The sequence below is a fragment of the Astyanax mexicanus genome, chromosome 1 (assembly GCF_023375975.1).
Source record: "Astyanax mexicanus isolate ESR-SI-001 chromosome 1, AstMex3_surface, whole genome shotgun sequence".
Taxonomy (NCBI): domain Eukaryota; kingdom Metazoa; phylum Chordata; class Actinopteri; order Characiformes; family Acestrorhamphidae; genus Astyanax; species Astyanax mexicanus.
Genome location: NC_064408.1, coordinates 686,764 through 737,596, shown reverse-complemented (window position 1 = coordinate 737,596; position 50,833 = coordinate 686,764). Strand labels below are relative to the sequence as shown.

The 50,833-nt window shown below is 37.9% G+C and overlaps 3 protein-coding genes and 1 long non-coding RNA gene across 7 annotated transcripts; 2 read left to right on the top strand and 2 right to left on the bottom strand.

Annotated features, from left to right (window-relative positions):
- Positions 1–6,655: 6,655 nt before the first annotated feature.
- LOC125804890 (transmembrane 4 L6 family member 4-like) lies at positions 6,656–14,267 on the top strand. Its single transcript, XM_049484602.1, has 4 exons — positions 6,656–6,905; positions 8,509–8,624; positions 10,055–10,211; positions 12,498–14,267. The coding sequence occupies exons 2-4, from the start codon at positions 8,509–8,511 to the stop codon at positions 12,570–12,572; spliced, it is 348 nt and encodes a 115-aa protein (XP_049340559.1). The 5' UTR covers positions 6,656–6,905; the 3' UTR covers positions 12,573–14,267.
- A 4,926-nt stretch (positions 14,268–19,193) lies between these two features.
- Positions 19,194–30,952, top strand: LOC107197330 (mannose-P-dolichol utilization defect 1 protein). 4 transcript variants are annotated; one of them, XM_049484445.1, is made up of 7 exons: positions 19,194–19,344; positions 21,268–21,330; positions 22,810–22,942; positions 23,427–23,512; positions 27,889–28,007; positions 29,146–29,256; positions 30,006–30,952. In XM_049484445.1, the coding sequence occupies exons 1-7, from the start codon at positions 19,233–19,235 to the stop codon at positions 30,162–30,164; spliced, it is 783 nt and encodes a 260-aa protein (XP_049340402.1). In that variant the 5' UTR covers positions 19,194–19,232; the 3' UTR covers positions 30,165–30,952. The 4 variants fall into 4 exon arrangements, with proteins under 4 accessions (XP_049340402.1, XP_049340431.1, XP_049340419.1 ...); XM_049484474.1 differs by lacking the exon at positions 19,194–19,344 and adding an exon at positions 19,811–19,940; XM_049484462.1 differs by lacking the exon at positions 19,194–19,344 and adding an exon at positions 19,997–20,081.
- On the bottom strand, positions 19,548–20,286 carry LOC125804871 (uncharacterized). The gene is made up of 3 exons (XR_007441108.1): positions 20,205–20,286; positions 19,931–20,088; positions 19,548–19,602 (listed from the first exon to the last, which is right to left on the bottom strand). It is a non-coding gene; the product is annotated as an uncharacterized LOC125804871 (long non-coding RNA).
- Positions 30,953–47,881: 16,929 nt separating the features above from the next.
- Positions 47,882–50,748, bottom strand: LOC103036028 (transcription factor Sox-19a). The gene is made up of 2 exons (XM_007241977.4): positions 49,801–50,748; positions 47,882–48,811 (listed from the first exon to the last, which is right to left on the bottom strand). The coding sequence occupies exons 1-2, from the start codon at positions 50,475–50,477 to the stop codon at positions 48,559–48,561; spliced, it is 930 nt and encodes a 309-aa protein (XP_007242039.2). The 5' UTR covers positions 50,478–50,748; the 3' UTR covers positions 47,882–48,558.
- Between the last annotated feature and the right edge of the window lie 85 nt (positions 50,749–50,833).

Below are 50,833 nucleotides of genomic sequence, written 5' to 3'. Positions count from 1 at the left end.
AGATGGGTAGGTAGATGGGTAGGTAGGTAGATGGGTGGGTAGGTAGGTATGTAGGTAGATGGGTAGGTAGGTGGGTAGGTAGGTAGGTAGATGGGTAGGTAGGTAGGTAGGTAGGTAGGTAGATGGGTAGGTAGGTGGGTAGGTAGGTAGGTAGGTAGGTAGGTAGATTGGTAGGTAGGTAGGTAGGTAGGTAGGTAGATGGGTAGGTAGGTGGGTAGGTAGGTAGGTAGATGGGTAGGTAGGTAGGTAGGTAGGTAGATGGGTAGGTAGGTGGGTAGGTAGGTAGGTAGATGGGTAGGTAGGTAGGTAGATGGGTAGGTAGGTAGGTAGATGGGTAGGTAGGTAGATGGGTAGGTAGGTTGGTAGGTAGGTGGGTAGGTATGTAGATGGGTAGGTAGGTAGGTAGATGGGTAGGTAGGTAGATGGGTAGGTAGATGGGTAGGTAGGTAGATGGGTAGGTAGGTTGGTAGGTAGATGGGTAGGTAGGTAGATGGGTAGGTAGGTAGGTAGATGGGTAGGTAGATGGGTAGGTAGGTGGGTAGGTAGGTAGGTAGATGGGTAGGTAGGTAGATGGGTAGGTAGGTTGGTAGGTAGATGGGTAGGTAGGTAGATGGGTAGGTAGGTAGGTAGATGGGTAGGTAGGTAGATGGGTAGGTAGATGGGTAGGTAGGTAGGTAGATGGGTAGGTAGGTAGGTAGGTAGGTAGATGGGTAGGTAGGTAGGTAGGTAGGTAGATGGGTAGGTAGGTAGGTAGGTAGGTAGGTAGATGGGTAGGTAGGTAGGTAGGTAGATGGGTAGGTAGGTAGATGGGTAGGTAGGTTGGTAGGTAGGTAGGTAGATGGGTAGGTAGGTGGGTAGGTAGGTATGTAGATGGGTAGGTAGGTAGGTAGGTAGATGGGTAGGTAGATGGGTAGGTAGATGGGTAGGTAGGTAGGTAGGTAGGTAGATGGGTAGGTAGATGGGTAGGTAGGTAGGTAGGTAGGTAGATGGGTAGGTAGATGGGTAGGTAGGTAGGTAGGTTGGTAGGTAGGTAGGTAGATGGGTAGTTAGGTAGGTAGGTAGATGGGTAGGTAGGTAGGTAGGTAGGTAGGTAGATAGATAGATAGATAGATAGATAGATAGATAGATAGATAGATAGATAGATAGATAGATAGATAGATAGATAGATAGATAGATACTTTATTTATCCCGAAGGAAATGTAGGATCAAAGCAATATATCATCATATCTCATTGCTACAAGTTTTTTTTAAGTTCTTTTACCGACACTAAAGTAACTAAAGTAAACTTTTTAGGTAGAAATTTAACACAAAAGTTTATCATCACAGTTTTAATTTGTCAACACAAAATTATTGTTTTGTAGCAAATTTGACTGAAGTAGAGTTTTATTGCCGAAATATCGACTCATTTAGACTCATTTAGTATAAAAAGCACAAGTTTCATAAAATAATACTAAGCATATATTTTTAATAAGTACATCACCAGTATAAAATCAGCACAGCCAAATGAAGTATAACTTTTTCAAAGTAGACTGAAATACAGATTAAGTAGGTAAAAATGTATAAGTATAAGTAGTATATAGTATAAGTATAAGTAGTAAAAAAAGTATACTTAAATTATTGCGCATATAGTTCAAATACACTATTATTATATTTAAATACACAACTTTTTTTTTACAAGGGATAATGTTCACCCAAAACTACTGGATGATGCATTTTTTCAAAATAGAGGGTTTGGGTTCATATGTGGCACAACTCACTCCCACTTATGAACATATTATTTCTTTGTAATTGTACATTCTATTCTTACATTTTATCACTAAAACTATCTGATATTCTTAATTTTAGACCAAAAAGCTGGATAAGAGAGGAAAAAGCAGGTTGGGTTAAGTTAAGTGTGCATTAATTAATAAAAAGTAATAGTAAGCATTAATAATTTATAATAATATCAGTTATCAAAATGCAGATACAGATAGTTCACAGAGAAGCAAAACTGGGTGCTTATTTAAAGCGTATAGCTTCAATTTATGCAAATGTGAATGTAAACTGCAGTGGCTCAACAAGAGACAAATTAAGAGATATGCTAATTATGCTAATAAACATTTAATCTTTGCTAGGACGTGATTGGTTTGCTAGGCCTTGTTTTGTGTGTGCTAAAATTTGCCTCGGATGTTGTAAAGTAACGTTAAATAAAGCTTAAAATAGGAATTTTGTATTGAATTTTTCTAGCCTTTATATAACAATACAATATATGAGATCAATATATACTGTACTATACCCCAATATATTCTCTCAAAAAGCACAACAAGTTGTGCCACGAGACCACTTTTTTATCAAAAAGCTATATTTTCTTAAATACTATATTTCAGATCCAAAGTGACTGTTTTCAGGGATGCACCACATCCTGAAATATATGTACATATATTACTTGGAAGCATTACTGTCATGATCTCGCTTTAAAGTCACTTTAGGTAAAAACTGGCACAACTCACCCTACTCTCCCCTATATTTTTAAATTACTTATTTCTAAATATACTTTTGTACATTTTAGCAAAGTGTGTTAAAAACAAATGTTACAGCAGTTCACTTAAATTACAGTGTATCATGTAACTTTATAGAAAGTAAATTAAATTACTACATTTATAAAAATTTAAGTAATTTTGTAACACACTAAAAATTGTAGTGCAGTCTATTAAAATAGATTTTTATACTCAACAAAGTACCAGCGAACACTAGAAGTAGTGTGCTACTTACAAAAGACAGGAAGAAGAAGCATGTATATTTGTACTCTGATGTAAATATAGATCACATATATTTAACATTTTTAACAATTCCTAGAACATATACTCTACAATACCTGGTGTATAATAATCACTATAGATAGTGATACAGTTGTATAATTAAAACTCATTATTAAATGTATTGTTGTAATTTTACTGTAAGCATATTTAAAAATATAGGGTTACATACATGAAGTAGTTTAAATGTTTAAATGTTACTTATTTAAAGTATATTTAAAATAGTTCCATTTTAGTACAGTTCAGAACACTTATCACAATTTAAGTAAGACTTTTGTACTATTTTTATACTGTAATTAAAGTAAAATAAAAATAAGTTGCTCTATTTTATCACTCTTTAAATATACTGATTAATAATAATGTGGATTCAAGAAAACCCTTTAGTACTTTAGTGCACTGTAGTATAATAATTAATGCTTAGTGTACTTTAATACACTTTTATTATTCACTAGGGTAAACATCGCTGAATGCTGATTGGTTTGGGTTTTTGGATCAAAGTGAAAACGTTCTGTAAAAGAACCTTTTAAATCATTTTCAACCTTTTGAAAGTGAAAAGGATGTTTTCTGGATGTTCTTAGAACTATTATTATATTTGATGTTGTTTACTCTCCTTTATTTTAAGGGTCAAATTGACCCATTTTTAAGTTTAAAGATCTAGGAAAAAAAGAGTTATAAAATTACATTACATTACATTGCATTACATTACATTACATTACATTACATTGCATTACATTGCATTACATTACATTGCATTGCATTACATTACATTGCATTGCATTACATTACATTGCATTGCATTACATTGCATTGCATTACATCACATCACATCGCATTTCATTACATTACATTACATTACATTGCATTACATTACATTACATTGCATTGCATTACATTACATCACATCGCATTTCATTACATTACATTACATTGCATTACATTACATTGCATTACATTGCATTACATTGCATTACATTACATTGCATTACATTACATTGCATTACATTACATTGCATTACATTGCATTACATTGCATTACATTACATTGCATTACATTACATTGCATTGCATTACATTACATCACATCGCATTTCATTACATTACATTACATTGCATTACATTACATTGCATTACATTACATTGCATTACATTACATTACATTACATTGCATTACATTGCATTGCATTGCATTACATTACATTGCATTGCATTACATAGCATTACATTGCATTGCATTACATTACATCACATCGCATTTCATTACATTACATTACATTGCATTACATTACATTGCATTACATTACATTACATCACATCGCATTTCATTACATTACATTACATTGCATTACATTACATTGCATTACATTACATTACATTGCATTACATTGCATTACATTACATTGCATTACATTGCATTACATTACATTGCATTACATTACATTGCATTGCATTGCATTACATTACATTACATTACATTTGGCAGAGCTTTTGTCCATAGCGACTTACAATAGTGAAGTACAAAAGTAATAGTGTTAAAGCTAAAAAAAAAAAACACTTTTAGACAGGGATTACTGTAATCAACATATAATATGAAAATATGCAAAAACTAAAACTAAACTGTGATGTTATGTTTCAATGTTATGTAAAACTATAGTTTTATGTGTTGGTCTTAGTAAAAGTAAAAAAAGAAATATTTAAAAAAGTTTGAACATGTATTGTTTTTATGAAAATCGAGTGAATTATCCTAATTGAAGCATCACCTGTTAGAGGTAAGAATCAGCACTGCACTAAATATTGATAGAATAATTAGTAATTGTTAGGATTTTAAGGTTTCAGAGATTTTTTGGATAATTAAAGATGGGGGTCAGATGAACCCCGGTACATCATTACTGATCCTGAAACCTGAGCATAACAGGAGGGATAAATGGTGTTAAACACACTGTCTAATATTCATTTAAAACTCGCTCTCTGACCACATTTTAGCGAGAGTTTTTCTGCTTTTAGCTTCAGTAAACTCTAAAACTCACTAAATCATTTTACTCTTCAGATAACCTGTAACTGTTTTACTTGAGTTCTTCTTTTACCTTTCTTTTATTTATGTTATAATATCTATTTTTTGATTTACTTTTAAGCCTTTTTATTTATTTAATTGTTTTTTTTATGTTACATTTTTTACCCTTTTATTTATTGTTTTTCTTGTTTTACTTTTCACCTTTTACCTTTTTATTCATTTGTTTTATCCTTTTACTTATTTTATTTATTGTATATTTTATATTTTTAATTATTTATCTCTTTATTTTACTGCTTTATATTTTAGCCATTAAAAGTGTATTGTGATTTTTTTTTATTTCTTCTTAATTCATTCTTATATTGTTTGCTTGTTTTTTTAATTCTCTTACCGTTTAATTTTATTTTTAATTTATGAACTTCCTTATTTTAAGGATATTTTACTTTATGTATTACTGAGTGAAAATAAAGGCTGATTGAATGAAACAACATTGACTTGTGTCCGTGTTTAATGTGTAGTTTTAGGAATGTTATTTTTAACATTTCCATAATGTTAGTACTATTCGAACAGCTGGGAACATTCTGTGAGAAATGTTCTAAAAACATTGTGATGCAAACCGTTATTATATGTTCTAATTTTTGCATTTCTGCTATAATTATGTAAACTTTATAGATTAGACATCAAGAAATGTACCTATTATATATATATTTTATTTTTATATATACTAAATTCAAACTTTAAAATGGGATTCGGGGCTCAGATGGAAAGTCCCAGCGCAAAATCTAGTTTTAGTACAGAAATTACAGTCAAAATGGTTTTATCAATTATTATTATTATGATTTTTGTATTAATTATATAAATCTATTGGGTAAAGACCAGGGGAGTAGCCTGTGTATGTAAAGATCTGGGGCTCAGCCCAGTTAATTTTATATATATATATATATAACTAAGGTTCTATATATACTTAATATATATACATATTGCAATAAGTATCCTGATATATAATGTTTAACACTATAATGTGTAGTTTATTAGCTGATCAGTTGGATCCAGTGGAAAACATGCAATTTTAGGGCAGAGACCAGGGTTAATAAACTCCCGATTAGCTCACCGCGCTCCGCAAAACCAGCAAGCTGATTGGCTGTTTCTCCTGAAAAGCAGAACTTTATTCTTGAACCGGCTCTGTGATACAGCTAAGCTGAGCGATTCGGGGCTACTGGAAAATCATTCGGGGCTAAAGCCCCGAAAGCCCAGGCCAGGCGACGCTCCTGGTAAAGATGGGATTTTTTAAAGATTTATTTCAATTTTTGCCCATTCAGCTGCTACTCAGCTGTATATCCTCTATCACTAGTGATGCTCCAACTACATGAGGGTTAGGAAGACCAGCACACGCCTCCTCCGACACATGTGAAGTCAGACTCCGCCTCTTTTTGAACTGCTGCTGATGCTGCAGCATTGCTGTGTAGCATCACAGCGCTAACGCTCAGAGAAAATCGCAGCGACTCGGTTCTGATACATCAGCTCACAGACGCAGCCTTATGCTGATCTACATCACCCTAGGAGTGATGAGTGGAAAGAGAGAGCGCCATCTACTGTACTGTACCCACCCAGAGAGAAATAGCAAGACCAACTGTGCTCTCTCTGGGATCCGGCAGCTGATGATGGCAAGCTGCATGACCGGGATTTGAAACAGCGATCTCCTGATCATATTGGCTGCGCCTTAGTCCGCTGGACCACTCGGACACTCTTTAATTTGGATTTCTTAATAAAACAAAGATACTTTAAAAGATACAGCATCTCTCTTATTATTAGATATTTTTATAATTACACTAAAATCGTTTAAAAAGGAGTTTTCTGATTAATTAGAAAGAAGTTTTTTTTTTAAAACACTAGCGATATAACGTAATTCCAAATCACAGTGTCTGACCTTACATTCTCCTCGTTAAGCTGCTGTAATTATTCATGATAACATTTTGTTTCTGTTTAAATGTAATATTTTAATATTATTTTGATATTCGTTTTTCTCCTCTGTGTTTCAGGTTTTAACTGCCGCCCTTTTCATCCAAAAGACCGGAGAGCAGGGCTCCTGTGGGAACCGCTGTGGGGTGAGTGATCAATTAACAAAGTTCACTACTTAGTGCACACTACAGGGCCCATTCACTGAAAGTTCACTAATGTGCACTTTTTCAAACTGCCTCACTGGAGTTATACTCTTTATTTATGTAAATCATCATGATCTCAGGGACCACCGTGCATTTTTCCAAACATCTAGAAGGAAAACAGAAGGAAAAGTAAGTGCAAACTAGCGAGAAAACTAACAATAGCAGTGGGCTAGCTAACCTTAGCAACAAGCTAACTAAAATTCTAATGTTATCAGGGAGAGAACTAAAGCTAGCGACAAGCCAGCTAACCTTAGTGACGAGCTAGCTAACCATAACAACGAGCTAACTAAAAGTCTAATGTTATTGGGGAGATAACTACAGTTAGCAACGAGCTAGCTAACCTTAGCTAACTAAAATTCCAATGTTACCAGGAAAAGAACTAAAGTTAGCAGCAAGCTAACTAGCATTAGCGATTAGCTAACGAAAATACTAATGTTATCGGGGAGAGAACTAAAGCTAGCAACGAGCTAGCTAGCCTTAGCGATGAGCTAGCGAACTTTACCAATGAGCTAACTGAAATTCTAATGTTACCAGGAAGAGAACTAAAGCTAGCAACAAGCTAATTTTAGTGATGAGCTAGCTTACATACTAATGTTACCTGGGACAGTACAAAAGCTACTGATGAGCTAACCTTAGCAACAAGCTAACTAAAATTCTAATGTTACCAGGATAGAATTAATGTTAGCAATAAGCTAGCTAGCCTTAGCGATTAGCAAACTAAAATACTTATGTTATTGGGGAGAGAACTGCCATTAGTTACGAGCTAGCTAACCTTAGCAATGAGCTAGCTAACCTTACCAATGAGCTAACTGAAATTCTAATGTTACCGGGAAGAGACCTAAAGCTAGCAACAAGTTAGCTAATCTTAGCAATGAGCTAGCTTACATACTAATGTTACCTGGGACAGTACAACAGCTAGTGATGAGCTAACCTTAGCAACGAGCTAAATTACACACTAATGTTACTGGAAAGTGAACTGAAGCTAGCGACCAGGGAGAGAACTACCATTAATGATGAGCTAGCTAACCTTAGCAATGAGCTAGCTAACCTCAGCGACGAGCTGTTTAAGGGAAAATTGTGATTGTTTTTTAACATTTTAGGATAAAGATGGAATTTGAAATTTTATTTTTAAATCTTAACCTGGTCTTGGTTATTCCTGGTCTTAGTCTTGACTACAACCCTAGTGTGAAGTAATTAAGTACAGATACTTTAATTGAGTAATTATTTTTACATTTCCGCACAATTATCTGAAATTTCTTCTCCTTACATTTTAAAATCAGCCTCATTACTCCTATTTCATTTCATCATAGTGGTGGTTTCGTAATTGGGAGTATACTCAAGAAAGGCAGTCTGGGACAAGTGCTTGGTCTGGGAGAAACAGGTCTAGCTCCACCTACTGGTCACTAATGCACAGATAATTCCCTGGTATATTAAAGCACAAATTAAATGTAAAATTGTATGATTTTCTCATTTTATCTCCATAAATATAAACATGACTGTATTTTTTCCTTTAAACTATAATAAAAACTTTTTGGTTGTGTTGCAGATGTGCGTGTCCATCATCTTCGCCATTATCGGTGTTATTGGCGCCATCTTCAGTTTTGCAGTGGCGATTGTTGGTCTAATCAGAGGACTTGATTGCAAACATTTGAACTTACAAAAGTAAGAATTTACAACAGCAAACTGATATATTGCCACAAGGGGGCGTAAAGTCCTTCTCGCACTGCCCTGTAAAAAGGCTTTCAGAGGCTACTCATGGGTAGTGTTCCTCTTGGTGAGAGACCATTGAATGCTTTGATAAAGTGTAAAGTGGTCTGTGTGCTGCTTTTATAACAGTGTTAGCCATTAAGGTCTAAACCTCTGCAACAAAGGTGATTCACCCATAAGTGAACATCTTCAAATTGTACCTAATTACGTCTTGTCATGTGACTCGTTAGTGTTACAAGATTTCAGGTGTGAACGGGAGCAGGGCTGTTAAATTTGTTAAATTTTGATATTCAACATTTGCACCTCATGGTAGAGAACTCTCTGGGGATGTGAGAAACAGAATTGTTGATAGATAGATAGATACTTTATTGATCCCCGAGGGGAAATTCTTGAAAAGCACAGCCTTTTAAGCAATGGTCTGGATATATTGTTGCTCTATATAAAGATGAGCTGTGATATAGTGATGAGCTAGCTAACCTTGGCAATGAGCTAACTAAAATACTAATGCTACTGGGTAGAGAACTACCATTAGTTACGAGCTAGCTAACCTTAGCGATGAGCTAGCTAACCATACCTACGAGCTAACTAAAATTCTAATGTTGCCGGGGAGAGAACTAAAGATAGTGACAAGTTAGCTTATCTTATTGACAAGCTAGCTGAAATACTAATGTTACATGGAACAGTAAATTTGTTAAATTTTGATATTTAACATGGCACCTCATGGTAAAGAACTCTCTAAGGATGTGAGAAACAGAATTGTTGTTCTATATAAAGATGGAGCCTAGACTATAGGAAGATTAATAACACCCTGAAACTGAGATACAACAAGATTCTACAGCAGTTTTTCATGACAGGTTCCACTCAGAACATTCCTCCACAGGGTCGACCAACGAAGTTGAGTCCATGTGTTCAGAGTAATATCCAGAGAGTAGCTTTATATAATATTTGTATATGTGTGCTGCCAGAATTGCTGCAGAGGTTGAAGAAGTGAGAGATCAGTCTGCAGTGTTCAGACTATACACAACACACTGCATGCACCTTTCAGAAGAAAGCCTCTTCTGAAGCTGATGCACAAGAAAGTCTGCAAACAGTTTACTGAAGACCAGCAGTCCAAGAGCATGGATTACTTGAGCCGTGTTCTGTGGTCTGATGAGATCAAGATAAACCTGTTTGGTTCAGATGGTGTCCACCATTGTGTGGCGGCGTCCTGGTGAGGAGTACCAAGACACCTGCCTACAGTTAAGCATGGTGGTGGTAGCATCATGGTTTGGGGCTTTTGAAAGTTTATACAGATACTGTAAAAAGCTTCATTACCTTTTCATCTTACATATCTTTATCTCTCAGATTGAGATTTCTGAAAATATTAATGTGTTTTCTCTGGACAGACGGGAAGAATGCACAAACCTGGAGAACATGGCGGAGTTTAACGTGACTCTGTTCTCCATTCTGCTGGTTACCAGCATCCTGCAGTTCTTCCTGTGCGGCGCCCAGATGATCAACGGTCTGCTCGGCTGCCTCTGCGGAACCTGCACCCAAGAGCGGGTGAGAGACACTCGCTTACACAGAGAGAGAGACAGAGAGAGAGAGACACTCATTTACACAGAGAGAGAGACAGAGAGAGACACTTGTTTATACAGAGAGAGAGACAGAGAGAGAGACACTCGCTTACACAGAGAGAGACAGAGAGAGAGAGAGAGACTTGTTTATACAGAGAGAGAGACAGAGAGAGAGACACTCGCTTACACAGAGAGAGAGACAGAGAGACACTCATTTACACAGAGAGAGAGACAGAGAGAGACACTCGCTTACACAGAGAGAGAGACAGAGAGAGAGAGACACTTGTTTATACAGAGAGAGAGAGAGAGAGAGAGACTTGTTTATACAGAGAGAGAGACAGAGAGAGAGACACTCACTTACAGAGAGAGAGAGAGACAGAGGGAGACAGAGAGAGAGAGACACTCGTTTACACAGAGAGAGAGACAGAGAGAGAGACACTCATTTACACAGAGAGAGACAGAGAGAGACACTCGCTTACACAGAGAGAGACAGAGAGAGAGAGACTTGTTTATACAGAGAGAGAGAGACAGAGAGAGAGAGACACTCGCTTACACAGAGAGAGAGACAGAGAGAGAGACTTGTTTATACAGAGAGAGAGACAGAGAGAGAGACACTCACTTACAGAGAGAGAGAGAGACAGAGGGAGACAGAGAGAGAGACACTCGTTTACACAGAGAGAGAGACAGAGAGAGAGAGACACTCATTTACACAGAGAGAGAGACAGACAGAGAGAGACACTTGTTTATACAGAGAGAGAGACAGAGAGAGAGAGAGACTTGTTTATACAGAGAGAGAGACAGAGAGAGAGACACTTGCTTACAGAGAGAGAGAGAGACACGTGCTTACAGAGAGAGAGACAGAGAGAGAGAGACACTTGCTTACAGAGAGAGAGAGAGACACGTGCTTACAGAGAGAGACAGAGAGAGAGAGACACGTGCTTACAGAGAGAGAGCGAAAGAGAGAGAGACACGTGCTTACAGAGAGAGAGACAGAGAGAGAGAAAGAAGTTAAAATCCCAAAATCATGGGTGGAGGTTTAGGAATGGGAGGGTTCAGAAGAGATGAAAAGATGTGAAGAGTCTGTGAGGATCAGATGCTGATTCTTCCAATTTCTTTCTATCTACAGTGGGTTGCAAAAGTATTCATACCCCTTAATATATTTTCATATTTTGTCACACAAAGTAGACCATGACTGTGAAGTGGAACAAAAAAGATACACGTTTTTCTCTGCAATTACAGCAGATTTGTTTATTTGGTTTGTGTCTCTACCAGCTTTGTGTCTCAACCGATTGGCTACCGCCCAGCGAAACTCGCGTCTCATTTGCATAAAGTTGAAAATATCTCAACTTTTTGCCGCTCGCTTCGCCTCGTTTGCGCCGCAACCGCTCCCGGAGTAGAAAACAGTGGGAGGCGGCACGAAAAACGCAGACATGCCGAGCCCAAGAGAGAGAGACAGGGGAGGAATGTAAACAAAATCTGGCCAGAGAGGCATTCTTATTATTATATATTTTTTTTTCATCATAGTTTAAACAACCTCACGGGTCAGATGTTTTATATATACATATATTTTTCCTCCGTTCTTCTTTATAAATCAGCTGAAGATCAGTCAGGTTGGATGGAGAGCGTTGGTCTCTGAACAGCAGTTTTCATGTCTCTCCACAGAAGATCAATGAGATTTAGGTCTTTAGGACTTTAACTGGATCATTCTAACACATGAATATTCTCTGATCTAAATCATTATAGCTCCACTGTAGCTCTGGCTGTATGTTTAGGGTCATCGTCTTGCTGGAAGATCTCAAGTCTTTTACAGCCTCCAACAGCTTTTCTTCTTCCAGGATTGTTCTGTATTTATTTATCTCCATCCATCTTCCCTCCATCAACTCTGACCAGCTTCCTAAATCTGTCCCTGCTGAAGAAAAGCTCATCCCCACAGCATGATGCTGCCACCACCATGTTTCACAGTGCAGCGGGGATGGTGTGTTCGTGGAGATGAGCAGTGTTACTTTTTTTGTTCAGAGTAAAAGGGGCTTGAATACTTTTGTCACACATTTTTTTTTATTTGATTAAAGTTTTGAAAGCTTTATTAAAGTATCGCCATATTTATCATTCAAATTAAAACTTTGTATTTATTTTCAGTGTAATTTTATCATTTCAAAGCAACTTCTAGCAAATAACTTTAGTAAACGTATATTAAAGTTTGTATGAAAATGTAAAGAGTTGTTGAGTTATGATCACTGGGATTAAACTCCTCCTCTTCCTCCCTCTTTTCCAGCCGATTATGCCCGTCCCCATCGCAGCACCAGCGGCCTCTACTGGACAGATCGTGGTAGTGACTACCAGGATATAGGAGCCTTGCCTTCAATAAAAACCTTAAAATTAATGCTAATATATAATAACTAGACTTTAATTCAGAGGAGCTACAAATTTTAATCATTAATGACTCATTATTAATTGGATTAATTTTTATATTATTTCTGATATGGAACAAAAGAGTCAATTTTTTATTGTTTTATTTCAGATCATGCCATTATAATGTTTTTATGCTTTTATTTACTGTAATAATATTTTTAATTCCTAAACCTTATAATGAATACGCTTTCTCTGCTACTGTATCTTTAAGACTTATATGTGCAAACAAGCTCTTCTCTGAGTCGCCTCTTGTAGCTATGTAGCTGTCTTTACAATGACCTAGCAACAGATTAAAACTCAAAATGAAGAGCATAGCTACACCTTAGCAACCACCTGGCAACATCTTAGCAACTGACACCTACTGTATACCATAGCAACACCCAAAACACCACACAGCAATACCGTGGCAACACGGCTCCACATTAGCAACCACCTGACATCACCTTAGCAAGCAACAACTATACCATAGCAGCACCTTAACCACACAACAATACCATAGCAATCAACAACTATATCACAGCTCCAACCACCGGGCAACACCTTAGCAACCAACATCTATCCTAAAGCTGTGCCTTAACACAGAACTAGCAACATCCTTATAGGTCAACTAATATAGAATAGCTACACCTTAGTAAACAAACGGCAATACCTTAGCAACCAACAGCTATACCATAGCAACACCTTAACAACTACATTGCAACACCATGGAAAACCAGCTTCAAATTAGCAACCACCTGGCAACACCTTAGCAACTAACAACTATACCATAGCAAAACATCCTAACAACCAACTGGCAACACCTTAGCAACCAATAACTGTACCAGAGCTACGCTATAACACTGACATTGCAAAACCTTAGAAATCAACAAATATAGCATAGCTACACCTTAGCAACCACATGGCAACACTTTAGTAACCAGTACTTATACCATAGGAACACCCCAACAACCAGCTGGCAACACCCTAGCAACCAACAACTGTACCACCTTAACAACAACCTAACATCACTTTAGAAATCAACAAATATAGCATAGCTACACCTTAGCAACCACTTACCAATACCTTGGCAACCCACACCTATACCTTAGAGGCATCTTAACAACTATATAGCAACACAATGGCAACACAGCTCCATATTAGCAACCACCTCGTAACACCTCAGCAACTAGCTATTATACCATAGCAACACCCTAACAACCAATTGGCAACACCTTACCAACCAACAACTGTATCAAAGCTACACCATAACTAACATACACCACAGCTATACCTTAAGAAGCACTTAACAATACCTTAGCAACCAACACCTATACCTTAGAGGCACCTTAACAACCACATAGCAACACCATGGCAACACAGATTAGACATAGATTGTTTTATATTGTGAAACTGTGCACATTAATACATCAAAGCTTTAATGTATAATCTGCATAACTGTCTGTTTTTAGCACTGAAATGTTGTATGATACTGCTTAAAAATATATAAATTCATATTTTAAATAAAGATCCTTCTTAAACACAGCAGACATGAGTGTGTGTTTATATCTTATATGTCTTTATAATATGTGCAACAGGTGGTTTAATATTTTCCTGATGAAAAATCCATGAACATCCCAGTCTGAATGGTCCAGATGATCCCAGATTCCTTCAGGTCCAGTAGAGAAGTGGGCGGAGCTTCTTCTGGTCATGGTGAACATAATGCTTGTGTTGTGTACAGTAGTAAAGTTGTAGTAAAGTGGTATTAGTGAATATAGTAACTGTATTGTAGTAGAGAAGTGGGCGGAGCTTCTTCTGGTCATGGTGAACATAAGGCTTGTGTTGTGTACAGTAGTAAAGTTGTAGTAAAGTGGTATTAGTGAATATAGTAACTCTGTATTGTAGTAGAGGAGTGGGCGGAGCTTCTTCTGGTCATGGTGAACATAAGGCTTGTGTTGTGTACAGTAGTAAAGTTGTAGTAAAGTGGTATTAGTGAATATAGTAACTCTGTATTGTAGTAGAGGAGTGGGCGGAGCTTCTTCTGGTCATGGTGAACATAAGGCTTGTGTTGTGTACAGTAGTAAAGTTGTAGTAAAGTGGTATTAGTGAATATAGTAACTCTGTATTGTAGTAGAGAAGTGGGCGGAGCTTCTTCTGGTCATGGTGATCATAAGGCTTGTGTTGTGTACAGTAGTAAAGTTGTAGTAAAGTGGTATTAGTGAATATAGTAACTCTGTATTGTAGTAGAGAAGTGGGCGGAGCTTCTTCTGGTCATGGTGAACATAAGGCTTGTGTTGTGTACAGTAGTAAAGTTGTAGTAAAGTGGTATTAGTGAATATAGTAACTCTGTATTGTAGTAGAGAAGTGGGTGGAGCTTCTTCTGGTCATGGTGAACATAAGGCTTGTGTTGTGTACAGTAGTAAAGTTGTAGTAAAGTGGTATTAGTGAATATAGTAACTCTGTACTGTAGTAGAGAAGTGGGCGGAGCTTCTTCTGGTCATAGTGAACATAAGGCTTGTGTTGTGTACAGTAGTAAAGTTGTAGTAAAGTGGTATTAGTGAATATAGTAACTCTGTATTGTAGTAGAGTTGTTGGTAATAAAGGTGTAGACTTCAGTAATCACTTGTTCATGAGGTTCTATCAGCTGTTGAATGACGGTTCTTGATGCTGTTTATCTGAGGACCAGTACTGATCATCAGCCTGGTGGATAAGATAAATAAATAAAGTATTGAAATAAATCAAATGAAGTCAATTCAAATATGTTAAAAAAATACAGAGAAAAAAAGAGATTACAGTAAAACCTTGAGCACTTGCTTCCTCTTCTTCCTCTGGTTCCTCTTCTTCCTTTTCTTCCTCTGGTTCCTCTTCTTCCTCTGCTTCCTCTTCTTCCTCTGCTTCCTCCGATTCCTCTGGTTCCTCTTCTTCCTCTGGTTCCTCTGCTTCCTTTTATTCCTCTGCTTCCTCTTCTTCCTCTGTTTCCTCTGGTTCCTCTGCTTCCTCTTCTTCCTCTGGTTCCTGTTCTTCCTCTTCTTCCTCTGGTTCCTGTTCTTCCTCTGCTTCCTCTGGTTCCTCTGGTTCCTCTTCTTCCTCTGGTTCCTGTTCTTCCTCTGCTTCCTCTTCTTCCTCTGCTTCCTCTTCTTCCTCTGCTTCCTCTTCTTCCTCTGCTTCCTCTTCTTCCTCTGCTTCCTCTTCTTCCTCTGGTTCCTCTTCTTCCTCTGCTTCCTCTTCTTCCTCTGCTTCCTCTTCATCCTCTGGTTCCTCTTCTTTCTCTGCTTCCTCCGATTCCTCTGTTTCCTCTTCTTCCTCTGCTTCCTCTGCTTCCTCTGCTTCCTCTGGTTCCTCTTCTTTCTCTGGTTCCTCTGCTTCCTCTTCTTCCTCTTCTTCCTCTGGTTCCTCTTCTTCCTCTGGTTCCTCTTCTTCCTCTGGTTCCTCTGCTTCCTCTTCTTCCTCTGGTTCCTCTTCTTCCTCTGGTTCCTCTGCTTCCTCTTCTTCCTCTGGTTCCTCTTCTTCCTTTGCTTCCTCTTCTTCCTCTGCTTCCTCTTCTTCCTCCGGTTCCTCTTCTTCCTTTTCTTCCTCTGAGACAAATGAGGGATTATAAGCAAAAACTGGTCTAGAAGAAAAAAAACTAATCAGCAAGAAGAATAGGTACAGAAACAAGCCTATGGGCTGATAAGACAAAGATTGGTTTAGTTTGGGTTGGATGGGTTTGGGTTGAGTTGGGTGGGATGGGTTAAGTTGGGTGGGATGGGTTTGGTTTGGGTGGGGTTGAGTTTAGTGGGATGGGTTTGGTTTGGGTGGGATGGGTTTGGGTGGGGTTGAGTTTGGTGGGATGGGTTTGAGTTGTTTGGGATGGGTTTGGGTTGGGTGGGATGGGTTTGGTTTGGGTGGAATGGGTTTGAGTTGGGTGGGATGGGTTTGGGTTGGGTGGGATGGGTTTGGGTTGGGTGGGATGGGTTTGTGTTGGGTGGGATGGGTTTGGGTTGGGTTGGGTTGGGTGGGATGGGTTTGGGTTGGGTTGGGTGGGATGGGTTTGGGTTGGGTGGGATAGGTTTGGGTTGGATGGGATGGGTTTGGGTTTGGGTTGGGTTGGGTGGGATGGGTTTGGGTTGGGTTGAGTGGGATGGGTTTGGATTGGGTGGGATGGGTTTGGGTTGGGTGGGATAGGTTTGGGTGGGATGGGATGGGTTTGGGTTTGGGTTGGGTTGGGTTGGGTGGGATGGGTTTGTGTTGGGTTGGATGGGTTTGGGTTGGGTGGGATGTGTTTGGGTTGGGTTGGGTGGGATGGGTTTGGGTTGGGTGGGATGGGTTTTTGTTGGGTGGGATGGGTTTGGGTTGGGTGGGATGGGTTTGTGTTGGGTGGGATGGGTTTGGGTTGGGTGGGATGGGTTTGGGTTGGGTGGGATGGGTTTGGGTTGGGTGGGATGGGTTTGTGTTGGGTGGGATGGGTTTGGGTTGGGTGGGATGGGTTTTTGTTGGGTGGGATGGGTTTGGGTTGGGTGGGATGGGTTTTTGTTGGGTGGGATGGGTTTGGGTTGGGTGGGATGGGTTTTTGTTGGGTGGGATGGGTTTGGGTTGGGTGGGATGGGTTTTTGTTGGGTGGGATGGGTTTGGGTTGGGTGGGATGGGTTTTTGTTGGGTGGGATGGGTTTGGGTTGGGTGGGATGGGTTTGTGTTGGGTGGGATGGGTTTGGGTTGGGTGGGATGGGTTTTTGTTGGGTGGGATGGGTTTGGGTTGGGTGGGATGGGTTTGGGTTGGGTGGGATGGGTCTGTGTTGGGTGGGATGGGTTTGTGTTGGGTGGGATGGGTTTGTGTTGGGTGGGATGGGTTTGGGTTGGGTGTGTTAAATAAATGACAGATTAAGGGTTAAAGAGATTGGTTTCCGTTTTATTTTTTGGGAGGGGGGTATAATTTACTTTTAAGTTTGAAACATATTCAGTAAAAAATATGCAAAAGAGAATTTAGCCAAAACAATTTCTACATGAAATTTGAATGTAATAAAATTTGTGTTAAATTTAATATAAATTTGGTTTGTGGCACCTGATCACTCTTATTTACATTGAATTCACCTCATTCTGATCTGTACTCTACAACAATAATCCAGTATCTATTACACACACACACACACACACACACACACATTACAAAGGTGACCAAAATGACAGTAAAGTCAGTTCATCTTATTTCTTTAGCACAGCGCTGTACAATAAAATCAAATAACAAGTAACCTCCAATAACACAATAAAAAAACTAAAACACAATGAAATAAAAACACTGAAACACAATCAAACTAACACAATAAAATAAAAACAATAAAATAAAAACAATAAAACAATATATATAACACAACAAAACAGAAATAAAAAAACAAAATAAAAACAGTAAAACACAATTAAAGAATAACACAATAAAACAATAGCACAAAAAACAACTGTATCACTTCTGTATTTCACTCTGGAGCAGAGCCTTAAATATATAAATGTAGATGTGTCTCCATCTAGTGGTGAAATAGTGGTGCATCAATTTAAACAGCACTGATCATTATCATGGTCTAATTTATTCTTCTATACTTTACTCTAATCTATTGTTATACTCCAATATACTCTAGTCTAATCTACTCTAATCTTTTTAATACTCCAATCTACTCTGATGAACTCTGCTCCAATTTGCTCAATTCTACTCTACTCTATTCTTATATACTCTACTAGACCCCAATCTACTCAAATCTACTCTATTCCAATCTACTCTACTCTAATCTACTCTTATCTATTGTACTCTTCTTTACTCTAATCGTTTCTACTCTAATAATCTACTATTATACTTAGTGTACACTACTCTTCTTTACTCTACTCCACTCCAATCTACTCTTGTCTACCCCAATATATTGTACTCTACTCTAATCAATTATACTCTACTCTTATCAATATCAATTCTACCCTAATCTAATCTACTCTAATCTGCTCTACTCCAATCTAATCTATACTACTCTAATTTACTCAAATCTCATCTACTGTAATGTAATCTACTCACCTCTTTTCTAATCTACTATACTACTATACTCTAACATAGTCTAATCTACTCTACTCTAACCCACTCTACTCTACTCTAATCCAATATACTCTATTCTGATCTACTCTAGTATAGTCTACTCTACTATACTCTATTCTAATCAAATCTACTCTACTGTAATCTAATTTAGTCTACTCTATTCTAATCTAATACTCTATTGTAATATACTATAATACTCTACTTACTGTACTCTAATCTGCTTTACTCTATTCCAATCAAATTTACTCTACTGTCCTCTAATCTAATGTACTCTAATTTATTAAAATCTACTCTATTCTGATCTACTCTACTTTATTCTACTTTACTCTATTCTACTCTTAAATTGCTTTAAACTAATAAAAGGCACTAAAATTAAATATTCCACCGCTTTTGTTTTTCTTGGTGAAGACGTTGAAGGGTTAACCTGTTTTTTTCTTCCACCCATTTCAGCCAAGTTATCATAACCAATCCCATGACAGGGGCGGGGCTAGCGCTTAGCCAATCCCAGGACAGGGGGGGGGTAGCACTCAACCAATCCCGCAGCAGGAGTATCAGAGTTGCAGGCTCGAGCTGAAGATGGAGGAGTTTGAGGAAGAGCAGATTTCTCCTCTAAAGAGTTTTATTTTAACTTATTTACTCCCAGAGAAATGCTACCAGCTCTTCTTCCACCAGCTGCACCTCACTCACGGTCAGACCTGTACTCTACTACTACTCTACTACTACTATACTACTACTACTACTGTACTGCTAATCTACTAATCCTTATTTACTCCCTGAGAAATGCTACCAGCTCTTCTTCCACCAGCTACACCTCACTCGCGGTCAGACCTGTACTCTACTACTACTGTACTACTACTACTCTACTACTCCTGTACTCCTAATCTACTGTACTAATCCTTATTTACTCCCAGAGAAATGCTACCAGCTCTTCTTCCACCAGCTGCACCTTACTCACGGTCAGACCTGTACTCTACTACTACTCTACTACTACTTTACTACTACTCCTCTACTACTACTTTACTACTACTACTACTCTACTGCTACTTTACTAATACTCTAATACTCAAACCTACTGTACTAATCATTATTTACTCCCAGAGAAATGCTACCAGCTCTTCTTCCACCAGCTGCACCTCACTCACGGTCAGACCTGTACTCTACTACTACTCTACTAATACCATACTACTACTACTATACTACTACTGTACTGCTAATCTACTAATCCTTATTTACTCCCAGAGAAATGCTACCAGCTCTTCTTCTACCAGCTGCACCTCACTCACGGTCAGACCTGTACTCTACTACTACTCTACTAATACCATACTACTACTACTATACTACTACTGTACTGCTAATCTACTAATCCTTATTTACTCCCAGAGAAATGCTACCAGCTCTTCTTCCACCAGCTGCACCTCACTCACGGTCAGACCTGTACTCTACTACTACTCTACTACTCCTGTACTCCTAATCTACTAATCCTTTTTTACTCCCAGAGAAATGCTACCAGCTCTTCTTCCACCAGCTGCACCTCACTCGCGGTCAGACCTGTACTCTACTACTACTATACTACTACTATACTACTACTAATGTACTGCTAATCTACTAATCCTTATTTACTCCCAGAGAAATGCTACCAGCTCTTCTTCCACCAGCTACACCTCACTCACGGTCAGACCTGTAATCTACTACTACTCTACTACTACTATACTACTACTACTACTGTACTGCTAATCTACTTATCCTTATTTACTCCCTGAGAAATGCTACCAGCTCTTCTTCTACCAGCTGTAATGTCCTGTATTACGAATCCTGTACTAATTTTGTACTACTACTGTTCTACTACCAGTTTTTCTTCCACCAGCTACACCTCACATGGTCAGGGCTGTACCATACTACTACTCTACTGTACTATTACTGCATTACTACGCCACTGCTACTATATTGCTATTGCTACTGCTATTATTGTACTGCTCATCTACTGCTAATCTACTGTACTACCCCTGTACTAATAATTTAAAAATCCTTTACCTGTACTGTACTACTCATGTCCTACCCATGTACTAGTATTGTACTAATCCTGTACTAGTACTATACTACTAATATACTACTAATCTACTCTACTACTCCTGTACTAGTACTATACTACTCCAGTACTTTACTGCCTCTCCTGCACTAGTACTGTACTATTAATCTACCACTCTTGTACTAGTACTATACCAGTACTCTATTACTCCTGTACTACTACTGTACTAGTACTGTACTTCTAATCTACTAGTCCTGTACTGGTACTAAACTACTCATATACTGCTCCTGTACATTTACTGTAATCTACTAATCTGCTACTCCTGTACTGAAGGTTAATGAGTAAATGTTACCAAAGTTAATGAGTAAGCGTTACTAATACTAAAGTTTATTAGTTAGTATAAATAAAGCTATATGTTAGCAGTATTTAGGGAAATATATTTAATTGGTTAATTATAAAGAAGTTAATTTAGTATATAGAAGGTTCAGACAGTTAGATGTAGGTCATGGATAAATAGTGTGTGTGTGTGTGTATAGTGTGTGTGTGTGTGTGTGTAGATGTTCTGATGGTGTTGTGGTTCTGCAGGTCCGTGTGTGAGGATGGTTCTAGGTAAGGTTCTAGCTATGTGGAGCCTCGTCTCACTACTGGGTGAGTCTCTCACTGTCTGATACACGTTCTAACACGTTCCTCACATACCTACACACACACACACTACACACTGCACACACACACACACTACACACACACACACTACACACACACACACACTACACACTGCACACACACACACTACACACTGCACACACTACACACTGCGAACACTACACACTGCACACACACACACTACACACTGCGCACACACACACACACACACTACACACTGCGCACACACACACTACACATTCTATACACACTATACACACACTCTACAGGTCAAACATTTCAGGCCACCTTTCATTTTTGGAGGCTCTGTACCTGAACATTCCTCAGGGTTTAGCCCCGCCCACTCAGCCTGCAGGTTGTAAAGCGATCATTAAGTGTAACCTGAGGGGTCCGGGAACACCTGTTCACACCTGTATAAGTTGTGAGATGTTATCAAATCAAATTACATTTATTTACCATATTTTTCACACTATAATCTGCACCTAAAATCCTTTAATTTTCCCAAAAATCATCATCAGAGCTCCTTATAATCCGGTGCTCCTTATGTATGAATTCTATCAGTCAGGTATTAAGGAGCAGTAAAGACACTCCACTGAAGTACAGAGTTATACAGGAGTTTCAGTGAAGTTTCTCCAGCACTGAGATTCGAGCAGCATTAGCATTAGCATAACCGCGCTAAGCGCTAGCTCTTTCACCATTCAGAAGCGAGTATATTGGACTGTAAACTGGGTTAGCCTCAGTTACCGGAACACTCAGCATTCCTCAGTGCTATTAGATTACCCGCTAATGCTGCACCCACCTATAGTGCCGGAGAAACTCACCCTTTAGTCCTATCTGTACAGGATTAGTATCTCAGGGGGTTCTGGGTAATTTTATCTTTTATTGGGGGTTTTTATCCTCTGTGATTTTATTCCCGTCCAGAACGATCATGTTCGTGTTTTTCTCAGACGTCCTCTGAGAAAATTACAGGCTGAATTATCTACTGTTTTTCTCTGAACTCCGTGCTCCTCCGGTAATTTTAGTCCCGTCCGGACGCACATCTCTGAGTTTCGTCTCCTCGCCTTTAGTGATAAAACTCTTGCATTCTGACTGTAATTGTAAAAACAGGAGGACCAGAGAGTTTTTAGGCTTTTTTCTTGGTCCTCCATTTCCACTCGCTGTTGTGTTTTTTTAACGTGGATCTCCGTGGAAACCGTGGCGTGTCCAAAGTGTAATTACGGTGCGCGGCAGTGGACAAATATCTATTTTATTAAAGAGTAGAAGTGTGAAATACATTTTTTACACAGACGCCCCCCTGAGAAACTAATCCCGTCTGGACAGAGCTTTCTATAAAAATACTGTAAATCTAAGCTTACTGTAAATAAACAGAAGCGCTTTACTCTCCCAAATAAACAGTTTTCAGGAGAGAAATCTGTGTAGATTAACAGTTCCAGTCCCATGACTTTTGTCTCTCTGTCTCTGCAGCTCCGGTTCCTCAGGTATGGAGGCTGGTCCGGTCCGGTAGTTCTGAGGGTCTCAGTCTGGTGTCGGCGCTGTTGGACCTGCTGGCCGTTTCTGCTCATGTGGCGTTCTGCGTTCACCACGGCTTCCCCATCGGGTAACGCGCTGCCACTATGATCAGGAGATTTCTAGTTTGAATCCCGATCATGCAGCTTGCCATCAGCTGCTGGAGCCCCGAGAGAGTACAGTTGTCCTTGCTCTCTCTGGGTGGGTACAGTACAGTAGATGGCGCTCTCTCTTTCCCCTCATCACTCCTAGGGTGATGTGGATCAGCACAAGGCTGCGTCTGTGAGCTGATGTATCAGAACCGAGTCGCTGCGCTTTCCTCCGAGTGTTAGCGCTGTGATGCTACTCAACAATGCTACAGCATCAGCAGCAGCTCAAAAAGAGGCGGAGTCTGACTTCACATGTATCGGAGGAGGCGTGTGCTAGTCTTCTTTCCCCTTCTGATGTTGGAGCATCACTAGTGATAGTGGGAGGAGTCCTAATGAGTAGGTTGGGGAGAAAATGGGATAAAAATTAGAAATAAAATTATTTAATTGTGTGTGTGTGTGTGTGTGTGTGTGTGTGTGTGTGTGCAGGGCGTGGGGAGAGAGTGTGTGTGTGCTGGTGCTTCTCGCCCTCGTGATGTTCCTCATCCAGCACTACAGAGGAAACAGCCTCACAGGTAAACACCCACCTACCTGAGAGTGAAGAAATGAATCAGTGAGTCAAAAAATGAATCAGAAAGTAAAACAATAGTCAGTGAGTAAAGAAATGAATGAGTGAATAAAGAAATGAATCAGTGAGTGAAAAAATGAATCAATGAGTATATAAATGAATCAGTGCATTAAGAAATGAATCAGTAAGTAAACATTCAACCAGTGAGTGAATAAATGAATCAGTAAGTGAAAAAATCTGTCTGTGAATTATGAAATGAGTAAATAGCAAAATTAGTCAGTGGGTGAAGAAATGAATCAATGAGTGAAGAAGTGAATCAATGACTGAAGAAATGAGTCAAAGAGTGAAGAAATGAATCAGTGAACAAACAAATAAGTCTGTGATGAAGTAAATGATTCATTGAGTGAATTTGTGAGTGAATAGATGAAGAGGTGTGTGTTAGCAAATGACTCAGTAAGTAATGATTCAGTGACTGATGGAATGAATGATTGAATGATTCAGTGAGTGATTTAAATGGGTAATTGATTCAATAAGAGAATAAACCTTTGAGTGAATTAATGAGTAAGTCAGGGGTGTCAAACTCATTTTGGCCGAGGGCCACATTGGCATATTGGCGGTCCTCTGAGGGCCAGATGTAACTTATAAATGTAATAAAATGTAACCAAATGTAATATAAAATGAATGTAATTACTCCTTAATGTTAAATAACTCTCAATATATTATTTATTCAATCAAACATTACAGTTGCATGGAAAAAAATGTTTACTTGTTGCTCTATTAACATAAATCCTTTTAACCATCAATCAAGAACCAAACTATTCAAGTGAATAGAAATAACATAAAATACAAAATATATTATCTTTGATCAAAACGTTTGATAAAGAAAAGAGGCTTAATAAATATAAAATCAAAAATTGTGAGCTGCTAAGAACATTTGACAGCATTTTGCAAAAAAAACTGACTGCAACCGCCTTGCATCAAACTAGATGCTTAATTACAAAAACTACATAAACACATAAAACCTGCAAACACTAAATACGTTGCAACAGCTACACATATAAATAAGTATGTAATGAACTTAAAATACAAAAATAAAGGTTGACTCAGTTTACAACTATATCAAGTTTTCAGGTTAGTTTTTGATGAGGACATGCTCCCTGTCACACCAAGTGGATATCCTCTACCATCCAATGATCATGTTCTGAAAATAACAAACATAAATTAAATTGCATAAAGTTAAATTATTGTTCTTCTTGGTTGAATTTCATTTAATTATATTCTAATTAGGTTTTTTAAAATGCTTACCTATGTGTCTTTCTGACAAGATGTCTGACAGCGTTTCCCCATTACCAGTGTGTCAATGTCTGGTTTTAGGTCCTGTGCTGAGGCAATCCTTAGGACAGCATGGAGGTTGTCATCAGTGAGACGTGATCTGTGCTTGTTTTTGTTCAGATTCATTATAGAAAACATCTGTTCACACAGATAGGTGCTTCCAAACATGGACAGAACACGGGCAGCATGAAGTCGAAGCTGTGGCATCAGACCAGGGGGCAGCAGCCTGTAAAAGTCCTGGATTGCAGCATCTTGGAACTTTGCTCTCAGGCCACTGTCACTTTGAAGCTCAATTAACTCCATCTGAAGATGTTGGGGTGCAGTGCAGACGTCGGTGGTGAAAGGATTGGCAAAGATGGCAAAGCCAGACTGCTGTCCTCTGAAGTCAGAGAAGCGCCGATCAAACTCAGTCTTTAACCGGCTCAGTTTGGTAGTCAGCTGAGCACACGAAAAAGTCCCAGGAAATAAGGCTGACATGCTCTGACAAACGGGGAAGTGGGCAAGATTGTCCTGTTTTGCTTGGCACATCCATAGGTCCAGTTTACGCTGGAAAGCCGTGATCATATCGGACATCTGCGTAATGACTTGTTTGCGTCCCTGCAGCTTCTGATTCAGTTGGGCGAGATGCTCGGTTATATCACACAACACAGCAAAATCACACAGCCACTTTGGATCTGACAGTTCAGACAAGGGGTTTCCTTTACTCTGCATGAAAAGAGCAATGTCTTCCCTGAGCTCAAAAAATCGCCGGAGGACTCTGCTCCTACTCAACCACCGCACTTCTGTATGGTACAGCACATCCCCGTGCTCCGAGTCGATCTCCTGCAAAAACATCTGGAACTGACGGTGATTCAGGCCACGCGCCCGGATGAAGTTCACCGTTTTCATGACCGTGGTCACTATGTTATCCATTCCCAGCACCTTCCCACATAAAGCTTCTTGATGGATAATGCAATGATACGTTATTAGAGGCATGTGACAGTTCATTTTTTGCATTTTCCCCTTCATTAGTCCAACCAAGCCATTTTTTTCTCCACACATTGCCGGTGCACCGTCTGTAGTTAATCCCACCAAGTTTTCCCAGGCCAATGCATTTTTATTTACGGACTTCTCAACCGCATCAAAAATGTCCTGTCCCGTTGTAGTTCCATGCATAGCAGCTACATCCAACAGTTCCTCAGTGACAGAAAGATCCGACTTCACGCCTCTAATAAAAATTGCTAACTGCGCTGTATCTGTGTTATCTGTGCTTTCATCAACAGCTAATGAAAAAGCTGTGTAGCTGCGTGTCTCCTCGGCCAGCTGTGTTGCAAGATTTTCTGCTAGTTCCTTAACTCGGTCAACGATGGTGTTTCTTGACAAACTGACATTTTTAAAAGTCTGAATCTGGTCGGGACACACCTGCTCACAGACCTTCAGCATGCACTGCTTTAAAAACGCTCCCTCTGAAAAAGACTTTGAAGCACGGGCGATTTCTTCAGCCACAATAAAGCTAGCTTTCACTGCCGCACTGTTTTTGGCTGTGGCTTTCGTGAACAGATTCTGCTGCGACTTCAGTTTGTCTTTTAATTCTTGTGCAATCTGTTGCTTTTCTTGAAGGCTAGCTTTGCCGTACTTAGCGCCGTGCTTGGTGTCAAAATGCCGGCGTAGATTGTACTCTTTAATAACCGACACTGCTTCACAACACAAAAGGCATACCGGTCTTTCGCCTTGAAGCACGAACATGTATTCGCCTTCCCATCTTTGTTGAAACAGCCGTCCGTCCGCATCAACTTTTCTTTTTCTGGACATTTGTATGTCTCAATTCCAGTTACACCTTCCCTCCGGCAGGGTTTCCACATCAATGACTACACTGCCGTGTAGTGGCAGTAAGCCGTAACTTCGCGGGTAATACAATCGACAAGCATTGTGGGGAACGTATTTTTTGGTCAAAACACGTCTCTGACCTCTTTATTATAGACACTAAGATCTTACAAGCTCTCGCGGGCCACATAAAAGAACGTGGCAGGCCACATTTGGCCCGCGGGCCTTGTGTTTGACACATGTGGAGTAAGTGATTCAATATGTGATTTAAAGGGGAAAATGATTCAGTGAGTGAATGATTAAATGATTCAGTGAGTGAATGAGTAAATGATTCAGTGAGTAAATGATTAAATGATTCAGTGAGTAAATGATTCAGTGAGTGAATGATTCAATGATTGAATGATTAAATGATTCAGTGAGTGAATGAGTAAATGATTCAGTGAGTAAATGATTAAATGATTCAGTGAGTGAATGAGTAAATGATTCAGTGAGTAAATGATTAAATGATTCAGTGAGTGAGTGAATAAGTGATTCAGTGAGTGATGGTTAAATGATTCAGTGAGTGAGTGAATAAGTGATTCAGTGAGGGAATGATTAATTGATTCAGTGAGTGAATTAGTAAATGATTCAGTGAGTGATGGTTAAATGATTCAGTGAGTGAGTGAATAAGTGATTCAGTGAGGGAATGAGTAAATGATTCAGTGAGTGAATGATTAAATGATTCAGTGAGTGATGGTTAAATGATTCAGTGAGTGAGTGAATAAGTGATTCAGTGAGTGAGTGAATAAGTGATTCAGTGAGTGATAGAAAGAGAATGTTTGGTTGATGGGATGAATAAATAATTCAGTAATTGAATGAAAGTCAATACGTAGGTAAATAAATCACTGATGGAATTAAATAATCTGTGTGTGTATAATGTGTGTGTAATGTGTGTGTAATGTGTGTGTTTATGTGTGTATAGTGTGTGTGTGTATAATGTGTATAATGTGTGTGTGTGTGTGTATAATGTGTGTGTGTGTATAATGTGTATAATGTGTGTGTGTGTGTGTGTATAATGTGTATAATGTGTGTGTGTGTATAATGTGTATAATGTGTGTGTGTGTATAATGTGTATAATGTGTATAATGTGTGTGTGTATAATATGTGTGTGTGTTTATGTGTGTATAATGTGTTTATGTGTGTATAATGTGTTTATGTGTGTATAATGTGTTTATGTGTGTATAATGTGTGTGTATAATGTGTGTGTAGGTGGTGTATCCGTGGTGGTGTATGCGGTGTTCCTGTACCTGTTGGCGTCTCCTCTCACTCCTCAGGTGTTGATTAGTGAGTCTGAGGAGTGGAGTGTGCTGATCGTCATCACGAGTCGGGTGATTAAAGTTTATATAGTTATATAGATTATAATGAACCGTTAGGCTGGAGATTTACCTGCTGTTATTCTGCACGTTTGCGTTGATGGTGCACATCCTCGTGAACTAACGTGACGCGTACGTGAGGTGCGGAAAATGGTAATCTGCTGTAGAAGCAATGGAGAGTGGAGGCCTCTAGTGGGCAGTGCCAGTAACACACGTAGCACACGCCTACAGTAACACACTTCACTAATTTCATTAACACTACACTAACACAGATCTACACTTACGCACGTCTACGCTAATGCAGGTCTATGCAAACACGTCTACACGACACTTACTATGGAACGCCCTTTGGGTCTTAACGTCTACATTGACGTCCACGTTAACACATCCAATTTGAACGTCTTAAGACGGCAAATCTTACCGTGTTAACACGTTACTTTTGGACGTCTTAAGACGTTTGGACAATGGCAAAATGTGCCGCGTTAACACGTAACTTTAAAATTGGGTGCTACCACTGCACTCACATCTGAGCCCCTCCAAAGACCCACCCTGACCTCGCCCCAAATTACTCTCACAGATAAACCCACCCGGCACACATGGACCATTGCGATTACAACTTCACAGCTGCGTATAAGACATGTGATGCATACGTATCCTCAGAAACAGCCTACGTAGAGCCCATGTGACCACAACGTAGAGCCCATGTGACCACAACATAAAGCACATGTGACCACAGCGTAGAGCCCACGTGACCACAACGCAAACCCTACATCAACAAGGGGTGGGTACATTTGAGGCAACCAATAGTATGGAAGTACTATCATCTAAACGTCTTAAGACGTCCAAAAGTAACGTGTTAACACGGTAAGATTTGCCATCTTAAGACGTTCAAATTGGACGTGTTAACACGGACGTCAATGTAGACGTAAAGACCCAAAGGGCGTTCCATAACTTACTCGTGTCTTCACTAAGAAACATCTACAGTGACGCATGTCTACACTAACACACGTACAAACAGCAGGTATATCTCCAGCCTAAAGCTGTAATTGTGTGTTTGACCACTAGAGGCCACTAAAGGCCATATTAATGATTCTTACCATACTGAATGTGTGTATATATCTGTGTGTGTGTGTGTGTGTGTGTGTGTGTGTAGCTGATTCAGGTGGGCTGTAATTACAGTAATGGATCTACAGGGCAGTTGTCGGGGGTGTGTGTGTTCCTGCAGTTCATGGGTTCTTTGGGACGAGTGTTTGGATCCATACAGGTACGTACAGGTGATGATGATGATGATGATGATGATTATGATTATGAAATATTTGTCTAAATTCAAAACCAAACTAAATAAAAATTATTCGTCTGAATACCAAAATCCAAAAACATTAAAATAAATGGATTTCCAACCATTTTTTGCAAATTTATTGAATTAAAAAAGCACAAAATGTACTGAACTACATTCTTTTTTACAAAAAAACTACAAAGCACATTACAGTGTGTCTACTGCATAATTTTTACAGGAGTGGCAATTACAAATTACAAAACCCTACAGAGAAACCCTTCCTTTATTGGTTTTAACAAACGCTTACAACACTTTTTTGAAACACATCCAAATACGAAACTACGAATTAGAGAGGAAAGAAAGAAAGAAAGAAAGAACAAGAAAAGGAAAGATATTATTTTCTTGCATTATTTCTGTGTATTAGGAGGCGATTTTAAATTTTGAAGAGAGTTACCTATATGACATTAGTTTCTTAAAACATGAGTGATTGTCTGTGTTCATAGAGAGGACTTTTAATTTGAAATGAGGAATACACACACAGCAGCTGGCCTTGGCTGAGCTGTAATGGTTTACTGTCTTGTAATCCAGTAAAGTGCATTTACTGCTGAAATAAACACTAAAGTTAGAGAAAACTGTAATAAAATGTATTAATTACCCTCTACTGCTGCAGTTCAGTCTTTCACCACCAGAGGCCTCTAAATCATCACATTTCTATTCTCTCCGTTCTCTCTCTGCAGGACTCGGGTCACTCTCTCCGTTCTCAGGCCGTGGTTCTGGCGTCCTGTGGTTCCGCGGTGCTCCTGCTGCAGGTCCTGCTGTTCCGGAACCGCCGGCCGGTGGGCGAAGAGAGGGAGAGAGGGAGGGATGGAGAGAGGGAGAGAAAGAAGGAGGAATAGAGGTGAAAAAATAAAGTGTTAATTAGAGAACAGGTTACAGATCCAGACTGTATAAATCTGAACTGCAGTTTCCGCCTTCAGCCGCCAGGGGGCTCCACTCTCCATATAAACACCCACTGAGCCCCGGAGTCCTGCACACGTCTACACCAACTCTACTCAACTCAATTCAGTTCATATTGATCCACTTTAGTTCGTTTTGGTCCAGTTTAGTTCACATTCATTTGATCCAGTTCTGATTATTTAATTTCAGTTTAATTCAGTTCAGTTCACATTGATCCAGTTTAGTTCGTTTTGGTCCAGTTTAGTTCATATTTATTCAGTTTAGTTCTGTTTATTTCAGTTCAGTTTATTTTGATCCTGTTTAGTTCCCTTGATTTTAATCAATTTCAGTTCACATTGATCCAGTTTATTTCACTTCAGTTTAATTAGTTCAGTTCATATTGATCCAACTTAGTTCGCTTAAGTTTAATTAAATTCAATTCAGGTTATTTAATTTAATTTCAGCTCATTGTATATCACTTTATTTAATTCCAGTTCAGTTCATTTTGATCCAGTTTAGTTCATTTCAGTTTAATTCAGTTCTTTTTTATTCAGTTTAGTTCACATTCATTTGATTCAGTTCAGTTCTGATTATTTCATTTCAGTTTAATTAGTTCAGTTCATATTGATCCAGTTTAGTTTGCTTGAGTTGAATTAAATTAAATTCAGGTTATTTAATTTAATATCAGCTCCTTTTATTTCACTTTATTTAATTCAGTTTAGTAAATTTTGATCCAATTTAGTTCACTTAAATTCAGCTCATTTCACTTGAATTTAGTTCAATTCAGGTTATTTAACTTAATTTCATCTCATTTTGTTTCAGTTAAATTCAGTTCAGTTGGCTTAATTAGCATGAATAAGTCAACAACAACGTGTCTAAAATACAAATAACATTCAAATATATATATAAAATGTAACATACTTTGAAAAAAATCAATTCAAACATCAATAACAGATCATTAAATAATAAAATCAAAACAATATAATTGTTAAAATAATGCAGTATTAATATAATTCTATAGAACAGTAATACTGATGTATAAACTGACCAAACAGAAGTATTTGTTTCCTCAGGAGGCGGTTTTGGGATTTAAGTTCTTGTCATGTTTTTGTTGTTAGTTACATTTTTATTTTTACTTTAGTGGTTTATGGTGGGGGTGAGGTGCAGACATTTAATTGTTTTATTGTTTAAATTTTTATCTCATTATTTCACTTCCTTTTTACTTTTAATTTAGTATCTACCTCTGGTTTCAAAATAAGACCAAATAATAATTATATTTTAATATATATGTACATTGCAATATATAATAATATACACTACACAATAATAATTAATAATAAATGTGAATGTATTATATTAAATCATATTATAACAATTAAAACTTGTGAGTTCAGTTAAATATATATATTTATCATCAGTAATCCTTAAAGATCTAATGGTGTAATTCTGTGTTTGACCACCAGAGGCCAGCAAAAGCTCTGCAGCGAAACACCAAAGCTTTGATGTGTTTTGTTCCTCTGCTTGTATAATGTGTTATGTATTGTTTTTATGTTATTATCTGTTTGTTTATTACGTTTTTGTTTGTGTGTTTTTTAGAATAACAAAAGCTGTGAAATTCAAAGGGAGAATCTTTTTATGTGTCTGTTTCACTTTTTGTCTGTTTAATAAACTCTATAAAATCTAGACACAAGAGTGTAAATTATACATTTTAACGTTGAACAAGAATTTTATACATTTCCCAAATTACACTTAAATTTGACACATTACCATATATAATAATTTACTTGCCATATATTTATAAAATTGTTCTGTTTGTATTTTGAGGAAAATCAAGAATCTCTCCATGTTAAAGTTTCCTGAAACTATATTGTATTCTGTTCTGTATTAAATCCGTTTAGTTTCGGTTTCACACTGCAGTTTAGTGACTGAGAGATTAAACTACTTTACTACATCCTGCTATCATTATTCACCTATGTGAGAATCCGCCCACATAGGTGAATAATGATGACATGATGTAGTAAACATATCTGTTGTACCCATACTGCTCTGTAATTTATCTACAGTTACAGTAGATACAGAATCACCAGCACTGTAATCTGTTGTACCCGTACTGCTCTGTAATTAATCTACAGTTACAGTAGATACAGAATCACCAGCACCGTAATCTGTTGTACCCATACTGCTCTGTAATTAATCTACAGTTACAGTAGATACAGAATCACCAGCACTGTAATCTGTTGTACCCATACTGCTCTGTAATTAATCTACAGTTACAGTAGATACAGAATCACCAGCACTGTAATCTGTTGTACCCGTACTGCTCTGTAATTAATCTACAGTTACAGTAGATACAGAATCACCAGCACTGTAATCTGTTGTACCCGTACTGCTCTGTAATTAATCTACAGTTACAGTAGATACAGAATCACCAGCACTGTAATCTGTTGTACCCGTACTGCTCTGTAATTAATCTACAGTTACAGTAGATACAGAATCACCAGCACCGTAATCTGTTGTACCCATACTGCTCTGTAATTAATCTACAGTTACAGTAGATACAGAATCACCAGCACTGTAATCTGTTGTACCCATACTGCTCTGTAATTAATCTACAGTTACAGTAGATACAGAATCACCAGCACTGTAATCTGTTGTACCCGTACTGCTCTGTAATTAATCTACAGTTACAGTAGATACAGAATCACCAGCACCGTAATCTGTTGTACCTGTTCTGCTCTGTAATTAATCTACAGTTACAGTAGATACAGAATCACCAGCACTGTAATCTGTTGTACCCGTACTGCTCTGTAATTAATCCACAGTTACAGTAGATACAGAATCACCAGCACTGTAATCTGTTGTACCCATACTGCTCTGTAATTAATCCACAGTTACAGTAGATACAGAATCACCAGCACTGTAATCTGTTGTACCCATACTGCTCTGTAATTAATCCACAGTTACAGTAGATACAGAATCACCAGCACTGTAATCTGTTGTACCCGTACTGCTCTGTAATTAATTTACAGTTACAGTAGATACAGAATCACCAGCACTGTAATCTGTTGTACCCGTACTGCTCTGTAATTAATCTACAGTTACAGTAGATACAGAATCACCAGCACTGTAATCTGTTGTACCCGTACTGCTATGTAATTAATCAACAGTTACAGTAGATACAGAATCACCAGCACTGTAATCTGTTGTACCCATACTGCTCTGTAATTAATCTACAGTTACAGTAGATACAGAATCACCAGCACTGTAATCTGTTGTACCCGAACTGCTCTGTAATTAATCTACAGTTACAGTAGATACAGAATCACCAGCACTGTAATCTGTTGTACCCGTACTGCTCTGTAATTAATCTACAGTTACAGTAGATACAGAATCACCAGCACCGTAATCTGTTGTACCCGTACTGCTCTGTAATTAATCTACAGTTACAGTAGATACAGAATCACCTGCACTGTAATCTGTTGTACCCGTACTGCTCTGTAATTAATCTACAGTTACAGTAGATACAGAATCACCAGCACCGTAATCTGTTGTACCCGTACTGCTCTGTAATTAATCTACAGTTACAGTAGATACAGAATCACCAGCACCGTAATCTGTTGTACCCGTACTGCTCTGTAATTAATCTACAGTTACAGTAGATACAGAATCACCAGCACTGTAATCTGTTGTACCCGTACTGCTCTGTAATTAATTTACAGTTACAGTAGATACAGAATCACCAGCACTGTAATCTGTTGTACCCGTACTGCTCTGTAATTAATTTACAGTTACAGTGGATACAGAATCACCAGCACTGTAATCTGTTGTACCCGTACTGCTCTGTAATTAATCTACAGTTACAGTAGATACAGAATCACCAGCACCGTAATCTGTTGTACCCGTACTGCTCTGTAATTAATCTACAGTTACAGTAGATACAGAATCACCAGCACCGTAATCTGTTGTACCCGTACTGCTCTGTAATTAATCTACAGTTACAGTAGATACAGAATCACCAGCACTGTAATCTGTTGTACCCGTACTGCTCTGTAATTAATCTACAGTTACAGTAGATACAGAATCACCAGCACTGTAATCTGTTGTACCCGTACTGCTCTGTAATTAATCTACAGTTACAGTAGATACAGAATCACCAGCACCGTAATCTGTTGTACCCGTACTGCTCTGTAATTAATCTACAGTTACAGTAGATACAGAATCACCAGCACCGTAATCTGTTGTACCCGTACTGCTCTGTAATTAATCTACAGTTACAGTAGATACAGAATCACCAGCACTGTAATCTGTTGTACCCGTACTGCTCTGTAATTAATCTACAGTTACAGTAGATACAGAATCACCAGCACTGTAATCTGTTGTACCCGTACTGCTCTGTAATTAATCTACAGTTACAGTAGATACAGAATCAGGTATTGTTTAATGTGTGACAATTTCCTGACTCTATAAACTTCCTGTAATTAATTTCAAACTGTAAACCTCCCCCTCACACACTCAGCACTTATTCAGTCTGGACACACCCTCTCTGCTACTGTGTGTTTGTATTCACAACACACACACACACACACACACACAGCTGGCTGTTAATGAAGTGTTGTTACTGTGATTAGATACAGTAACAATGTTGCACTGCAGTGTTAGTATAAATACAGTATAATATTATAGTATCAGTGCAGTATTAGTGCAGCATAATATCAGTATAGTAATTTGTTGTAAATTGCATCCAAGTTTTTTTCCCTCAACAGTATTAGTATAGCATAGCATTAGTGCAGTATAGTATTAGTACATTATTAGTAGAGTATACTGAAGTGTTAGTAGAGTCAAAGTACAGCATAGTATCAGTAGTATACTGAAGTGTTTGTCGTGTATAAGTACAAAATAGTATCAGTATATTGTAATATTGGTAGAATATGGTGTAGTGTACAAGAATATTAGTATAGCATAGTATTAGTACAGTATTTGCAGAGTATAGTGCAGTGTTTGTCGAGTATGAATACAGCATAGTACCACTATAGAATAATATTGATAAAATAGAGTGTAGTGTAAAAGAATATCAGTAAAGTATTATTACAGTATTAGTAGAGTATAGTGCAGTGTGGGTCAAGTATTAACACAGCATAGGATCAGTGTGGTATAATATTGATAAAACATGATGTAGTGTAAAAGAATATTACTATAGTATTAGTGCAGTGTTAGTATAGTTCAGTGTTTGTAGAGTACTAGTACAGCATAGTATCAGTATAGTATATTATTTGAAGAATAGAGTGTAGTGTACATCAATATTAGTATAGTATTAGTACAGCATTAGTAGTGTATAGTGCAGTGTGGGACGAGTATAAGTATAGTGTAGTATCAGTATAGAATAATATTGGTAGGATGTAGAGTAGTAAAGAGAATACTCATAAAGCATAGTATTAGTACAGTATAGTATCAGTATTAGTACAGTATAAGGCAGTTTTTGTCAAGTTTGAGTACAGCATCGTATCATCATAGAATAATATTGGTAGAATATGATGTAGTATTAAAGAATATTAGTATAGTATAATATTAGTGCAGCATAGTATTAGTACAGTATTAGTAGAGTATAGTGCAGTGTTTGGCGAGTGTAAGGGTAGCGTAGTATCAGTATAGTATAATATTGGTAGAATATGGTGTACTAAAGAGAATATTAGAATAGTATAGTATTAGTGCAGTATTAGTAGAGTTTAGTGCAGTGTTTGTAAAGTATTAGTACAACATAGTATTATTATAGTAAAGTATTAATGGAACAGACTGTATTGTAAGAGAATATTAGTATATGATTAATACAGTATTAGTAGAGTTTAGTGCAGTGTTTGTAAAGTATTAGTACAACATAGTATTATTATAGTAAAGTATTAATGGAACAGACTGTATTGTAAGAGAATATTAGTATATGATTAATACAGTATTAGTAGAGTTTAGTGCAGTGTTTGTAAAGTATTAGTACAGCATAGTATTAGTATAGTATTAATGGAACAGACTGTATTGTAAGAGTATAGTAGAAGAGTATAGTGCAGTGTGTGTCAAGTATATGATTGGCGTAGTATCACTATAGTATAATATTGGTAGAATATGATGTAGTGCAAAAGAATATTACTATGTGATTAATACAGTATTAGTAGAGTATAGTGCAGTGTTTGTAGAGTATGAGTACAGCATAGTATCAATATAGTGTAATATTGGTAGAATAAAGAGTAGTGTAAAAGAATATTAGTATAGCATAGTATTAGTGCAGTATTAGAGTATAGTGAAGAGTATTAATTCAGTAGAGTATCTTTATAGTATAATGTTGGTAGAATATGTTGTAGTGTAAGAAAATATTACTATAGTATAATATTGGTACAGTACAAAAGTCGAGTATTGGTTCAGTGTATTACGAAGACACTACAGTACAGTGAGATTAGAGTGTTAATAGAGTATTAATAGAGTATTAATAGAGTGTACTGCTGTTATAGAGTATTGTTATTGGTGTTATATTAGTAGTGGTGATTAGTGAGGGGGGTGTTTAGTATTCTGTGAGTGTCTCCCGGACGGTGGGTTCGGGGGGGCGGGGCTTTTGTTTGGGACTTTAGTTTTGGGGGCTGCCGTTGCCGGGAGACAGAGGAAGCCTTTGCTGGTTGCCGGGAGACGTGAAGCTTTCAAGGACACAATGTGACCCCCTCCACACACACACTATACACACTACACACAAACACACACTACACACAAACACACACACACACTTTCTGAACTTTGGGACTCTGAACTCTCTCTACTGAGATTGTAAAGAATAGAGCGTACTGAGATAAATGAGTATTTAGATTAGTACTGAGATAAAAAAGTACTGAGATAAATTAATATTAAAATAAATATGTGAATAAGTATATTTTTGTTATTATTAGTTGTGTTTAATAAGAGAAAAATATTATTAAGGAGTGTACTGGTGATTTTCCTCACATACTTTAGGGCTGTTTAGGGTTTAGGGTGTTGTTTCCTCATAAAAAGAGACACGCCCACTTCCTGCTGTAGAGTTTATGGGTGCAGTGGGGCGGGGTCAGCTGTTTCTGTGAATAATGAGTATAAATAGTGTGTTACAGTGTTTAGGAGTGTGATAGTGAAAAGTGTAACACACTCAGAACTTTCACTTTTTACTACCCCCCTCCTAAACCCTGTATCACAAAATATTTACCATTACACTCTAAGCATCATATCATTAATTATTCACCATTATACTATAAACACAATATCACTAAATATTCACCATTACACTGTAAGCTTTGTATCACTATATATTCTCTATTACACCCTAATCACCATACATCATATCACTAAATACTTACCATTACACTCCCAGCATCATATCATTAAATATTTACTATTACATAAGAAACACTGTATCACTAAATAATCACCATTACACTCTGAACACTGTACCACTAAATATTTAAGAATACTGTACTGTACCGTATCTGGATGTTACAGTGTTTAGGCTGTGATGGTGAATATTTAGTGAAAGTTCTGAGTGTGTAACAGTGTTTAGAATGTAATGGTGAATATTTAGTGAAAGTTCTTATTGGGTAACTGTGGAATTTGAATCAGATTAAAGTTTTATACTGGTGGAATGGGTGCTTATTAGTTCGATCATATAGTGAATGAATGTTAACCTCCCTCTGATAGTGATGTAAAACATATAATTACACGACTGTAGCATCAATAGAAGGGGTGTTTCACAAACTTTAGGAAAAGTAGTGTTTCTCTATCTCTGTTTTCTCGGTGTGTGTTTAGTGAGTATAGTGTGTATAGTGTGTTGGTGTGTGTGTGTGTTGGTGAGTGTGTGTGTAATTGGCTGTGTGTGTGTGGGGGGGGGTGTATTGTGTGTATTGTGGTGCTGCAGGTGCGCTGGGGGGGAGGGTAAATCCCTCCGTTTCTCAGCGCCTCTTATTCCTCCTTTATTCCTCTTTTCTTCTGGGTTCCCTCGCTCTCCCGCTGGGCAGAAAATTAGTGCTGCATTGAGTGGCCTCTCCGCTCACTCTCAGCTTAACCCTCGCACGGCTAACGCTATTCTAATGCTAATGCCCTCAGGGGCGGCTAATCGGGGGCTCGGGGAGGGGGACACGGTGGCAGGACAACCGGGGAGGGGGACAGCGAGAGTCCCGAGCCCTAAAACTTTCACTGGATATTCACCATCACAGCCTAAACACTGTTAATCACTCAATACTTTCACTAAATAAACACCATCACAGCCTAAACACTGTTAATCACTCAATACTTTCACTAAATAAACACCATCACAGCCTAAACACTGTTACACACCCAGAACTTTCACTAAATATTCACCATCACAGCCTAAACACTGTTACACACTCAGAACTTTCATCACTAAATATTCACCATCACAGTCTAAACACTGTTACACACTCAGAACTTTCAACACTAAATATTCACCATCACAGTCTAAACACTGTTACACACTCAGAACTTTCATCACTAAATAAACACCATCACAGCCTAAACACTGTTACACACTCAATACTTTCACTAAATAAACACCATCACAGCCTAAACACTGTTAAACACTCAGAACTTTCACTAAATATTCACCATCACAGCCTAAACACTGTTACACACTCAATACTTTCACTAAATGTTCACCATCACAGCCTAAACACTGTTACACACTCAATACTTTCACTAAATAAACACCATCACAGTCTAAACACTGTTACACACTCAGAACTTTCATCACTAAATATTCACCATCACAGTCTAAACACTGTTACACATTCAGAACTTTCACTAAATATTCACCATCACAGCCTAAACACTGTTACACACTCAGAACCTTCATCACTAAATATTCACCATCACAGCCTAAATACTGTTACACACTCAGATCTTACACTAAATATTCACCATCACAGCCTAAACACTGTTACACACCCAGAACTTTCACTAAATATTCACCATCACAGCCTAAACACTGTTACACACTCAATACTTTCACTAAATAAACACCATCACAGCCTAAACACTGTTACACACTCAGAACTTTCACTAAATATTCACCATCACAGCCTAAACACTGTTAAACACTCAGAACTTTCACTAAATATTCACCATCACAGCCTAAATACTGTTACACACTCAGAACTTTCATCACTAAATATTTACCATCACAGTCTAAACACCGTTACACACTCAGAACTTTCACTAAATATTCACCATCACAGCCTAAACACCGTTACACACTCAGAACTTTCACTAAATATTCACCATCACAGCCTAAACACTGTTACACACTCAGATCTTTCAACACTAAATATTCACCATCACAGACTAAACACTGGTAAACACTCAGAACTTTCACTAAATATTCACCATCACAGTCTAAACACTGTTACACATTCAGAACTTTCATCACTAAATATTCACCATCACAGCCTAAACACTGTTACACACTCAGAACTTTCACTAAATATTCACCATCACAGCCTAAACACTGTTACACACAGAACTTTCATCACTAAATATTCACCATCACAGCCTAAACACTGTTACTCATTCAGAACTTTCATCACTAAATATTTACCATCACAGCCTAAACACTGTTACACACTCAGAACTTTCACTAAATATTCACCATCACAGTCTAAACACTGTTACACACTCAGATCTTACACTAAATATTCACCATCACAGCCTAAACACTGTTAAACACTCAGAACTTTCACTAAATATTCACCATCACAGCCTAAACACTGTTACACATTCAGAACTTTCATCACTAAATATTTACCATCACAGCCTAAACACTGTTACACACTCAGAACTTTCACTAAATATTCACCATCACAGCCTAAACACTGTTACACACTCAGAACTTTCATCACTAAATATTCACCATCACAGCCTAAACACTGTTACACACTCAGAACTTACACTAAATATTCACCATCACAGCCTAAACACTGTTACACACTCAGAACTTTCACTAAATATTCACCATCACAGACTAAACACTGTTCAACACTCAGAACTTTCACTAAATATTCACCATCACAGCCTAAACACTGTTAAACACTCAGAACTTTCACTAAATATTCACCATCACAGCCTAAACACTGTTAAACACTCAGAACTTACACTAAATATTCACCATCACAGTCTAAACACTGTTACACATTCAGAACTTTCATCACTAAATATTTACCATCGCAGCCTAAACACTGTTACACACTCAGAACTTTCACTAAATATTCACCATCACAGACTAAACACTGTTACACACTCAGAACTTTCACTAAATATTCACCATCACAGCCTAAACACTGTTAAACACTCAGAACTTTCACTAAATATTCACCATCACAGCCTAAACACTGTTAAACACTCAGAACTTTCACTAAATATTCACCATCACAGCCTAAACACTGTTACACATTCAGAACTTTCACTAAATATTCACCATCACAGCCTAAACACTGTTACACATTCAGAACTTTCACTAAATATTCACCATCACAGCCTAAACACTGTTACACATTCAGAACTTTCATCACTAAATATTCACCATCACAGCCTAAACACTGTTACACACTCAGAACTTTCATCACTAAATATTCACCATCACAGCCTAAACACTGTTACACACTCAGAACTTTCACTAAATATTCACCATCACAGTCTAAACACTGTTACACACTCATAACTTTCACTAAATATTCACCATCACAGCCTAAACACTGTTAAACACTCAGAACTTTCACTAAATATTCACCATCACAGCCTAAACACTGTTACACATTCAGAACTTTCATCACTAAATATTTACCATCACAGCCTAAACACTGTTACACACTCAGAACTTTCACTAAATATTCACCATCACAGCCTAAACACTGTTACACACTCAGAACTTTCATCACTAAATATTCACCATCACAGCCTAAACACTGTTACACACTCAGAACTTACACTAAATATTCACCATCACAGCCTAAACACTGTTACACACTCAGAACTTTCACTAAATATTCACCATCACAGCCTAAACACTGTTAAACACTCAGAACTTTTACTAAATATTCACCATCACAGCCTAAACACTGTTACACACTCAGATCTTTCAACACTAAATATTCACCATCACAGCCTAAATACTGTTACACACTCAGAACTTTCATCACTAAATATTTACCATCACAGTCTAAACACCGTTACACACTCAGAACTTTCACTAAATATTCACCATCACAGCCTAAACACTGTTACACACTCAGAACTTTCATCACTAAATATTTACCATCACAGTCTAAACACCATTACACACTCAGATCTTTCAACACTAAATATTCACCATCACAGACTAAACACTGGTAAACACTCAGAACTTTCACTAAATATTCACCATCACAGTCTAAACACTGTTACACACTCAGAACCTTCATCACTAAATATTCACCATCACAGACTAAACACTGGTAAACACTCAGAACTTTCACTAAATATTCACCATCACAGTCTAAACACTGTTACACACTCAGAACTTTCATCACTAAATATTCACCATCACAGCCTAAACACTGTTACACATTCAGAACTTTCACTAAATATTCACCATCACAGCCTAAACACTGTTAAACACTCAGAACTTTTACTAAATATTCACCATCACAGCCTAAACACTGTTACACACTCAGATCTTACACTAAATATTCACCATCACAGCCTAAACACTGTTACACACTCAGAACTTACACTAAATATTCACCATCACAGCCTAAACACTGTTAAACACTCAGAACTTTTACTAAATATTCACCATCACAGCCTAAACACTGTTACACACTCAGATCTTACACTAAATATTCACCATCACAGCCTAAACACTGTTACACACTCAGAACTTACACTAAATATTCACCATCACAGCCTAAACACTGTTAAACACTCAGAACTTTCACTAAATATTCACCATCACAGCCTAAACACTGTTAAACACTCAGAACTTCCACTAAATATTCACCATCACAGACTAAACACTGTTACACACTCAGAACTTTCATCACTAAATATTCACCATCACAGCCTAAACACTGTTACACACTCAGAACTTTCACTAAATATTCACCATCACAGCCTAAACACTGTTACACACTCAGAACTTTCATCACTAAATATTCACCATCACAGCCTAAACACTGTTACACACTCAGAACTTTCACTAAATATTCACCATCACAGCCTAAACACTGTTACACACTCAGAACCTTCATCACTAAATATTCACCATCACAGTCTAAACACTGTTACACACTCAGAACTTTCACTAAATATTCACCATCACAGACTAAACACTGTTACACACTCAGAACTTTCACTAAATATTCACCATCACAGCCTAAACACTGTTAAACACTCAGAACTTTCACTAAATATTCACCATCACAGCCTAAACACTGTTAAACACTCAGAACTTACACTAAATATTCACCATCACAGTCTAAACACTGTTACACATTCAGAACTTTCATCACTAAATATTTACCATCACAGCCTAAACACTGTTACACACTCAGAACTTTCACTAAATATTCACCATCACAGACTAAACACTGTTACACACTCAGAACTTTCACTAAATATTCACCATCACAGCCTAAACACTGTTAAACACTCAGAACTTTCACTAAATATTCACCATCACAGCCTAAATACTGTTACACATTCAGAACTTTCATCACTAAATATTCACCATCACAGCCTAAACACTGTTACACACTCAGAACTTTCATCACTAAATATTCACCATCACAGCCTAAACACTGTTACACACTCAGAACTTTCACTAAATATTCACCATCACAGTCTAAACACTGTTACACACTCAGAACTTTCACTAAATATTCACCATCACAGCCTAAACACTGTTACACACTCAGAATCACAGCCTAAACACTGTTACACACTCAGAACTTTCACTAAATATTCACCATCACAGCCTAAACACTGTTACACACTCAGATCTTTCAACACTAAATATTCACCATCACAGCCTAAACACTGTTACACACTCAGAACTTTCATCTCTAAATATTCACCATCACAGCCTAAACACTGTTACACACTCAGAACTTTCATCACTAAATATTCACCATCACAGTCTAAACACTGTTAAACACTCAGAACTTTCATCTCTAAATATTCACCATCACAGCCTAAACACTGTTACACACTCAGAACTTTCATCACTAAATATTCACCATCACAGCCTAAACACTGTTACACACTCAGAACTTTCACTAAATATTCACCATCACAGACTAAACACTGTTACACACTCAGAACTTTCATCTCTAAATATTCACCATCACAGTCTAAACACTGTTAAACACTCAGAACTTTCACTAAATATTCACCATCACAGCCTAAACACTGTTACACACTCAGAACTTTCACTAAATATTCACCATCACAGCCTAAACACTGTTACACACTCAGATCTTTCAACACTAAATATTCACCATCACAGCCTAAATACTGTTACACACTCAGAACTTTCACTAAATATTCACCATCACAGACTAAACACTGTTACACACTCAGATCTTTCAACACTAAATATTCACCATCACAGCCTAAACACTGTTACACACTCAGAACTTTCACTAAATATTCACCATCACAGCCTAAACACTGTTACACACTCAGAACTTTCACTAAATATTCACCATCACAGCCTAAACACTGTTACACACTCAGATCTTTCAACACTAAATATTCACCATCACAGCCTAAACACTGTTACACACTCAGAACTTTCACTAAATAAACACCATCACAGCCTAAACACTGTTACACACTCAGAACTTTCACTAAATATTCACCATCACAGCCTAAACACTGTTACACACTCAGAACTTTCACTAAATATTCACCATCACAGTCTAAACACTGTTACACACTCAGAACTTTCACTAAATATTCACCATCACAGCCTAAACACTGTTACACACTCAGAACTTTCACTAAATATTCACCATCACAGTCTAAACACTGTTACACACTCAGAACTTTCACTAAATATTCACCATCACAGTCTAAACACCGTTACACACTCAGAACTTTCATCACTAAATAAACACATCAGTAGCCGAGGGAAGTTTAACATATATTCACTATATGAACTAACAGATTAGCACCCATTTCACCAGTGTAAAACTTTAATCTGTATCAGATTCCAGATTTTAGTATTTCTGATTCTGATTAAATTGCATCAGAACAAATTTAATATCTCTCGCCCCATCAGTATCAAATATAGGTTTACAGATAATCACTGTATGATTTATTAAATTAGCACCCATTCCATCAGCATAAAACTAAATACCTATCAAATTCCAGGTTTCAGTATTTCTGATTCTGATTAAGTTGTATTAGAACCAAAAAAAAGATTACAGCTTTTAATCTAAAAAGTCTTCGTGTTTTTGGTGATGTTTGTGTTGCAGGTAGCTTACCTAGCCAGCTAACAAATTAGTGCCCATTCCATCAGTATAAAACTTTTCAGGTTTCAGCAAGAATACAGTTTATTTTCAAGTCCAATACTTTTGAATGAGATTACTTCTGCTCTTGAAGCTGAATGCAATCAAATCCTCACAGCAGTGTTTTTGAGTCCAGAATCTAGTGTAAAGTTTTCTCTGGACTGTAGAGACAGTTACTCCAACAAAAGCAGAATAAACCCTTTTAATAAAAAATGTGATTAATAATTTAGAAAGAACAATAATTGAACAGGTGTCCCAATAGTTTTGGGTATATAGGCTATTTGGATTGGTTAGAATCTTTTATAGATGATTATCTTATCTCTAACAAATTAGCACCCATTCCATCAGTATACAACTTTAATCCGTATCCATTTCCATCTTTAATCAGGATTACAGCTTTTAATCCCCAATCCCTTTGTGTGTTTTGGGGGATGGGTGTTTTGGTTGGTTAGAATCCTCTCTATACGACTAGCTTAGTGTAACGAATTAATGAAAATTAGTGCCCATTCCATCAGTATAAAACAGTGTAAAACATACTGAAAATCTGCATCCAATTCCTGTTTTAATTCAGAATTCCCTCGTGTTTCGAGGGCTGTAGTTTTTAAAGGTGTTCTTCTTGGTTGGTTAAAATAAATTAAATACGATTAGCTCAGAGTAGCTTAGCTACCAGCTATTAAATTAGTGCCCATTCCATCAGTATAACACCTAAATCTGTATCAAATTCTAGCTTTCACCAAAAAAACATTTGTTTAGTTTGTTTGGGCAAATACCTTTTCACACAGGGCTGAAAAAGATGGTTTGAATAGATTTTCCTTTAATAAATACATTTATAATCATAAAAAAAGTATTTTTATGTTTACTCAGCTTATATTTGTCTGATGTTAAAATGTGTTAGTTAATCTGAAAAATGTAAGTATAAAAAAAAGCAAAACATAAGAAATCTGCACAGACTTTTTTACAGCACTGTAAAACTGTATATATAGCTCTGTAAAAATATTGATAAAACTTAAAAATGATGAGTTTCTTTGATTTTAGCAAATTAAAACCTCTGGAATATAATCAAGAGGAAGATGGATGATCACAAGCCATCAAACCACCAAACTGAACTGCTTGAATTTTTACACCAGGAGTAAAGCAGCATAAAGTTATCCAAAAGCAGTGTGTAAGACTGGTGGAGGAGAACATGATGCCAAGATGCATGAAAAAAACTGTGATTAAAAACCAACCAGGATTATTCCACCAAATATTGATTATTTCTGAACTCTTAAAACTTTATGAATATGAACTTGTTTTCTTTGTATTATTTGAGGTCTGAAAGCTCTGCATCTTTTTTGTTATTTCAGTCATTTCTCATTTTCTGTAAATAAATGCTCTAAATGAGAATATTTTTATTTGGAATTTGGGAGAAATGTTGTCTGTAGTTTATAGAATAAAACAACAATGTTCATTTTACTCAAACATAAACCTATAAATAGCAAAATCAGAGAAACTGATTCAGAAACTGAAGTGATCTCTTCATTTTTTGTATTTTTTAAAACTCTTTTGCTGATTTGTTCCTATAAACTGTAGAAGAAAGACTCAAACAAGTCAAATGTACAAAAATAATAAAATATTTTATTACTTTTTTGTTTTGTTTGTTTTATTTTTTTACATAAAGTCACAGAAACTTATGACCCTTACTGTAAGGGCTTTAAACACAACAGAGAGAAGTCATCCCAAAACTGTCCGATTTTAGTCCGAATTCAGTCTAACAGCGTCCGAAACTCAGACAACTGGAATATCCTCCGTAGTTCTTTGTAAAGTTCTTCGTAAACTTTTTCGTAAGGTTTTACGTAACTTCCTCCAGTGCTGGGCGTAAACCCCAGCTTCAAATCATGTCCTCCAGTGTGTAATCAGCGTTTGTTCCGGGTTCAGGGTTCAGTCCCGGGTCCATCAGGTTTTAAACTGGACCCCGCCCCACTCTGACTCCGCCCACCTCCTCAGTTACATCACCAAACTGGTTTATACTGGTCCAAACCAGTGTTCAAAACACAACATACACTGATATGAACTGGTTTATACTGGATATTAGAACAGGCTAATCTTAACACAGGCTAATTTTAGCGCTGGCTATGTTTAGCACAGGCTAATCTTAGCACAGGCTCATTTTAGCACAGGCTAATCTTAGCACAGGCTAATCTTAGCACAGTTATACCCAGCTAACAGAAAAGACATTATATAGAGAACGTTTAGCAATTTTGCAGATTTTTTTAGACCAATTTTTTGACAAACATTATGACATAAGTTACGTTGCAGCTACAAAACCAGAACATTTAAAAATGTTCAATGAACAAATATGTTTCAGGAACATCAAGAAGACCTCTTAGCACAGGCTAATCTTAACACAGTTTAATCTTAACACAGGCTAATCTTAGAACAGACTAATTTAGCACAGGCTAATCTTAGCACAGATAATAGCAACATAAGCTTTAGCATTGTAGCTCTGTAAACCTAGCCTTGGACTGGTTGCTAGTTAGCCAGTTGATATGTGATATGGTTATAACGCAGGCTAATTAGGCTAGTTTACGTAGCTGTTTTAGCTGCAAGAGTGAAACAAGAGTTTCACAACTGTGCTAAAAAAAGTGAATAGCTAATTATGTATTCTGGCTAAATTAGCTTATATATGTATAATAACAATGATGTAAACGTTACAATTTGTTTTTCAGATTACCAGATGCTAACGAAGCTATCTAGCCCAGTTAGCTTACGTAGCTTTAGTAGCAGCATGAGATAACGTTAGCGAATTTAGCTCTCCATGTGCAGCACTGTAAAATAGCAGTCAAATATTATTTTACTAAATTATATCATTTTTGCATCTCAGTGATGAAATCATGTTAAACAGTTAAGAAAATCAGCAGCAGAACTGTTCGAAAACCCATATGGAAAATATATATTCAAAATGTATTTATCATAAATTTATTTAGAAATGTATGTCAAATATATTTTAAAATCACATACAAATGTATTTTTAAACATACAGTATATTTGGCATATATAATATATATATATGTATATATATATACATATATATATATATATATATATATATATATATATATATATATATATATATATATATATATATATGCCAATGAATATATTTCAAAATACATTTTTTGTTTGCTATGTTCTGTTAAATATATATTTGATAATACTGTACTTTAAGATATGCTTTATATCTATGTTTAATATTTTCTCACATATTTTAAAATAAATTTATTGTTAAATATGTTCAGGTATTAAACACATATTCTGAAAAAACAATTATTCTGTGAACTGTATATATTTGATATGGAATATATTTGAATAGTTCAAAAATATATATTTATTTTCCATATGGGAATGCAGCTTAGCCTTAATCTGCTGTATGTAGTGTTTTAATGTTTTGCGCACTTAAAAAAATTATATTTTATTTTTATTACTTGTTAGCCAATAGTTTCGCTTCGTTTAAAATGACACAAGAATGCAAATAATGCAAATGAGCAGCAGTTGACCAATCAGTGTGATGCCTTGCTTTGCCGTGACCAATCCACACCAAACTAGTGAACAAACTAGAGTGTGTGTTGCGCTAGCATCCTAGCATAGCCTAGCATGCTAGCATTTTGCCGTTAGCTTCATGCTTAGCATCGGTACTGATGCAACAGTTTGATTGACGCTTGGCGTAACGATGCCAGAAAGTTTCGCTACCAGAGGCCCAATCAGTTCAGGCTCGTAAAGTCACGTGACCCATCAGCGTGGCGGATGGGGTGGTGGGCGTGGCTCAGATGTGAGTTAGGGGCGTGGTCCCGGCGAGGTAATGCTGCTGGATGTTAGCGGCGTAGCCCCGCTGCGAGTGTGTGTCGGCGGTGTGTGTGTCGCCGGGGCTGGGGATGTACATGCTGATCATGTCCCGCAGGTCGGTGTGTAACGTGCTACGCTGGGGGGCGGAGCCTGCCGTTGGGGGCGGAGACACTGCGTCGGGTTTCACCATGGATACCACAGACTGCTGGGAGGAGGAGCCATAAGACATGGAGCTACAGAGCGAGAAAAAAAAAGAGAGAGAATTTTAATAAAAGTGCTGCAATAAAACAATGAGTTACAGGCTGGTATCCAGTATGAACTTGTTGCTTTAAGAATTTGCCAATCATAATGGATACGAGTTCAATAGCATATACAGTTCTACTGATATATACACTTTAATGCATTAATACAGACTGCAAAAGTAAAGTATGCAACATGCAATACATACTGGTAAAGTATGTAGGAAAAACTAGTGTATTATGCAGTTAGAAGTACATACTGGTTTAGCATGCAGTATTTAACACTGTAGTGTAAATCTTAAACTACATACTGGTGCTTTGCTCAGCAATCACTGTGTATTGGTGAATGAAAGACAGGATACTGAATAATTCTTACTGGATACTGAATAATTCACTATAGATAGTGAATGACAGTAGCTACTGAATAATTCATAGTGCATAGTAAACAGTTCAGAGTTAGAACTAAATCATTCCTAGCAGATACTAAATAAATTATTTGTTGATGAGCAATTTATAGGGAGTACTAAATTATTCAAAGTAAAAGTTCATAGTAAATACTGAATAATTTTTAGTAGGTCCTGAATATTTAATCACAAATATTGAATAATTCACAATGAATACTAAATAATTCTCTGTAGAAACTGAATAATTCATAGTGGAATCTACAAAATTCATAGTTGATACTGAATAATTCATAGTGGGAACAGAAAAAAAAATCATAGTTGATACTGAATTAATCATAGTAAACTACTGAAAAATTCATAGCTGACACTGAAAAATTCATGCTTGATACTGAATAGATCATAGTTGATAGTTGATGAAGTTAAAACTGAACAATTCATAGTGGTTTGTTACAGGACGGGTTTACAGCATCCTAAATCCATCCTCTGGATAAAGTCCTAAAATAACTTCTAGAATTTAGGTAAGGTTTCTGAGCGCCTCCAGCGTCTCTCTGGACAGGAAGTGAGGTGCGTCAGACTCACCTATAGGCGTTCCCTCCGTTCATGTATCCCTGGGCGGTCGCCATGGTGCCGGGGTACTGCAGGCCCTGCAGCTCGTAGCGGTGAAGCTGCTGGCCGTACCCCAGGGCGTCCGGCTGCACGGTGGCGTACCCGCCGGCGGGACCCCAGCCGTAACCGTCCATCCGCGGGCTGCCCCCGGTCCCCTGCATGGGCACCAGCCCTGCCCCGCTCAGGGGGTACTTGGCCGCCGGGTTGTCCCTCTTCAGGGCGGGCTTGCTCTTGCGGCGGGGTTTGTACTTGTAGTCCGGGTGCTCCTTCATGTGCAGCGCCCGCAGACGCTTGGCCTCGTCGATGAAGGGACGCTTCTCGGCATCGGTCAGCAGCTTCCACTCGGCGCCAAGTCGCTTGCTGATCTCTGAGTTGTGCATCTTCGGGTTCTCCTGGGCCATCTTCCGGCGCTGACCGCGGGACCACACCATGAAGGCATTCATGGGCCTCTTGACCTTATCCAGGGGGTCGGGGGCGACCTTGTGCTGACTGTGCAGAGCCCCTTTACTGACCCCGCCGTGGGTTCCCCCGGGTCCTGGGACCATCAGGACGCCCTGCCCGGGCTGCTGCTGCTGCACCTGCGGCCCCTGCGGCTGCTGGACCGACATCGGACCCTTCATGGAGACCTCGTGCTCCATCATGCTGTACATGATCACCAACTTTCACCCAAAAACAACCGGCAGAACTTCCGGATAATTCCAGTAACGGACCTGCGCTGGAGCCAGAACACCACGGACACTGAGTCCCGCCTGGAGATTAACGGTTTAAAAAGTTCCCGAAACTTTACCGAAACATTCCCCAACTTCCTAAAGTCCAGAGAGGAAGACCTACTGCTACTGCCTCCCTGTCCCACCAGCTCAGAGTGAGGAGTGCTTCACTGGGGCAGGACTGGTGGGGGCAGTTCAGTTCTGGTGGGGGCAGTTCTAGAGGGGGCAGTTCCAGCGGGGGCAGGTCCAAGGGGGCAGGTCTGGTGGGGGAGAGTTCCAAGGGGGAAGGTTGTGACTGG

What these genes read in the sequence shown, in the direction of transcription:
- LOC125804890 (XM_049484602.1), top strand. Translation starts at nt 8,509, where the DNA reads ATGTGCGTGTCCATCATCTTCGCCATTATCGGTGTTATTGGCGCCATC. An exon ending in AAACATTTGAACTTACAAAA is followed by an intron (nt 8,625 to 10,054) that starts GTAAGAATTTAC and finishes TTCTCTGGACAG; the next exon opens with ACGGGAAGAATGCACAAACC. An exon ending in GAACCTGCACCCAAGAGCGG is followed by an intron (nt 10,212 to 12,497) that starts GTGAGAGACACT and finishes CCTCTTTTCCAG; the next exon opens with CCGATTATGCCCGTCCCCAT.
- LOC107197330 (XM_049484445.1), top strand. Translation starts at nt 19,233, where the DNA reads ATGGAGGAGTTTGAGGAAGAGCAGATTTCTCCTCTAAAGAGTTTTATT. An exon ending in CCAGCTGCACCTCACTCACG is followed by an intron (nt 19,345 to 21,267) that starts GTCAGACCTGTA and finishes GTGGTTCTGCAG; the next exon opens with GTCCGTGTGTGAGGATGGTT. An exon ending in GAGTGTTTGGATCCATACAG is followed by an intron (nt 29,257 to 30,005) that starts GTACGTACAGGT and finishes CTCTCTCTGCAG; the next exon opens with GACTCGGGTCACTCTCTCCG.
- LOC103036028 (XM_007241977.4), bottom strand. Translation starts at nt 50,477, where the DNA reads ATGTACAGCATGATGGAGCACGAGGTCTCCATGAAGGGTCCGATGTCG. An exon ending in AACGGAGGGAACGCCTATAG is followed by an intron (nt 48,812 to 49,800) that starts GTGAGTCTGACG and finishes CTCGCTCTGTAG; the next exon opens with CTCCATGTCTTATGGCTCCT.